The following is a 72,089-nucleotide window of genomic DNA, read 5'->3' as shown; positions in this document are numbered from 1 at the left end:
GGTGGAAATAGACTTTGGTAAGGGATGTACCTTATGCTTTATGGACTGATATCTGTAAGCTCCTACCCCAAATAAACATCCTTTATAAACACCAACCAATTTCTGGCATTTTGCAGAGGAGTATTTGTACCCCTTTGGCTGACTAATACACATGTCTAAATTTCTTCCAGGTACTTTTTTTTTTTGTCTTTATGTGTGTCTTGTTGCTTCATTTTGTTGCATCAGCTCACTGTGCCAACCTATCCTGTCAGAAAACTATTTTGCTTATCTTCTTTAGGAGGAACCTAGAATCAAATCCAGACCTCCCATGTGGTAGGTGGAAGCTCAATCACTTGAGTCACATCCACTTCCTCAGGCCATTATACATTTTGTCAAACCTTATAAAATTGTGCAGCACAAAATGTAAACTGTAAACCGTGGTTAGCAGAAATGCTTCAATATGTGTTCATCAATTGTAATAAATGTACCACACTAATGAAAGATGATGTTAATGGGGGAAAGTATGGGAGGGGGAATGGGTTAGGTATATGTGAATCCCCTATATTTTTGATGTAACATTTTATGTAATCTAAAGCTTATTTAAAACTTTAAAAATATTTAAAAATAAAATAAAAAGTAAAAGAAAAAAACTATTTAACTGATAGGGGTTTTGAATCACTGTATTCTTATCCCAGAAATTATTTAGAACGGTGCTTGGCTCATAGTAAATAATGTAATTCCTCCTATTATTTCTCTTGACCTCAGGATTTGTCTTCTGTATTGAAAGCTGCCAAGATCTGTTCAACTCATGTGGCACTTTAATACATGTTGCCTTATGAAATTTCTTATATCACTAACGTTTAATGGTTATATATCATATATATTGCCTTTGGGAGACATTTACTTCTTTGTACTTCCAATGCTGCCTAACAAAATACTAGACATACATTCAATACTATTTATCAAATCATGAAGAAAATAGGACTTGAAAGCCAAAGAATTTCTAGGACTCTTTGTATTCCTAGAAAACTGATGCTGATTACTTAGTAAGGGAGACATCCACATTTTTGTAGCTCAAACATAATATCCAAAGTAATAAAAATTTTGTTTCTCTTCAGATCAAGCACTTTGGGATCAATTGTACTGGCAAACAATGCCTTCTCTTGGGGTTCTAATTCTGAAGGGATTAGGGAAGAGCCTTTGTTGCCATCTTCAGGAACAATAGTTAAATAGATGTTTGAGAAATGAGTCCCAGAGATCTGCAAGGAAGATGCAATCGGAGCATGAAACACAGTTCATCAGGAGGCTAAGCAGGAGAGCAACAGAGATGAAATGATAGAGTTGAATGGCATCCTTGCATTGGGTGGCCTGTAAAAGATAGCTTCAAGTTTTCTTTCATATTTATGATTTAAGTAGCCATAGATTTTTTTCTCAGCATTTTACTTGAGAATTGCACATATTTCTCAAGTAAGGACATAATTGGAAAAGGGTTCTAGAGCCAGGAAAGGGGTGATCTTTCTATATTCTGGTGCTTCAGTGAAACTCTGGCACATAGTATTCATTCAGTAAATACCTGTTTAATGGAGGGGGGGGATGAAATAAAGAATACCCACCTTGAATGAAAGTTTGGGAAATATGTCCTATACTTTCATTAACTATATCAATGTTCTTCTTCCCTCCTCTTTAACACTGTACTCTAGGGTTTGTATTGCCCACACTGTTATTTCCTTAATGATTCAAGTGGCAATGAAAATGTAGTGTGAGCTCTAAGTGCTTCCAGATTGTATCATATCTATTTAAGAAGGAAGAACATGGTTTCACAAAAATTTATGGGAAATAGTTATAGAGTTTATTGAGAAAAAAATTGATAAATAATAAAGAATACATAATCATATATTGTTGATCTTTTTTGAGACTTCTTTTAAAAAGAGTTCAAATTATGCAGTCAAATCTGATTCTACAATGACAACTAGTGTAGAGATGATTAATAAGCATCTGTTCTTCAAAAAGTTATTTTTAGAATACTTCCTATGTCTAAGGCATTTGCCACTTATTTGTGGTATTCCCCCATTTTATGCATACAATTATGTGCCATGGAATTTTGAATATTTTCATTACCCAATCCATGCAAAGTGAAAACACATGAACAATTTTGGTACTAGGTGACATAAATTGTGTCCTGTTTTAGTTGCCTTGGCTGCTAAAAGCAGATGCCATGAAATGGATTGACTTTTATCAATGAAATTTATTAGCTTACAGTTTGAGACCATGAGAACGTCCAAATCAAGGCATTATCAAGGCAATGCTTTCTTCTCAAAGGCTGGCTGCTGGTGATCCTTGAGTCCTCTGCCATATGGCAAAGCACATGGTGATGTCTGCTGATCTCTCCTTCCTATTCTGAGTTTCCTTGCTTTCAGCTTCTTGGTGCATACACCACAACTTGTTTATCCATTCATCAGTTGATGGACACCTGGGTTTTTTGCAGTTTTTGGCAATGATGAATAATGCTGCTATGAATATCAGAATGCAGATGTGTATTCATGTCACTTCTTCTATTTCTTCTGGGTATACATCTAGGAGTAGTATTGGCAGATCACATGGCAAGTCTGTAATCAACTTCCTTTTCCTTAGGTATGGCCAAACAGTCCTCCACAGTTGCTATACCATTGTGTATTACCACCAACTGTGAATAAACATTGTTATCTCTCCACATCCTCTCCAAAATTACAGTTTTCTGACTTTTTAATAATTACCAGTATAATAGGTATGAAATATCACATTGCAGTTTTGATTTGCATTTTCCTAATTGCTAGTGATGGTGAACATGTTTTCATGTGTTTGTCATTTATATTTTTTCTTTGGACAATTGTCTTTTCAAGCTTTTTGCCCATTTTTAATAGGATTGTTTGTCTTTTTATTGTTGAGTTGTATGATCTTTTTGCATATCATGGGTATAACCCTTATTAGATATGTGGTTGCCAAATATTTTTCCCATTGTGCTGGCTGCCTTTTCATCCTTTTGACAAATTCCTTTGAGGTGCAAAAGTGTCAAATTTTGAGGAGGTCCCATTTATTTGTTTTTTCTTTTGTTTCTCATGTTTTGGGTGTAAGGTTTAAGAAACTACCACCTACCACAATATTTTGAAGATGTATTCTTACAATTTCTTCTAGGAGTTTTGTGGCTGCTGCTCTTATATGTAGGTTGTTAATTCATTTTGGGCTAATTTTTGTATATGGTGTGAGATAGGGGTCTTCTTTCTGCCTTTTGGATATGGATCTCCAAAGAACCAGCTACATTTTTAAAAAAATGTTTTGGCCCAGCTGGGAGTACTTGACCACCTTGCCAAAAATCACTTGACTATAGATGTGAGAGTCTATTTCTGAGCTCTTTTTTCTGTTTCATTAGTCAATGTGTCTGTCTTTATGGCAGGACCATACTCTTTTTACCATTGTGGTTGTGTAGTATGTTAAAGTTCAGAAGTGAGAGACTTACAAGTTCATTCTTCTTTTTTAATACCTTTTTGGCTATTTGGTGCCCTATACTCTTCCAAATAAATTTGATAATTGGCTTTTCCACTTTTGCAAAAAAGTTGTTGGAATTTTTATTGGAATTGAATCTGTAAATTGGTTTCTTTTGAACAGACATCTTAATGATATTTAGTCTTCCAATCCATGAACACAGGATGTCCTTCTATTTATTTAAGTCTTCTTCAGGATCTTTTAGCAATGTTTTATAGTTTTCTGAATACAGATTCTTCATGTCCTTTGTTAAATTTATTCCTAAATATTTGATTGATTTAGTAGAGTTGTTATAAGTGAAATTTTTTTTACTGATTTTCTCCTCAGATTGCACGTTAGTAGTACAGAAACAGTATTGATTTATCTGTATTAATTTTGTATCACACCAATTTGCTAAACTCATCTATTAGTTCTAATAGCTTTGTTGTGGATTTTTTAGGAGATTCTAGATATAAGATCATAACAGCAAATAGTGAAAGCTTTATGTCTTCCTTTCCTATTTGGGTGCATTTTCTTTCTTTATCTAGCCTATTTGCTCTAGCTAGAACCTCTAGCACATTATTGAATAGCAATGGAGACAGTGGGCATCCTTATCTTTTTCCTAATCTCAGCAGAGAAACTTTCAGTCTTTCACCATTGAGTACAATGCTGGCAGTAGGTTTTCCATATAAGCACTTTTCCATACTGAGAAAGTATCCTTCTATTCCTGTCTTTAGGATTGTTTCTATCAAGAAAGGGTGCTGTGTTTTTCCTAATACCATTTATGCATCAATTGAGTGGGTCATATTATTTTTCTTCTTCAATTTTTCAATGTGGTTTATTACCTTAATTGATTTTCTTGTGTTGAATCACCCTTACATACCTGAGATAAAACCCACTTGATTGTTGTATAATTATTTTAATGTGCATTTGGATTCTGTCTAAAGCATTAGTTGAGAATTTTTCCATCAACATTCACTGGAGATTTTGGTCTGTAATTTTCTTTTTTCATAGTATCTTTATCAGGTTTTGGTATTAGTGTGATGTTGGCTTCATAGAATGAGTTGGGTAGCATTCTTTCTTGTTCAGTTTTTCAATTTTTTGGAAAAACTTGAGAAAGATTGATATTATGTAGTCTTTGAGTGATTGGCAATAGTCTCAACAGTCTTGCAGCACCTACTCTCCCACTTGTTGGACTCAGTCAGGAAAACTAACAAGGAGATGATGATTGACAGCAATCATCTCAAAGAACAGAGAAATTCCACAACTGCAAGCAAGAAAGTCCATCCATTTTTCCCGTGGGATCTAAACTCCTTCTCAATTAGAGGTGGAGTGGGCACCACCATCATGGAATCCTCAGCAATGGGGAATGGATGATGGGATAGAGTAGACTTACAGTTGTTCTACTGTACTGTAGGTTTGTTGTGATCCTAGTAATGCAAGAACTTTTATCATGGATGTGGAGGCAGTGGCCACTGGAGATTCTGAGGGTAGAGAGAGAGAAAAATAGATGTAATTTGGGAGTATTTTTGGTTCTTGGGAAATATTCTGATTGTCATTGCAATGACAGATACAGGCCATTGTATATCTTATAATAACCTGCAAAAATATATGGGAGAAAGTGTAAATTACAATGCAAACTCTAATCCTCAGTGACAATGCTCTAAGATGTGTTCATCAATTGTGGCAAGTGTACAAACTAATGAAAGATGTTGTTGGTGTGTGAAAATGTGGTATGGGTAGGGAGCAGAAAATATGAGAATCACCTATATTTTTTGTGCAACATTTATGCAATCTAAATTTCTTTTAAAAATAAAATAGAATATTAAAAAATGAAATATTAAACAGTAAAAAGAAAAATCAGCTATGAAGCCTTCTGGTCCTGGGCTTCATCTTTGGGAAGTTTGTGAAGACCATTTCAATCACTTCACTTGTGATTGGTTTATTGAGGTCTTCTATTTCTTCTAGGGTCAATGTAGGTGGTTTCTGTGTTTCTAGGAATTCATCTATCTCTTCTTCATGGTCTAGATTTTTTTACCACAGTTATTCAAAGTTTCCTTTTATGACCGCTTTTATTTCTGTGGGATCTGTGGTAATTTCCACTTGCTCATTTCTGATTTTATATATTTGTGTCTTCTCTCCTTTTCTCTTTTTCTTTCTAGCTAAGAGTGTGTCAAAATTTGTTGATCTAAAGAACCAACTTTTGGTTTTGTTGATTCTCTCTATTTTTTTCTTTCTCCATTTCATTTATTTCTGCTTTGATCTTCACAATTTCTTTCTTTCAGCTTGGTGTGGGATTATTTTGCTTTTCTTTGGTAGTTCTTCCAAGGGTGCATTAGATCTTCAATTTTAGCTCTTTTTAAGAAAATGTAAGCAATGATGGCTATAAATTTCCCTTGCAGCACAGCATTTGCAGTGTCCCATAGGTTTTGATATGATATTTTCTCATTTTCATTCATCTCAGAATATTTACTGAGTTCTCATGCTATTTCTTCTTTGAACCACTGATTATTTAAGAGTGTGTTATTTAGTCTCCATATATTTATGAATTTTCCTTTTCTGTCTATTATGATCAAAGAAAGTGTTTTGTATAATATCAGTCTTTCTAAATTTATTAAGACTTGTCTTGTGGCCCAACATATAGTCTATTTTGGAAAAGGATCCATGGGCAAAAGTATATTCCACTGTTTTGGGGTGCAATGCTGTATGGACATCTGTTATTTCTAATTCATTGATCGTATTACTCAAGTTCTCTATTTATTTATTTATTTATTTATCTTCTCTCCAGATTTCTATCCAATACTAGGAGTGGTGTACTGAAGTCTCCAACTATTATGGTATAGACATATATTTCTCCCTTCAGTTTTGCCATTGTGTGCCTCATGTATCATGTCACACTTAGGTTAGGTGAATAAATATTTAGTATATTTTTTTCTTCTTGGTGAATTGTCCATTTTATTAATATACAATGACCTCCTCCATCCTTATAACACTTTTGCATTTGAAATCTATTTTGCCTGGTATTAGTATCATTACTCTAGCTTGGTTTTGTTACTATTTCTGTGGGATACCTTTTTTCAGACTTTCACTTTTAACCTGTTTATGTCCTTATGTCTGAGACGTGTCTTGTGTAGACAACATAATTATGGCTCATATTATTTCCCCATTCTATCAGTCTATCTTTTTTGATTGGGAAGTTCAACCCATTAACATTCTATGTTACTACTATAAAGATATTACTTACCTCATCCATTTTTTCCTTTGGCTCTTTCTTATCATATCATTCTGTTGTTGTTTTCTTACCATTCCTAATAATCTTTATTTCTAAACTCTTCTCCAGATCTCTCACTCTTGCTTTTTCCTTTTAGGCTGTAGCATCCCCTTCAGTATCTCTTGTAAATTTTGTCTTTTAGTAATAAACTCTCTCAATTTTTGTTTTTCTGTGAAGACTTTGAACTCACCCTCATTTGTGAAGGTCAGTTTTGCCAGATACATAATTTTTGGCTGGCAGTTATTCTTTTTCAGTACCTTTAATACATCATAACACTTTCTTTTCACTTCCATGGTAACTGGTAAGTATTTGACATTTATCAAGTTCTGTTGTGTGTGATGTTTTGCTTTTCTCTTACTGCTTTCAGAACCTCTCTTTATCTCTGGTATTTGACTTTCTGAATAGTAGGTGTCTTGTGGTAGGTCTATTTTTATTTGTTCTGTTTGGTTTGCTTTATCATTCTTGGATATTGATAGGTATGTCTTTCAAAGCGTTGGAAATTTTTCACTCACTATTTCCTCAAATATTTTTCTGACTCTTTTCCTTTCTATTCTCCTTCTGGGACACCAATAATGCAAATGTTTGTGTGTTTTGCAAATTTGTTCAATTTCCTGAGACTCTGTTTCATTTTTTTACATCATCCTCTCTTTCTGTTCTCCTGTCTTTTCTAGTTCAGATGTTCTGTCTTCATAATCACTAATTCTATCTTCAAGCAATTCAAATCTGCTCTTATGTGCCTCTAATATGTTTTAAATCTCATCCATTGTGTCTTCCTTTCCTCTAAGGAAAGGTTTTATATTAATTTTCTTAATAATATTGTAATGTTGCATGGTATAAAACTTTTGTTTGTTTTCGTTTTTGTTCTTCCAGCCTCTTCTTTCTTTGCTTTTCCCCACCATACTGAAATGCTTAACTTTCATAATAGAGAAGTAGTATTTTATGCTGGCCTCTCATTGTACTTTAACACAAGCAAAATAATTCCAAAGAGTTAGTTCAGTTCTTTATACTTTATCTTATATTAGGATCAATCATTTTAAAATTCAAAGATGTGTTTTTGATGTCTTTCTTGTATTAGAGAAAATAAAAGCATTTCTAAGCCATTAATAGGATTGCTTAGGTAGAAGTTTTCCTGAATTGGTAAAGGATAGTTTTCTTGGAATTTGGGTATAAACCTGATTTATTTCTGTCATGTTGCTTTGGGCTATGGACAGAGTACAAAGGAATGATCTATACCATTTGCTCTTTTTCTCAACTTGTTTAACATCTGAGCTCTTCTCAGCAGCACTCAGTCTTCAAAATCTGTCTTAGGCATATTTTGTGGACTCTCCTGTCCATAGTTTTTGCTGCTCCCTTCCTCAAATCACTTCTCCCCACTACTTTAGCACCTAGACCTCTAAACTTATTGCTTGTGTTTTTTGAGTTTTTGATATATGTAACTTGCCCAGACAACTTCCAAGAAAAAACTGATTCATATGAACCAATTTTTGTAAACAATTTGAAGACTACTGCTTTCTCTTTGGCATTTACCACTGTGCATTCCAGCATCTCCCACCATGTTCATGTTTTCCTCTGCAATCCCATTAGGTGCTGGAAGGGGATGTAGGAAGATACCTCTAATTTGCCCCATAACTTGCCTTCAATGAAATTCATCCTATAAAAGAAACCCTGATAAATTAATTCTCAGTGAGTATACCAGTAGTTAATCATCACTTAATAAATTGCCGTATTAGTACTTCTTTGCCTTTTATTAGTGAAAATTGATTTTAAATACGCAATTAAGTATAACTTACAGATTAGGGAAGTCCTATGTGCCCCAATTGCAATCAATATGTGTGTTCTCAATTGAGATTAAAAATGCATTAGATTATGTATCTTTTCTTTCCCGTTGGTTAATAATCAACATTCATTCACTCATTAAAATACATATGAATTGAACGTACATTTTTTACAGAGCATAATATCAGAGACTAGAAATCCAATCATGAACAAATTATTCCATCTAGGAGCTTTCAGGCTTTTGGTGAAAGATAATGTTTCATGTTAGGGCAAATGCAGTAGCATAGTAACAGGATATACAATGAAAATGAAACTTTGGGTTTAGGAAAATTACTCCATGCTTGTTCCTTGACAATCACTCCCTTTTTGTACTGGTAGCTATTCATATTTTCCTATCTTCATTTAGATTTTCTAGATTCTTTTCTTCCTATTAAAGTTGGGGTCGTCAGCTCTAATCATAAATTGGGTCAGCAATGTGTTTGTTCAGGGTTCACAGACATGATTATGGAACAGAGTAGACCTCCTTCGCTCATTACAGAAAAGGCTTACTGAAGAGATATTATCTTGCCAAGTACTGTGAGGCTACACAGGGAAGACTCATTAGCCCAAAATGAGTGATAGGTGAGGCTTATTCCTTCACTCTTAATTCCCTTCCTTCCCTGTCTGCCTCCCTCCCTCTGTTTCTCCCTTGCTCCCTCCATTTTAGAATTGTCTGTTTTAGCATTGTCCATTGACTTTTTCACTCTGGGCTCTTCTCTCCTAGGAAGTTCCTAAGCTCTAAATTTATTTAATGCTTCCCCTTATGAAAACACTTATAGTTCTGATAGAAAAAAATTCTGAATTCAATTAGTATTTGGAAGCTCATTAGTGTTAAATAACTTATATAACACATGTTTAAGTCTTGAAGTTCGTTCAATTTTACTTCTAGCATTGCAGCTGAACGTAGGACAGCTAATACTTTGAATATGACTACTTTGTTTTATGCTTTGTTTACATGCAACCCTAAAACATTCTCCTTCTGTTTGAATGAGCAGATGTTGCCCTGAGAACTAGAGAGTTACTTTTTCTTTGTTTGGATCAATTAAAGTTTGAAAATTTTCATTAAATGATAAACTTTACCACCTTCTTTCCACAAGTAATTTTTTCATTATTATTGATAACTTAATGACTTAATGCCTTAATGACTTAACTTGTGGAAGCTACCAATTGTCACCATCATTTTAGGCATTTTAAGAATAGTTGAGCTTCAGGTTTTTTCTTCATAGACTGCCTATGCAATGAATTTCTTTATATATTTCAGACACTCTGATTTCACTTAAGTTTGGAACAAACCTCATTCAGTCTTCATTTGAGAGACAGGCTGCCAATGGATGGAATAGTTGAGATTCAGGAATGGCTGAATGTCTCTTACCCTAGATGTGCTGAAAGGATCTAAATAACAGATGAATAATAAGGTGAAGCTTCCCGTAAGACAATTTCTAATACCAGTATTATTTGATTCTATGACTCTAGTGCATATTTTTGAAAGTCTTTTCCACTATCCTTCATATTTTGCATCTTAAGTAAAAAGAGTCTACTCAATATTTATGCCTGATCCTTTCAAATAATAGTGGCCATGACAATAAATTTCTAATTTTATGTTTATTCAGAAAAACAACACATCAGAAATGACTACTGATTTCCTTATTACAGTATTAATTTTAATGAATGAATTCCATATTTTTATACTGAATGTACTCAGCCTTTTTTTAATGCTTAATGAATGGAAAAATATTGGGCCATTTATAAACTTAACTTTTCTGACAGTGCTTCAGAGGCCCTTGATGGAACCACATTACATTGGCAAGAAATTTGTGTGTATTTCTGACCCCACTTATATTCTATTTATCTCTACTCCCACCCCTTCTCTCATTCCAAAACACTTACACATCTCATACACACATACACACACACACACACTCACAAAGGAAAGCCTGATAAGTGACAGAACTCTCCTAGATTTTCATTGTTATTGATATGATGAGACCAGTGTCAGGCTCCTCTTCAATTACCAAGTCTTAAATGGAATGGGGTGTTAGATTTCCAGGCACACTCTGATTTCAAATGAAGAAGAGAGTGGCCCAGAGAAAAGGAATTCCTGATCCTGATTTGTCAGAGGTGCACAACTGATCGTTCTTAGCAGTACAAGACAGTAGCTATAAAGTGGGTCATGGGAACATAGGCTCAGGCACAAGAAAGACTTTCAGCAAATGACTGATTTATCCCTTACAAAAGATCCAAATGATCAGAGGAAGAGATTGCAGGGGCCTACTACATGAGTTACAGTTGATGGATGGTGGTTCCCTGTGCTGTGTCTTAGAGGAGGCACCCTGAGTTGTTTGAATGTGGCACTGCCACTGAGAGTTCCTGCCCCGATAAACAGCTGGGACTGCTTGTTCCTGGTTTCAGGTTTCAGGTACCCTCAGGTCACTCCATTAGACCTAACACCTCCCAGAGCTGGGCTGTGGAATGAAAACATATTGAAATACCTGCATAAAGTAGAAAAAGGGTAGGGATAGGAGAGGCTGGTAGATTGCTGCTATGTGTTCATGACATCCCCAGCAGCAGGGATGGAATTTTCCCAGCAGATTCTGTAAAAGTGACAATGTATTTATATGCTTAGTCTGCTACCAGTGCACAGGGAACATCTGAATGCTCAAGAAAATAGTCATTAGAGAGTTGAGTTCTACCCTCTTTCCCCTGCTATAGTAGTCCTTGAATAAAGACTTCCTACCTGTTTAAAAAAAAAATAGTGTTTGGTCACCCTGTTTCAAAAGTTATTAGTGAATTCACAGTATAATCAACAATACAAAAACACATGTAGCAGTGGGAATGTTGTCCTCAGAGACCTAGAGGGTGGTCTGATACCATGTGAATTTTATTTTGTCTTCCTTGTTGAATCTTTATATCTCTCCTAGGATTAGATTTTGTGCTTGGCGTTTTATATATGTTATCTATAAATGACATAAACCTCACAAAAATGAATTCATTATCCTCATTTTGCACATGAGGGCGCTGTGGAACAAAGAATACAACAGTCAGGATGACACACAGTGGTGGTGCAGGTTTTGAATAAATTATCTGAATAAAAATATCCTGCTTCTTTCTTCCACACTATCCTAGTTCTTTTTTATAGTAGTTAAGAGACTATGAGAATTTAAGTTCCAAATTTAATGTTCTCCTTATGCAAACTGGCCTTAGATTTCATCTGTTTCTCTCCCCCTTATTCCTTTTCATGTAGGCTACTTACCTTTAGTGATATGAAGCAAAAGAAAGTTTGGCATGCCAGGCACTGGGAAAAATTGCCTGGCCTCAGAGTACGTTCAGAATTTTGCTAAGACTTATTACTACCCAGTGAACTTGAATAAAATCTTTCTTTCACTATCTCTGCTGTCATTTTTGGACATTTTCCCTTCTGCAGCTCCTATGTGAGCATGTGTGCAATTGTCCTGAAGGAGTCCTTTCTCATATGGTCCTTGAAAGGTTTTGTTATCAATTTTAAACGTACAAACTAATTTACTTTTTATTATCTGGGAGAATCTATGTATGATTTGTGTTTTCCCTTCCTTAAACTTTTGATAATATCCCTTAATATAACCCTCTTCCCTGGGAGTTTCATAGGACAGGTAATTAATATCACTTAAATTATTGTTTTTATTTAAAGCATATCATATTTTATAAAGAGTGCAGAATCAAAAGTAGTGACATTTTACACAATGAATACATCCATGTAACTAGAACATTATCCCAGGCTCCCCTTAAAACCCAGGAATACTTGTTCAAAGGGACCAATAATCTTGACTTTCATGATTGCATTAATTGAATTTAAATGTCTTTGAGCTTTGTATAAATTCAAATCATACAGTGTGTGGCTTCTTTCCTTCAGCATTATAATGGTGATACTCATCCATGTTGTTGCATGCAGTATAGTTTATTTATCATTTTGTGACTAAATGTCCATTTATTTATTCTTTTTACTATTTATGGGAGTTAAAGTGTTCCTAGTTTAGAGCTATTATAAATAAAGATGCTATGGACATTATTTTACATGTCATTTGGTGGACACATTAACTGCTATCACTTTGATATATGAGTAGGAGTAGGAATGCTGGGTCTTAAGCATTATGTTTAGCTTTAGTAAGCTCTGGAAACAGTTTTCTAAAGTCATTGTGCTAATCAGCTCTCCACTAGTAATGTATAAGAATTCTCGTTCCTTCAAATCCTTCGCAACACTTGTCTTTTTAATTTTAGACATTCTAATGTTATGAATAGATGGGACAAAAACCAAACAACCAACAAGTATTCAATTTAAATCAAACAATGCAGAAATTGTTACTTTTGGATAACACACAAAATTCATATACATGCTGAACCAGGTATCCCCTTTTAATGTAATCACACAATGTTAAAAGTAGAAGACAGGAAAATACACAAACACAATTACACTGGGAGATTTCAACACTCCTGTAATTGAAATTGATAGAACATGGAGAGAGAAAATGGAAAAGGGCATAGAGAGTGGAATAACATTGTCAACCACCTTGTCTGAATTGACATTTATAGACCCCAACGTTGCATATGACATATATAAGGCATCTATATCTTATATGTGTCATATATATGACATTATATATGGTATATATTGAACAACAGCAAAACACACATTCTTCAGGTACACATGGATAAATCAGCAACATGGACCATGGTATTCTGGACCATAACAATATATAAACAAATTTAAAAGAATTGAAATACTACAAGACTGCTCATTGACCAAAAAGGAATTAAAACTAGAAGTAGAATCAATTGAATACGTTTTATGGTTGTATCATATCTCCACTTTTGGATTATTAGGTTTACCTTTATTTTTTTAAAGTTCAGTTTTTGGTTTTCTTATAGTTTGAAATACACATCTTTAACTTATCACAGTCTACTTTCAAATAATATTTTGCAATTTAACCTATTATAGAGAACCCTGCAACAATACATTTATAATTTTTTCTTTCCACCCTTTGTACTACTGTTATAAAATTTACTTGTACTCATGGTATAAACTCCATATATTTTTGTATTGTTTTTGCTTTCAATACTGTTACCTCTTAGGATGATTAAAGTAGTGCTAAACATACTTTTTATATTTAACTTTAATTTGACCAATTCCAGCTTTTTCATATCTTTGCATAGGTCTCAGTTTCTCTCTAGTATTTTTATGTATTTACGTCTACGGGACTACTTAGAATGAGACTTGTATAAAGATCTGCTGTCTATGGATTCTGTTAGTCTTTTTCTGAAAATGTTTTAATTTCATCGTTATTTTTGAAAAAAAAGTTTTACTTGTTATTATTTATGAATTCCTAGAGGGAGATGTTGGTTATATTTGTAAACTGGTCTCTTCCTCTTGGCATGATACTCTTTGGTATTAAATTCGGAGGTTTTGCTTTTACTTTATTAAATCAGGATTAGGGTTTTGATTCAAGCATGTAATTAGGTATGCAGGTTTGAGTCTCTACCTACCTATACATTAGGTAATTTATACCATAATTAGGGTATGGTGGGTAGATAAAACAGACTCTAACATGGAAGTAGATATACAGAGAAGAACACAGAGGAAAAGAGTTTATTAGATAGGATCTTGCAGCCCCAGGAAGAGAGAAGAGACTGATAGCCACAGCTAAAAATGAAGAGAAGAAAGCAGCTGAACACTGGGAAGAGAAACAAGCCTTAGGCCAGCCTGCAGCTGAAATTGGAAGAAGCTGGGACCATGGAGATTTAAAATGAAAGAGGACTGCTGAACCCTCACAGACATCACACACCATCATCTTTTTTTAATTTAATTTAATTTAATTTAATTTTTTATTTTTTGTCTTTATTTGATTTTTTAATGTTGCAATAAAAAAATATGAGCTACCCATATATCCCCTGCCCCCTCACCTTACTCCTCCCCCCCATAACAATAACCTTCTCCATCATCATGAGACATTTGTTGCATTTGGTGAATACATCTCTGAACACCGCTGCACCTCATGGTCAGTGGTCCACACCATAGCCCACACTCTCCCACAGTCCACCCAGTGGGCCATAGGAAGACATAAAATGTCCAGTAACTGTCCCTGCAGCACCACCCAGGACAACTCCAACCCCCACAAAATCCCCCACATCACATCTCTTCCTCCCACTCCTTACCCCCAGCAGCCACCACGGCCACTTTCTTCACTCCAATGCCACATTTTCTTCGATTACTAATCACAATAGTTCATGAATAGAATATCAGTAAGTCCACTCTAATCCATACTCTATTCCTCCATCCTGTGGACCTTAGAATAGTTGTGTCCACTCCACATCTATGTCAAGAGGGGGCTTAGATTCCACATGGATGCTAGATGCAATTCTCCTGCTTTCAGTTGTAAACACTCTTGGCTCCCTGGTGTGGTGGTGACCTTCTTCACCTCCATATTAGCTGAGTGGGGTAAGCCCAGTAAACCAGTAGGAGCTGCAAGTCTGTTGAGGCTCAGGGCCTGGCTATCACATGGATAGTCCAGAGATTCAGGTCCACTGGATATACATTAAACCCCAGCACCAACTACAGTTTTGGTAAAAGTAACCAGAGAGGCATGTAGACAAAGATCACATCTGATTCCAGCTCCATCACACAGAAACAAAAACTCCAAAGTTGGGCTAACTGACATGGCACTGAAGCCCATCTGCCATGACCATAGAACATGTGGGTCTCTGTAGCCCTCAGAAGAACCAATACCTGAGGTTGTAAATACTTTATATGTTCTCGGGGACTCTGCTGAGGTGTGCATAAGGGCAACCCCTCTGATAACCTCCCAGCTCTTTTTGGAGACTCATAGCCATATAAACTCATTTGTCTTTTCCATTTCCCCCTAAGCCAAACTCAGTATGTAAATGTATTGCCTTCCCCCATCATGGGACATGACTCCTGGGGATGAGCCTCCCTGGTGCCAAGAGATTACTACCAAGTACTAGCTGATGATGTAACTAGAAAATGACCTTGAATAGAAGAGCCAACACAGGCCAGCAGAATATCTCAGTCTACATAAAATACCAGGAGTTAAAAATGCTTTTTGACCATCACACACCATCTTGTGCCAACATGTGGCAGCAGACATTGGGTGAGAAAGTACCTCTTAAGTAACCTTGAGTTGGACTTTTTAGGGGCTTCGATCCCAAATAAATACCCTTTATAAAAGGCACAGATAGCTGGTACTTTGCATCAACATGCCATTGGCTGACTGATACATGGGAGAAGAATTTGGGGTTGGCAGTTTTTTCTTTCAGTAGATTTAAAAGTGTCTTCCTTTGCTTTCATAATTCTAAGGTAAAATCTACTTCAACATTTATTACTGTTACCCTGTGTGTAAGGTTCCCTGCTCCTCTTAGCCTCTAAGATTTTATCTTTGTTTTTGGTGGATGACAAGTTTTATATGATGTTTAAAGTTCCTCATCTCTCTTTCTCTTTTAGGAAGTCCAACTACACATGTTTTAGGTAACTTTCCATAGATCCCAGATGTTCTGTTCTCTTTTTTACACCATTTTCTGTTTCAATTTGTATAATTTCTATTCACCTAACTTATACTTCCTTAATTTTTCATCTGCTGCGTAGGAAGAAACTACTATGATGGACATGAATGGGACAGTTGTCAAAATTTGTATGTGAGCTGTAGATTAACCATTAATATTGACCAGTACGAAATTGTACTGATTTTTATATTTTTCCTAGGTTTAAAGAAAAGAATGTCCTTGTTTTCAGAAAGTAAAACTGAAGTATTTAGGGGTATATGCATAATAATATCACTTTTATACAAAGAGAAAATGATAGTGCAAATATAACAAAATATTAGTATTTGGTGAATCTGGAGTGAGGGGTGGTTATACAATTTTTACAACTTTCTTATAAGTTAGAAAGTGTTTCAAACTACAATTTAAAAAAAAATTGAGTGTATATTTTCCAGTCAGGAATACAATAATATTAAGATGCTCCAGACACATGTTCCCTACCCTTGTCAGTATTGTGGGTAGGCACTATAATGAATAAGTAAAATATATAACAAATAGTAATGAGTTATGATAAGTGCTATGAAAAAACAGTGCTTTAGTAAAAAAATAATGGAAGTAGGTGGAAAGGTTTTAGTGGAACCACTGATATAAAGGTCAGAGAATATTTCTCTGAGAAGGTGACATATAAGCTGAGGCATGTGGAAACCCAGAGAAAGCAATGAAGGCATATGGAATAGCATGTCCTAAGGTCTTGAAGTGAACTTTAATCACTATCTACATTTATAAGGAAAGAAAAATAAAATGACATCAGAGTCCCAGAGTAGCTGGAGTATAAAATCAGAACAGCCTATGGAATCATACTGGACATATGGACATACTTCAAACAAGATAATATTTCTGTAGACTGCTGAAAAGCAACACTAGCCAAAGAGGAAAATCACAAGACCAAAGGCAATAACACATATATTTACAGGATCAACTTCTATAGTCTCAAACTAGTTAGTTCACTTTACTGTACAGAAATTGGAAAAGATTCATTGTCCCACATTTTATTTGTGTCAACTATTAAAGGGTTACTACTTCTGGAGTCACCTTTGAAAAGGAAGGCCAATTAACTGGACCTTCTGAAATTTCCTCCAAAGGGATATATAAATGTTTTCATGGGGAGATGGATCATTCTTTGTATCAGAATTTCAAAAATGCTTTGTCAATAACTATAGCTGTGTAATGAATCTAATTTGGAGTTCTATCACATATGTAATTGACAGAAGACTTGAAATACCATCTTTTACAGTTCTGAGGCCGTGAAAATGTCCAAATGAAGGCATTATCAGAGATGCTGTCTCACCAAAGGCCAGCCCATGGAGATCCTGGACTCTTGCCACCTGGCAAAGCAAAAATGATATCCAGTCTCTGCCTTCTCCTCCAGGTTCACTTTCTCTCTGAGCTCAGTTGTGGGTGATCAGGCATAAGGCTTATTTCTTTCCAGATCCCCTCTATCCAGTTTCAGGCTACTCCATTGATTCCAGCCTCTGGCATCTCTCTCACCCTCTTGGGGTTTCTCTGTCTTTCTGCAGCTGTAGGCAATCCTGGAGTCTTCTCTCACATGGCAGAATAAAATGTCAACTCTTTTTATCTGTGTGTCTCTGCTTTCAGTACTCAGTTTATATAACACTCTGGTAAAAGGATTAGGATCCACCTGGATCTTGCAGTCTAATCAAAGGCCCTTAACTAAAGCTATCTAATCAAAAGTTTCCTTAACTGAATCTCAACAAAAGATTCTAAACAGAATATGCTTAAATGCACATAGGTAGGTTAGCTTAACAGCATTTTCTGGGGTCCACAAAAGACATTCTGTCCTTTGGATACCCCAAATACAGTCATCACAGCACAATATTTCAAAGGCCTTAAATAATTTCAGTTACAATGCTATAAGCACAAAATTTCATAAAAATCAGTTATAGGTAAGCAGTCTGTTTTGCACAAAATTTTTTTCTGGCTGTAGATCTGTGAAACTGAGAAAACAAGCTATGTGCTTCCACTATGCAAGGAGGAACAGTCATAAAATAAATGTTTCTGTCCCCATAAAGAGAAATTGGAAAGAAAACAGGGGTAAAAGGACATAAACAGGACATACTCTTTCCAATCTATGGGGCACTTGTCCCACACCCTCTGAAGCCATACTCTTCCTGAAAAATAGTGAAGAAGCCCACCATCTTCAAACCTGGGCACACCTACCATTTCAAGACACATGGGTAGGATCTCACTCTTGGTCCAATAAGATGTCTTAAGTCCAGACCTTAGCTTCTACAGTTTTGCCCTTGAAGTCATTTTTTCCCTTTAATCTCTCCCCTTTCTGTACAATTTAGTTCAGGCTACCATGGTTTCTCTCATCTACATCTCACAAAAAGCTTGTTGGATTTGCAAGCAGTTCACAGAGCTCCTAGCCATCAGACAATATGACTTTCCACAAATCTTTTCTGGATAACTGCATTTCCAATCCTGACATATAAGGAAATGGCTGCCTGGTTCCAAGTTCAGTTAAGTCCTCATATGGGGCCCTATTCTGCAAGGACTTGTTTTCCAGAAACTTGGGATTTCCCAAATTATCAGTTTCTGGTTTCTTTGTGCCCAAGCATTCAGTTTCAACTTATCCATTTCCTCTCACATTTTTCTCTAAGTTGCAAGTAGAAGCCAGGCTCCATTTTCCATCTTTTAATATGGAAATCTCAGCTACACATCCAAGTTCATAACTTTCAAATTTTGCCCTACTTTTAACATTATGAGTCAAATTTTGCCAAGTTCTCTGTAACTTTAAAACAAGGATTGTCTTTTCTCCAGTTTCCAATAATATGTTCATAATTTTCTTCTCAGGTGTCATTGAAAGCACCTTTAGCATCCATATTTCTACCAGCAGTCTCTTCAAAGCAGTCTAGACCTTTTCTGTCAAGATTCTCACAGTTCCTCCAGAATCTTCCCCTCACACATTTATAAAACCATTTCAGCATTTTTGGAAGCAAACCTAGACCCCCCAATTTCTCAGTACCAATTTTTGTTTTAGTTTGCTAAAGACTATCAATGCAAAATATCAGAAATGTATTGACTTTTATAGTAGGAATTTATTAGGATAAAAGCTTGCAGTTCCAAGGCTGTGAAAATATCCAAATCAAGGCATCATAAGAGATGCTGTCTAACAAAAGGGTCAGCTCCTGGCAAACCTGGACACCTGCCACACGGAAAAGGCAAAATGGCAGCTCTCTTTCCCTGTGTCTCTGCTTTCAGTCCCCAGTTTATATAAAACTCCAGTAAAAAGATTAGGACTCAACCTGGGTTCTGCAATCTAATCAAAGGCCCTTTCCTGAAGCAATCTAATAAAAGGTGGTCTAATCAAAAGTCCCTTAACTGAATTTAACCAAAATGTCCCACATACAATAGAATTAAACATATAGGAATGGGTTACCATTAGAACACAATTTTCTAGGGTCCACAATAGATTCAAACTGGAACACAACGTTAGTAGAATGAAAAATGAGATGATCTAACAGACTGCAAGCAACAATTTGTTAAAAAATACATCTGAATTCACAAATTGCCTCACAATTTCATTGCTACATATTCCTAAACTCATGAAAAGTTCCTTCAACTTAAATATAGCAATGATAAGATAATTTCTCTCTTCTTGCTTGTATTCTACCTTCATATGGAATTAAATCAGTTTTAAATTTGCTCCATTCACTGTATCTTACATTTATCCAAATAATGAATATTTCAAAATTTCCACAAATGTCAAAGTTTATATTCTGCCTATGTTCATATTAGCAGAATAAGTATGATTTTTGATAATGTTTATGAAAAGTTAAGTCAGTCTAGAGTTTATCCATTTTCTTTTAAAGGAAAATAAGTATTGCATAAATCCACTCCATTGAATGCTCCTCACTTATCATGCCAAAGTGTCCCTAGATTGTGTCTGTTCAACTTGCCTTCTGTCTTGTTGTTGCTTAATTACTATTATTATTTAAAATTTATTGAACCTTTGCTGTCAGATATTTTTTGCCATTGTTTCATCTATTCCTCACAGCAACCCTTTGAATGTTAAACTCTCCATAGAAGGTCAGACTAAAGCCTAGCAAAGTAGTTATTTGCCTAAGGTTGCTCACTCATTTAATTCCTATTTAATGAGTTATATTATGTATGTAGTGGAACAACCTAGTCAGCTATTGGTTGTATCTTTTTTACTTCATTTCATTTGACTATTGCAGCACATGTTATAGTATGCATGGCTATATCTGTGCACTAGAAATATTTAGAGACTCCTTTCATTCCTCAGAGCAACCGTATTAAGGAGATAGTATTGGTATCTCCATTTACATGAAAAATGTGCTTCAGAGAGATTCCCCCAGGTCTCTTATTTGGTAAGGCCAGCATTCTAATTTAGAGACCACTCTCTTTATTACTCTGTTTTAGAGTTCGCCAAGTGCTTTTTCACTGTTTCTGTTCTCTCCATATTGTGCTTAAGGAAATACAAATAATGATAATTAGTTCTTTTACAGTTCTTAAACAGAACCTCAGACAGGTTAAGTGACTTGTCCAAGGTCATGCAGCTAATAAATAATGGAGTTACAGCCTCAACTCAAGTCTTCTGATATTAACTCCAATAGCCTCTAACTTGCTTCCTCTATATGAATTTACTATTTCTAGTCATTTCTTATAAATTATATCATACAATTTTTCTCCTCATGTGTCTTGCATATTTCACTGACCACAATGGTTTCATATTGCAGCAAGTCTCATAGCTTCATTTTTTGTGGTCGATTATATTTCATTTTGTGTATTACCACATTTTGTTTATCCGTTCATTTGTTGATGAACACTTAGGTTGCTTCCAGCTTTTGGCTATTTGATTAATGATGCTATAAATATTGGTGTACAAGTATCTATTTACAACCATGTTACCACTATTTTTGGCTATAAACCTAGAAGTGGGATTGATGACCACTATCGCCACTGACCTCTGGGTTCACTGTGTTATTCAGTCCCTAGATAATTCTCTAGCTTTCTTTCTATTGACATTTACTTCCCCGGACTACATTTTTCAGCTGTAATCCCATTTATAAACCAGTTGCTGTTCACTCTAATGTGTTGCCATCAACTCTATTTCCACACTCTCACAGTCAAGTTAACTAAAACTTTTACATAATTTAAGCATCAATAGTTCTTGTCAATCCTCCTCTTGTCTCCTAATAATCTCTACTCTAGATTTTAATTCCATGTGTTTATTATTCATATTTAGTTCACATTAATGAGACCATGCAATATTTGTCCTTTTGTGTCTGGCTTGCTTCGCTTAGTATAATGTCTTCAATACTCTTCCATGTTATCACATGTGTTTCAATTTCATTTCTTCTTACTGCAGCATAGTATTCCATTGTATGTATATACCATATTTTGTTTATCCATTCATTGGTGGATGGACACTTGAGTTGTTTCCATCTTTTGGCAATTGTGAATAATGCCACTATGAACATCAGTGTGCCGATGTCTGTTCATGTCATAGTTTTTTGTTCTTCTGGATATATTCCCAGTAGAGGAATTACTGGATCAAATGGCTGTTCTATGTTTAGCTTCCTGAGGAAGTGCCTTACTGTTTTCCACAGAAGCTGCACCATGTTACACTCACACCAACAGTAAAGGAGTGTTCTTATTTCTCCACATCCTCTCCAGCACTTATTGTTGTCTGTTTCTCTAATAATAGCCATTTTATGTGGTGTTAGATGATAACTCATTGTTTTATTTTGCATTTCCCTAAAAGCTAGTGATATGGAATGTTTTTTTCATGTGCTTTTTGGCCATTTGTATTTTCTCTTTGGAGAAATTACTATTTAAAATTTTTGCCCATTTTTTAATTGGACTGCTTGCTCTTTTATTGTTGAGTTGTATGATCTCTTTATATATAATGGAAATCAAACCCTTATCAGATAACTGGTTTCCAAATATTTTCTCCCATTGACTGGGCTCCCTTTTCACCTTTTTGATGAAGTCTTTTGAATCACAGAAGTGTTTAAGTTTGAGGAGGTCCAATTTATCCATGTTTCTTTTGTTGCTTGTGCTTTGGTGTAAGGTTTAAGAATCCACCACCTACCACCAGGTTTTGAAGATGTTTCCCTACATTTTCTTCTAGGAGCTTTTTTGTACTTCCTTTTATATTCAGGTCTTTGATTCTTTCTGAGTTAATTTTTGTATAAGGTGTGAGATAGGTGTCTTCTTTCTTTCTTTTGACTATGGACATCCAGTTTTCCCAACACCATTTGTTGAATAAACTGTTCTACACCAACTGGGTGGGTTTGAAAGACTTGTCAAAAATCACTTGATCATAGATGGAAGGCTCTGTTTCTGAACCATCAATTCAGTTCCATTGGTCTATGAGTCTATCTTTATGCCAATACCATGCTGTTTTTACCACTGTTGCTAGGTAATATGACTTAAGGTCTGGAAGTGAGAGTCCTCCAACTTCACATTTCCTTTTTAAGATGTTTCTGGCTATTCAGGCCCTCTTACCCTTCCAGATAAATTTGATAATTGTGTTTTCCATTAGCTTAAAAATTGCTGGTGGAATTTTAATTGAGGTTGCTTTGAATCTGTATATCAATTTGTGTAGAATTGCCATCTTAATGATATTTAGTCTTCCAATCCAGGAGCATGGAATGTTCTTCCAAATATTTAGCTCTTTTTTTTTTATTTCTTTAAGCAATGCATTATAGTTTTCTGAATACAAGTGCTATGCATCCTTGGTTAAATATTTGATTCTTTTAGTTGCCATTGTAAATGGATTTTTTTTCCTGACTTCCACCTCAGATTGTGCATTATTAGTGTATAGAAACACCACTGATTTTTGCATATTTATCTTGTATCCTGACACTCTACTGAAATCATTTTTTAGCTCTAGCAGCTGTCTTTTAGATATTTTGGATCTTTATAGATATACAATCATATCATCTGTGAATAGTGAAAGTTTTAATTCTTCCTTTCCAATTTGGATGCCTTTTATTTCTTTTTCTTCTCTTATTGCTCTAGCTAGAACCTGTAGCAATATTTTGAACAACAGTGGTGACAGTGGGCATCCTTGTCTTGTCTCCAATTTCAATGGGAAAGCTTTCAGTCTTTCATCATTGAGTACATTGTTAACTGTGGGTTTTTCATATATGGACTTTATCAAGTTGAGAAAATTTACTTCAATTCCTATTTTTTATAGTATTTTTATCAAGAAAGGATGCTGTATTTTGTTAAATGCCTTTTCTGTGTCAATTGATAAGATCATGTGGTTTTTCTTCTTTGATTTGTTAATGTGGTGTATTATGCTGATTGATTTTCTTGTGATGAACCAGTCTTGTTCTGGTATAAAACTCACTTGATCAGGATAGATAATTCTTTTAATGTGTCATTGGATTTGATTAGCACATATTTTATTGAGGATTTTTGCATCTGTATTCATTAGAGAAATGAGTTTGTAATTTTTTTTGTAATTTCTTTATCTAGCTTTGGCATTATGGGTGATATTGACTTCATAGAATGAGTTTGCTAGCATTTCTTCTTGTTCAATTTTTTTGAAAAGTTTGGACAAGATTGGTATTAAATCTTTGAATTCTTGGTATAACTCACTTATGAAACCATTTGGTCCTGGGTTTTGCATTTTGGGGAGCTCTTTGTTGACTGCTTCAATCTCTTTACTTGTGGTTGGTTTATTGATGTCTTCAATTTCTTCTAGCATAAGTGTAGGTTGTTTGTACATTCTTAGGAATTTTTCCATTTCATCTACACTGTCTAGTTTTTTAGCATAAAGTTGTTTATAGTATCCTCTTATGAACTCTTTTATTTCTGTGGGGTCAGTAGTAATGTGACACTTTTCCTTTTTTATTTAATTTATTTGCATCTTCTCTCTTTATTTTTTAGTCAGTTTAGCTAAAGATTTGTCAACTTTGTTAATCTCGAAGAACCAACTTTTGGTTCTATTAACTCTCTCTCTTGTTCTTTTGTTCTTAATTACATTTATTTCTGCTCTGATCTTTGACATTTCATTCCTTCTACTTACTTTGGGATTAGTTTTCTGTTCTTTTTCTAGTTCCCCCAACTGTGTAGTTAGGTCTTTGATTTTAGCTCTTCTTTTTTAATGTAAGTATTGAGGGCTATAAATTTTCATCTCAACACTGCCTTTGTGGCATCCCATAAGTTCTGATATGTTATATTCTCATTGTCATTTGTCTTGAGATATTTATTGGTTTCTCTTGAAATTTATTCTTTGATCCACTTATTATTTAAGAATGCATTGTTTAATCTCCATATATATGTGAATTTTCCATTGTTTTGCCACTTGCTGATTTCCATCTTTATTGCACTATGATCAGAGAAAGTGCTTTGTATAATTTTGATTTTGTTGAATTATTGAGATCTGTTTTGTGACCCAACACATGGTCTATCCTGGAGAAAGATCCCTGGGCACTTGAAAAGAAATATCCTGCTGTTTTGGGGTGCAATTTTCTGTATCCGTCTATTAGGTTTAGTCCATTTATCATATTATTCAAGTTCTCTGTTTCTTTATTGATCTACCCAGATGTTCTATCCAATGCTGAAAATGGTGTATTGAAGTCTCCAATTATTATTGTAGAGATGCCTATTTCTCCCTTCACTTTTGCTAGTGTTTGCCTCCTGTATCTTGGGGCATCCAGGTTAGGTGCATACATATTTATAATTGTTATTTCTTCCTGGAGAATCGTCCCTTTTATTAATATGTAATATCCGTCCTTGTCTCTAAAAACAGTTATGCTTTTAAAGTCTATATCATCTGATGTAAGTATAGCTACTCCAGCTTATTTTTGGTTACTGCATATGTGGAACATCTTTTTCAAACCTTTCACTTTCAATTTATTGGTATCTTTGGGTCTAAGGTGAGTCTTTTGCAGACAATATATAGATAGCTTACATTTTCTTATCCATTCTGCTAGTCTGTTTGTTTTGATTGGGGAGTTTAATCCATTAACATTCAATGGTGACTGTAAAGGCAGTTCTTATTTCATCCATTTTGATCTTTGCATTTTATCTGTCATTTTATTTTTGACACTTTTAGTTACTGTTACTGATATTGTTGTCATTTCTAGACTCTCTTCCAGGCCTCTTTCTCCTGTCTTTTCTTTGTAGGCTGTAACACTCCTTTTCATATTTCCTGCAAAGCTGGTCTTTTTGTTATAACCTCTCTCAGTTTCTGTTTATCTGTGAATATTCTAATCTCACCTCATTTTTAAAAGATAATCTTGCTGGGTATAAAATTCTTGACTGGCAGTTTTTATCCTGCAGTTTCTTAAATATATCTTACCCCAGCCTTCTTGCTTCCATGGTTTCTGATGAGAAATTGGTACTCAGTCTTATTGGATATCCCTTTATGTTAAGCATTTCTTTTCTTCTGCTGCTCTCAGAATTTTCTTTGTCTTTGGCATTTAACATTTAGATTAGTGTGTGTCTCAGAGTTGGTCTATTTAGATTTATTCGGATGGGAATATATAGTGCTTCTTGGACTTGGATACCTATGTCCTTCAATAGGTCTGGGAAATTTTCCACCACTATTTCTTCAGATATTCCTTCTCCCCTTTTCACTTCACTTCTCCTTCTGGGACTCCCATGACACATATGTTTGCACACCTCTTGCTGTCATTTAGTTTCCTAAGACCCTGTTCAATTTTTTCCATTCTTTTCTTCATTTGATCTTTTGTATGTTCACTTTCAGAGGCCATGTGTTTGAGCTCACCAATCCTATCTTCTGTTTCCTCAAATCTGTTGTTATATGCCTCCAATGTTTTTTTTTTTTTAATTTCAGTTATTTCATCTTTCCTTTTCCAATGTCTTCTTAATATCCTAATCTCTTTAGTCATCTCAACTCCTTTATATATCATTTGGAGGCTTATCTTGTCCCTTTAACTGGACTGTCTCTTTCTGTTTCTTGGTATTGATTGTAATTTTTTGTTGGTGTTTCCACATCTGGCTTTCTAGATGTATTTGTTCTGGGTGCAGTATCTCCTTTTAGTTTAGGGATTTCTTGTCTTTTCTCCCTTGCTGTTTGTGTAGTATGAGCCAAAGATGTAGTTGGTACTGTAAGCTAAGGAGGCTGAAGCTGCCCATGTTGTGCCCTAGGAATTCATGAAGCTTCTCCCACCTTTCTCCTCTGTCAGAGGTGGGGATAGAGCTGCAACTGTGTATAGTAATCCAAGTTAGGCACAACAAGACTGCCTATAGTCACCCAGAGACATGGATGAAGCCTCACACCCCTTTTTCCCCTACCTTAAGCAATGATGGAGCTTTAGTTGTGGTCAGTAATCTATGCCATGTGGGCCCAAAATGACCAGAGTTGCTCAGGTAAACTGATGTAGCACCAGATCCTCTGCCTGCCAGGGGTGGGAATTGATTCTCTGGAGTGCCCCACCATTTAATCTCTGTGGCCCAAATACTCCTGCAGTTGCCCTGAGAGGCTGAGAGAGTACTGTCTCTTCTGCCCTTTAAGGAGTGGAAACAGAACCACCAATTCTCAACAGTTCAGTCCTGTAGGCTGAAAGTTCCTGCCATTGCCCAGAAGACTGAGGAAGAACCAGCCCCCTTCTATCTTATTGGGTGATGGTGATGGTTCTATTGTTGCTCAACAGTTCAGTCCCTTTAGACTGTGAATACCTGCCATTGCCTGGAGAGACTGAGGAGACACCACTCCCTTCTATTTTCTTAAGACCTGAGATTGGATCCACAGGTACCCAACTTTTTAGTCCCTGATGGCCAAAAGTACCCACCATTGTCCAAGAGAGGGTGTGGGGCCACCAAACCCCTCCTATCCTATTGGAGGTGGGGGTTGGACACATAGGCATTCAATAGTCCAGTCTGTGTAGGCAGAAATCTGTTGTTGTTTTAACAGGCTGTGGGAACACCATCCCCCTTCCTTCCTATTGGGGGGTTAGAGTGGGTCCACAAGTACCCACCATTCCAGGCTTTGTGGGCTGAAAACACCTGCAGTTACCCAGAGAGGCTTGGCAAAATTGGTCTATCTCTTATCCTATTGGGGATGGAGGTGGAACCACAGGTGCCCAATTGTCAGGCTTGTGCAGGCCAAAACTGCCTATAGTTTCTCTGAGAGGTTGAAGGAATGCCAGCCCCCTTCTATCCTGTGGGGGGGCAGAGGTGGAAATGGGCTCAAAGGCACTCAACACACCTGTCTGTGTGGTCTGAAAACTCCTGCCATTGCATGGAGAGGCCAAGGATATCCAGTTCCTCTCCTATTTTCTTGGGGTGTGGGGATGGAGTCCCAGGTGCTGGACTATTCAGCTTGTGCCAGCAGAGAGCACTTGCAGTTGTCTGGAGAACCTGGTGCAGGTTCTGCCAGGTTCCTTCCTGCTGTAGGTGTGGCTAGACTCTAGGTTTGGGCTGCAGTCAGACCTTAGTGGAAAGAAACCAATTTCTAACTTCATTGGATTTCAGTCAGCCCAGCTTCCACTCATGCCAGGGGGGTGGAGTCAAAATGGTGACTACTGGTCTCTTTCTCACTTGGACAGGCTCAGACCCTAGCTGTCTCTAGGATTGTACTTTAGCCAGCCAAATCTACTAATGAGTAGCTGAGGTCAGTGGACAACCATCTCTTCCTCCACCTTTATGGGAAATGGAGCTTCTATCACCAGCCATAGAATAGCTCCTGAGGTGGCTTGTGCCCCTGGAGTAGGATGGGCTCCAGCCTCTGTGGTGTGGCTTTTGCAGCTTCTCAGAAAAGTGCTGCAGGTCCCCCCATCTTCCTCCCTGCTGGATGTGGGGCTTGGGTTTAGGCTAGACCTGCAATCCAACCTGAGTGGGAAGAATCTGATCTTTACCAGCACAGTGATTTTCAGGCCACCCCATCTCCCCTCATGCCCAGGTAGAATCAAAATGGCAGCCACTAGCTTCCCTCTGGCCTGGACAGGCTCAAAGTTTAGTTGTTCCTAGGATTCTACTTCAGCCCACCAAATCCACTAATAAGTAGCTGAAATTGGTGCCACACTATGTCTTCCTCCCTTGTTTTTTTTTTTTTTTTTTTTTTGAGGGAAATGGAGCCTCCAAATCCAGCCACTGAATAGCTCCCAATGTGGCTTGCACACCACAGGCACCAACCTCTGTGGTGTGGAGTGCAGTACTCACGAATCCTCTGAGCATGTGTGCTATCTTCTCCTGGTCTCCTGGGTCCTTAAAACAGGTGCTTTAGGTAGATCTGGGGGACCACCAACTGCCGTGTATTATGAGCTGACTGCAGAGCTCCTTATTTAGCCATCATCTTGGCTTCCCCCAGTAAACCTCTGGATTTTTAAAAATTTCTTTTTCTTGCTTAATTGATCTTGCAAGAACTTCTAGCGCAATATTGAATAGCAGTGGTGAAATTGAGCATCATTACCTTGTTCTTAATCTTAGGGGAAACCTGTAAGTCTTTCACCATCAAGTATGATGTTAGCTGTGTGTTTTTCAAAAATGGCCTTTGTAATGTTGAGAAAGTTCCCTCTATTCCCACTTTTTGGAGTGTTTTCATAAAGAATGCATGCTGAATTTTGTTGAAGGCTTTTTTGCATCTTTTGAGATAGTTATTGTTTTTCCCTTCATTCTATTTATGTAACATATTACATTGATTTTTTTTATTTATTTATTTAAGTATACTCTAATTTTTTTCAGATATTTAGATTACTTAAGTGTTACATTTTAAAAAATTGGGGATACCCATATGCTCTGCTTCCAACTCTTCCCACATTTCCCCACATTAATTACATCCTTAATTAATGTGGTATATTTGTCACAATTTATTAACACAATTTGGAACATTGTCATTACGTTTAGTTTACAGTTTACATTGTAGTTTACACTCTTTCCCACACAATTTTGTAAGTTATGATAAGGTATATAATGACTTGCATCTGATATTGCAATGTCATTCAGGGCAAGTCTCTAGTCCCAAAAATGTCCCCATCTGACACCTATTTTTCTCTCTCTCTCCCCTCAGAACCTCCAATGGCCCATGCCTCCACATCAGTGAAGAAAGTCCTTCCATTACAACAATCACAATAAGTCAATATTAGAAAACAAGTATGTCTACTCTAGTTCATTGTTCATTACCCAATCCAGAAGATTCTAGAAAGGTGATGCCCACATCACTTCTAATTGAGAAGGGGCTTAGATCCCATGGTACAGAAGGATGGGACTACCTTCCTTGAAGTTGCAGAATCTCTCCATTCCTTGGGACGGTCCTTGTCCATCATCATCTTGTTAGCTGTCTTGGATGAGTAGAATGAACTGTAGAGTAGGTGTTGCAACTCTGTTGTGATTCAGGGTCCAGCTAGCATATACACAGTCCAAAGATTTAAGTCTCTTGGACATACACCAATCAACTCTAGCACTAACTATAGGTTCAAATAGTAGGGGCAGAAGAGCCATGTGTAGGTAAACCACAACTGAGTCCAAATCTATCACACTGGGAAGCATAAATTCCCAAGTAAGGCCCATTTGCAGGGCACCAAACTCCAGAGCTGTCTGCCTTGTCTATAGTGTCTTGATGTTTACAGAGCCCTCAGGCAACCTGTTATTTGAGGCAATATTTACTTTGGCAGTCAATGAGATCTTGCTGATACATGCATAAGCATAACCTCTAGAATGACCTCCTGACTTCACTTTGAAGTCTCTTGGCCATGCATACTTATTTGTCTTTACCCTTTCCCTCTTATGGTCAATGTCTTCTTCCAGTTGCATTGCTAGTTGGTGTTTGGCAGTGATTCTTCAATGCCAGAGTGTCTCAACCCCAGGAGTGATGTCCCATGCAGGGAGGAAGGTAATGCATTTATATGCTGATTTCAGTGGAGAAAGGCCACATTTGAGCAACAAAGAAGATTTCAGGATGTATGTTTGATTTTTATTTGTTTAACTAGCCTTGCATTCCTGGGAGGATTCCCACTTTGTCATGGTGTATAGTCTTTTTATTCTACCGCGAAGTTCAGCTTGCTAGTATTTTGTTAAGTATTTTTGCATCTGTATTCATAAGGAAAATTGATGTGTAATTTTTTCTTATGATTTTTTTACCAGGCTTTGGTATCAGAGTAATGTTGACCTTATAGGATGAATTAGGAAGTGTTCATTCTCCTGCATTCTTCTGAAGAGGTTGAGAAGAATTGATATAGTCCTTTAAATGTTTGGTAGAATTCAGCTGGAAAGTCATCTGGTCATCATCTATTCTTTGTTGGAATATTTTTGATTACTGATTCACTTTCAAGTAAACAACTTAGTGATATTAATTGCATTTACAATATTGTACTACCGTCACCAACATCCATGACCTCAATTTTATATCACTTTAAACATAATCTCTGTATCCATTAAGCAATAATTCCTTCTTCTGCTTGTCCCATACAATAAACATAAAATAATCACAAATGTTTGCTAGCAAAACAACAGTGCCAAAACATAAATTTCAGTTAGATAGAACACATTAATATATTGAAAATAGAACAACAATAATCTGTGATATAAATATACCACACTTATTCTCTTAATTCAATAGAATTAAGATAGAAATTCAATAGAAAAAATAGAATTCAATAGAAAAAAGATAGAATTCAATAGAAAAAAAAAGAAAATGAATGCCTGAATAATATAATTGATTAAATTAGTTCAATACATTTGTATTGCATGATTTAGGCTCTCTCTCTCTCTCTGACTAATAAAGCTGTTTAACTTCTAAGAATATGTTTCTTTTTACCTTTACATTAAATTTTATGGTAAGAATTTTAAAAGGTTTTTCTTTAATTATTTTTGTATCATCATGAGTTAATTAAGTTAGTTACTCAATTTTCAAATATTATTTGAATTTGTGTCTTACTGAGTTTGTCTTTGTTTTATAACAATTCTATTTTCACAAGAAGGTTGAATATAACCTGAATCTTTGCTTGCCCATGGAATTATATTACTGTTTTGCAAATAAATTATGGGTTGTTGAGAATGTGTAGATCATAAATTGAAAACTTTTTTTCATAAGAATTTTAAAGATACTGTTCCATTGCTTTCTGGTGTTATGTAGGATAAAAAGTAAAATATTAGGTAATTTTCGTAGATTTATTGCTTTCCTGCTCAAATAGTTTAAGAAATTTTTAAAAAGATCATTTTCAAGAATTGTACTTCTATTACTTTACATGAATTTTGTGTGGTATTTGATGATCCTTTTCCATTTGTAAAATCAAGTCTTCCTTTAGCTTAGAAATATGCTATATAATTTCCTTTTCAAATTCCTTTTTTCTGTTAGGTGAATTCTCTATTTCTGGAGGGTATATTTTATCCACAATAGATCATCTAGAACTGTTTCCTATCTTCTACTTCTCAACATTTTAATCATTAGTATTATTATTTGGAATGATAGTTTATTTTTTGAATTTCTTTGGGCATCACTGATTCAGTTTTCTACAGCACACACTATATTGCTTACTGACTCCATTGTATTTTTGGAAATCTTTCTTTCATTTTTTTGTTTTATTTTTTACCAAGTTCATATATTTCTCTTTACTAATTTCTGCTTTAATTTCATAGCTGTAATGCCATCTTGTGTTATGTTGACCACAATTTAGTCTTTTCCAAAAGTTTTTTTATTCCTTTCAACAATGCAAGTTCATAAATTAATTGTTCTCTCCTTTCTCCTCTGAGAAAAATGAATATATTTCCTCATATTTTGCACTAAAAGTGTTGGTTATTCATTATTGAGGTTTAAAATGATTTCTTTTAGAATTATTTTTGTACATGTTTAAATTTTTCATGCCTAGAAAAAGGGAGAGCTTAAACTTTACATTGACCAAATGTTTTCTTTACTAGTGAAATGATCCTACAGTCTGAGGGCATTAGAAGTAACCTAGAGATACACATATCAATGTGTTTTATTTAATAGTTCATTATGTAAAAAAATTGTCACAAACAGTGCCTATTATTTGCCTGAAAGAATGTCATTTCTATGAAACAGAGTTGTGCTGTTTTCCTGGCATAACTTTCCAATCAGGTGGAATAGGTCTTCTCTGATGTCATGGCCCATGCATATACCTACTCCCTGCCTTTCTATGGTAAGGGATGTTAGTGGGATCATACTGCATTTCTCTTCCACTTCCAGGATTGTCTCTTTCCTTCAGATGCAGTAAGTCAAGGACAGGACGGTCTTCTTTTAATATTAATACTTTCTAATGTATCTGGAAAAAATATTTTCAATTACTGAAGCAATATGCTCAAACTTTCTTATTTTCCTATGCCACTGGAAGTATATTTTATACTCCACAGGCACAACTTTCAATCCCCATTTAGCCTCATATCTCCTTGCTTTCAATTATGCTTCTTTTGAGTCTTGAGTCACTGCTCTTTTTCTGTTGCACTTTATAGATTGATGTATGTTACCTGCAATTTGATTAGCTTGGAGCATACAACATCATACACAAGAAACTTTTCAGACATCTCCTCAAGGATCTGCTGAATAGAAGAAGATTTTTTTAAAAAGATGGTAATAAATGCCATTTTATATTGCTAAACTGAAACATTAAAATTCATTCTTGAATAATAAAATGAACATGATCATGATCCACAACTTGCTCTTTTTCACTTTCATATAGATTTTTAAAATTCTCATTTTTTGATGAGATTTAGGTATACTGATGATTCACCATTTATTACAAATGCTATACAAGTTCATTTTATTGTGCATCATTATGGCCTTCCGATCATTAATCCTAGGGGAAAGTTTACTTATGTTGTTTTCTTTTATTTCCCCTCCCAATGGGATCCCTTGAGTATGTAATTAATAAAATGATAAAAACAGAACTTGCTTTTTTAAACTGTCAAATTAGCAATGAAATAGCTTCTTGCTTGGAAGATATAATGATACTTTATATCAGATAGTCTTGAATATTTTTATATTTCCTTTCCAAATTATTAAGACTTTATTTTACTTGTATTAATGATAGATATGATACATTTCAGCCTAATTAGAGGAGATACTAGAAAATTTGTATTATCTGGGATAGAAACCAAGTATAATGCAGTTTGTAATATCCAAGTGTTGAAAATTGCTACAATTTCAAATTCACGGGTTTGAGAGTACAGTGGCAGAAAATTTGCAGAAGCACAGATTACCTATTCCCACTCTTTTATAATTGTCAAACTTAAACTTTTTGTTCAATTTCTTGTCAAAATTAATTTGCATAGACTGAGCACATTCAAAATGCTTTAGACAAGATCCTTTTTCCCCTCCCTTTCTGCATATTGAAAAAAATATCGGAACTATGGTAAGATAAGTGCTTTTGAATTTTGAAATTTTGGTTTTAATTTTAAATTAAGGTGATTTTTGTGAAAACCAAAGGCAGATATTTAACATGGTTTGATTTTTTTCCCTTAGGTTAGTCATTTTACAATATTTTGTAGTATACAAATATAAAATGTAAGGGTACACATACATAAAATGCAACTAAATATGCACATTGGGTTATTTTATTTTGATTGATTATATAGATTGGGTATAGCAATGGATAAGTTGAGCAAAAATGAATGAGGAGCTGGTCTCTAGAAAGAGAGAAATCTTCAATCCATGGCTATCATTTTTCCACATTATGGTTAGCATATTTTTGCCTGATTACAGCTTCCTAAAGAGATATGTTTCCATTTATTAATAAAGACAAAAAGGACTTAGGCAGTTGCTGCTTCAAGAAAACAGATATGAGCAAAAGTACATTATTTCATTTAGCAGCCAATAAATGGCAATGCACTTAGATGATGGGAAAGAGCATGAATTACTGTAAAACCTTTCTCATTTGATTCTGAAAGTCACTGTGGTACTCAGCCAAATTCTCTGGACTAGGTCACATTATTTTTTATCAAAGTAGGAGGAAATTATACAATGAAGTTATGTAGAATTGTTCTGAGCAAAATTGCCTAAAGAAATTTTGAAAATAGAACTCAGAAAACAAAGTGAACAAAAAGGTAAAAATTTTACATATGTGGTAATTTTAAAAGACAGTTGAAGAGAGGACTACATTGGCAACGAGGGTTCTCACCAGCAGTGCAAGATTTCATAGGAAAAGAAAATTCTAAAGAAGAGAAAATGCGTTTTTCTGACATAATTGGTTCTCTTGTCTCTTAGGGACAGTTTCATGAAAAACTCCTTATGGAAATAATCTAACTATTCCACAATCTGCCTAACGGAAAATTTTCAAGAAGGAAAAAACAAAAACACCCTGATAAAGTTCTTAAAGACAATATAGCTAATTTCTAAAATGTGTTAAGGGAGTGAAAACTGATGTTTTAAAATGTGGTTGTAAGAGATTGCATCCTATTTGATCTCACAGAAAGATCTATCTCTTTTATTTATTTATGTTCTAAGGATTTATTTTCTTCTTATCATTCACCTCTTACCATAAGTGAAATCTTAAAAGTAAATTCTGGATAAATAGGTACCTTCCTTATGTTTTTACAGAAGACTTTATCCTTATATACAAGATTGAACAAACTGATCTAGGAAAACTCTTTCAGCTCTCTGATGCCATAATTATACTCTACTATAATAGAGTCTGAATATTGGTCTTGTTGCCATTCTTGAAGCAGCAATATACACATAATGATTCATAAACATTTCGCTTGTCTATGTCCTTTCTCAAAATAAAAACAAAAACAAAAGCATGGCCTCCCCACTCCCAATTTTCATAGTGCTTAAGTGAATTCCAAAACATATTGAAGTCTACTCATGCACTCAAGGCTAAGACCTTGTTATGGATATTGAGAATGATAGAACATAAAAAGGCACGGTGTTGTCTTTAAAAGGCTTTGGGTTCAATTTCTACCTTGAATTATTAACACAGTACTTTTCCATGTGGCTATGAACCTGTTAAATTTTGAAAAACATACACAGATGCCTAGATCTCACATAGGCATTCTGAATGGATTTTCTGCTTTGTGTCTTGGACAATTATCTTGGTTATTAAAGATTCACTTGCTTTGTCCTAGAAAGCTAGGATTTAGAAATATACTCCAGACAAGCTATTTAATCACAGTCTCCATTTCCTTCCGTAAAAAAGTGGAGATAGTAACACCCTACTCAAGCAGGGTGGTTCACGCTATTAATAAGATAATTCATGTAAATCTTCATGCATATTGTTTGGCACATTAATGGTGATCAATAAATGTTATCTTCTCTTTCCCCTTCTTTGCCCTCTCTTATTGACTCTAACAGCTAATCCCATCAAATCTTATTTTTTTCTTTTAACCCTTTCTGTCTAGCTTTGATAAAATCCATAAGGGAGAAATGAAGAACCATTCAATGCAGACAGAATTCATTCTTTTGGGTCTGACAAATGATCCTGAGCTGCAGGTTGTAATTTTCCTTTTTCTATTTTTCATCTACATATTGTGACAGGAAACTTAACCGTCATTATTCTTAATCTGCTGATTCCCACTTTAAGACGCTAATCTATTTTTTCCATGGAATTTTTCCTTTTAAGAAATCTCATTCACAACTGTTTGTATTCCAAGATTCCTGGTGAGTCCTGTGACAAAGGACAGAATTATTTCCTATATGAGTTGTATGACTCAGTTATTTTTCTTCATCTTCTTGGGGGTAACTGAATTTTACCTTCTGGCTGCCATGTCCTATGACCGCTATGTGGCCACCTGCAAACCCCTTCATTATACCACCGCCATGACCAACAGAGTTTGCTACCAACTTGTAATCAGCTCTTGAGTGACTGGATTCCTGATTATCTTTCCCACAGTGATTATGGGTCTCAGTTGGAGTTCTGTGCTTCCAATGTCATTGATCATTTTATTTGTGATTCTTCTCCCATCTTGCAGATCTCTTGCTCAGATACACATTTCCCAAAACTAATGTTTTTTTTCCTTGGCTGTAGTGACACTAATCATCACATTAATGATTCTTTCTTATGGCTACATCATCATGACAATTCTCAAATTTCTTTCTGCTCAACAAAGGACAAAAGTCTTTTCTACTTGTTCTTCCCATGTGATTGTGGTTTCCATCTGTTATGGTAGTTGCATCTTCATGTACATAAAACCATCAGGAAATGATAGTGACTTTAAGCAAAGGAGTCATTGTGCCCAATACCTCCATCACCCCCTTGTTAAACCCCTTCATTTATACCCTAAGGAACCAGCAAGGGAAACAGCTTTCAAGGATATGGTCCAGAAAGTTGTATTTGCCTCAAACAAATGAGAAACTTTCAGAAAATATGAATCAAATGTGAATAAAAATATTGCTGCTCTTATCGTGATTTATTTTGTCTTCTTTGTACATATTGTAGATTATATTGGGAATTTCAGTTCATATTGAGCCTCCTTCCTTGCTAGAAACCTGTCCTGTAACTGCTTAAGTAATTCCGAGTTTTTTTGAATGTGATATTCTTTATAGATCACATCAGTTGAAATAACTGTTTTCAGTGAGGATGCCTTTCAAGAACTTGGCATGTAAGTGAAATATTTGTAAGCAGAATCATGTTTTTAAGACAAAACTGAATAAAAGAAATTGTAAAATCAATTATTTACTCAAGAAAATTTTAACAATAAGATATAGCATTATGCTCTTGGGAATAAAATCATTTTTGATAAATGTAATTTATGAGTGAACAGATTGTAAAAATTACAATGTAAATCCGTGTAGGGTTTAATTCAAAATTATTTTACAGAATACTTTTTCATTCAGCAAAAGCAAAGTAAATTTTGCTCTTTGTGTGTGTGATAATACGTAGAATAAGAATTATTTTGTATGACCCATAAAGGAAAACATTTTAATTAAAATTCTGAACTTTTGAATTTCTGAAATGGATAAATCCAGTTGTGAGAATACTGAATTGAATTATAATATGAGAAATTGTCATTGCCTTACTTCAAAGCCAAAGGTGTACTCTGTTTTATCCACAGAGTTTTCTTGATTGAATAAAGCTATTTTCTTCTCTATCTAAAATGTTCCTTTATTAATATAATAATTACTGTGCCATTTAATTTTAGCTTATAATTGAATATTCTGTTTCAGTTGGTTGAAATTTTGGTGTTCTTACTGATAGGGGCAATGGTTGACTCCTCAGAAAGGTGAGTGTAATCAATGTTTTTTTTTGTTTTGTGTTTTGTTTTCTTTTTGTTAATCCAGTTGACTGTACTGTAAAGTATGGTTATTGAACAAGAGAAATGTGAAAAGAGAATGTGAATTCATTAAGGCACTTTCTCTAGGATGCTGAATGGTGTTTTCAAATTATTGAAGGCTAATTTGAAATTCTCAAATTAAAGGAAATAAGGACCTTATGGAGGATTGTTTAAGGGAGAAAGAAATCCTCTGGTAAATTTCTAGGATAAAGAATACTGAGATTACTTTTATTCCATTTAGAGTAGAGTACCTAAGATTTCAGTATGGCCTTAGTGCAGGGGAACTTTCCCACAGTTCTTGTTCTATCACAGTTCATAGAAATGGGAGTAGAACCTCTCTCTCCCCACTGTCCCTCTTCTCTACCATCATTTGCCACTTATCTTTTCCCACCCTCTGTTTCCCTTTGAAGATATATGATTTACTTTTCTGATTCTGTCTTTGAGTGGTTGTTCCCTGCAAAGTTGATTTTGAAGGTCAATTTCAGAGTCTGCTAGAAATAGAATATTAAATTTCTTCTGAAATTCACTAGAAAATTGACTTATATAAAGTATATAATTACTTGCTTTTTAACTTCTATCAGTTGCTTTTATAACACAATCTGTTGTATATTTCTTTGGCATTTTGAATTGTTCAGTAGGGGTATTTCGAGATAGGGCAAACTATTTCTCAGATTGATTCTGTTCAAATTTTTGTAAGCACATTGTCTGAGGTCTTCAAATTTGGCTCTGATGTTAGAACAAACATAAATGTGTATATTATGATATGAGTTTGACAATATGCTCCATATTATAAGTCTATATTTTATTTAGTTCACAATACAGATAAGGTACAAAATACTTCATTTTAAAACCTATATATTTGACATAATGTAGAATGCATTTCAAAATAAAAGCTTTGAATTTTATTGTATCCATGTTTAGCCCTCTAAGAAAAAAATAGCTGATATATTTATGTGCTTCCTAATGTTATTCCAAGATTGAGTTACTAAAAGCATCAGAATATAAGAAGGTGATTTATGATCCAATTTTCATTCAAGATTAAAATGGAAATTCAATTAAAGTAGCTATCTAAAACTGTTTAAACTAAGAAAGCTTGGAAAAATATTTTATACCAATAGGACTGAATGTTTAGTTGTCAAATGAACATTCCTACATATAGTAATAGCAGGGTAATGTTATAATTCAAGGTATGAAGAAGTATTTATAATATAGAATTGATTCTAAGATTACTAACTATCCTTATATGGAGAGTCAAATAGGTGATTAATGGCACAAATAAAAATGTGATAGAAATACTATATAAAAATAGAAAACATATCGAAAGCAGTTTGAGTCAAGTATTAAATAAGGGACACATCTTGAAATTAATTGAAAATACAGCAGCTGTTAATTCTGAATATATGTCTAATTGATTGATGGACTTGTTAATGGGTGAAAGTCAACAGTCTATTTTCTGAGTCCATTCAAAGGGTAAAAACTAACCTGTAAAATTAAATAGTGGAAATTCTTTGGCATTAATTCAGGTCGTGTTTGGCTCTAAGCACTTCTGGCACTGGGATTGTAGTTTCTAGATACTATTTCCCATAAAGAGGAAACATGGTTTCATGAAGAAATATTTACTTCTGGGTTAGGGATAGGATGCATATAAACTGAGTTTGGAACATCTTATTGTGCCAGAAAGAAAGAAAGCAAAAAAAAACATCATATCATGAGGACACAGAAAGCAATTCGAAACCTATTCACTGGCCTGCTGGACTAAGATGGGACAATTTAAGCATAAAAATAAAATAATGATTATAATAGAAATTTATCAAATATATAAAAATCAATGAGTTTAAAAGGCTATAAAAGTAAATAACTGATTTATTACTGTTGGAAGTTGCTAGGACCTTAAATCACCACCCCAAAACATTGGTGAAGGGGGTAAAGAACCAAGTATTTATCTTGCCTTTCCTGTATTAACTGCATTTCAGGTAATCAAATAGTTGATGAAAGGAGGTAGAAGTTCATAAAAATCCAAAAGAAAACAGAATTTTAGACATATTAATGATAGGATGGATCTAGGCAATGCATTAGAATATGCTAAAAAACTATTATTGAAATGTTGATGGTGATATTTATAATAGAGGTATTAGGCTGACAAACTGAACACACTTAACAAGCTAGGCATTACTGAGAACATGTCAATCAGACATTATGTGTCTCATTATATGATATAATGAGAAGCATAGGTCTTGACCTATTAACTATATTTGCTTAAAAATATGAAGGTAAATCTAATCAAGAATCTAGATGTAATTAACACATAGGAAATTGGATGATAGAGAAAAAAGTTAACTGATACCATGAAGGAAGTAGTTAGGTTAAATAATCTAGCATACTGTAAGGCAAAAATGACTTGTTTTTCTCTATCAAATAATTCCTTTAACAAAAACAAAAGCACTGTGGAGAGTAAAAAATTGTTAACTAACATAGCATCCAACGTGATGTGTGGATCTTGATTTGTATTTTGATTCAAACATGCTAACTGTGAAACGTCTCCTCCTTTTGTGTATATTCAAAAATTTCCACTGGGGAATGATCAGTAAACTTAGATGCTTGCCCAGATATCTGCTTGTTGAGATTGGGTTAAAATCACTGCTCAAGAATGGCTTGGCATTTTCCTTTGCATCTCAGTGAATGCCTACCATGAAACAACCAGGTAACCATTGCCATTGAGTTATCTCACTAAGGACAGAGTGCCATAAGCTTACAATTTTAGAAATACACTGCTTCTGTCTTGTCAGGTAAGTCAGGGCAGTTTAAGAAAATATTCTCATCCAAACTATATTCTTCAATCTACAACTCTTTACACCCATCTGAATCCTGTGTCTATTTCTTAATTTTTTTGGAAATCACATTGAAGTGTGTGATTATTTAATACCAATTAATAGCCATGTTATAGTTTAGAAGTTTAATACTGTTGATACCATATATGTATGTGACAAAGTGGTGAGATCAGAGGATAAACAGGCTTGTGTAGCATGTGATTATGCAGCTTTGAAGAAAGAAGAAAGTAATTGCTAGTGTGGCAGAAGTAATATGTAGTGATATCACTGAGGAAGTGAAAGACAGAAACTGAACTCTATACCATCTTGATGGTGTAGGCAAAAGAATTCCCAAATGGAGAAAGAAACAAAGATTAAAACTTCATTAAAGTTGATATCTATAGCATTCCCGAGTCTCTCTCTCTCTCTCTCTCTCTCTCTCTCTCTCTCTCTCTCTCTCTGTATATGTGTAGTATATATTTTGGATATGAGCTTAAGATAAGTAGCACAGGCTATGGTAGAGTCAAGGAATCAGAGAAGTTTAATGTTAAAATTCTGACGTTAAATCTTAACCATAGAATGAGGATACCTACCTAAATACTTTTGTCCGTTTGAAATTTGGAAAGCCACTAAACATTTTTGGCCCTGGTGTATGAACTGAACTTGGAGAACCACTCCTCTGGCATTCCAAGATTTTGAGAAATCTATGTGGGGCTCTCTTGGTAATGGACTCACATTAGGAGGCTCTGGCACAGGAGAACAGAGGATCACCACCAAGAAAAGTGCCAGGAGTGTCTTAGTGATCAAACTTTCTCAGTGAGGTTGAATATCTCAGATTACATTATTTTTTTTTCCTTTTCTCTTGCTTTTGACTTTCATGTTTCTACTTGCTCTTCACTTCTATATATTGGTAATCCGATTTGAAAAATTCAATCCCATGGTTTTTTTATTATCCAGTTACAATGATTAATATTTTATTAACATTATGTTAATAATATGAATGTATGTACATGAATTAAATTTTACTTTTATCTTTAACATCTTTTATGATATAAATCTTGCTCGATTTCAGTGCTGGTAAGTACTTCTTGGGATGTTCCTTGAAGTCATGTTGATGTCTTTATGGAGAAACCATTACATACACTAGAAAAAAAAAGATCATTTCAAATTCACTGTAAGTGGTTTTGAATCCTAGTTCCACCACTTACTAGAAAGTTAAGTGCACTAATCTTTAATTTCTCCTTCTAAAATTATGACCATAAAAATAACTTGCACAGTCATTTTTAGGTTTACCAATATTATACATTTCCAATGTTTTTTCACTTTCATTCTCACTATTTCAATCATGAATATAAAAATATTTTAATAGGAGTATTAATAGCCATGCCCTTCTCTTATCTTTTGTTCGGAGATCAATGCCAAATATTACCTTTGTATCTTTCTCTTCACATAATGATCCTTGTTTTGCATTGTCAGAAATATCAAATCATGATGTTGGGATAATATCTATTATGTAAGTAGTATTTGGTTAGGTGTGAGGCATAAAGCATGCTAGGATTTGGCATACAAAATAGGCAATCTCCATGACATTTTTCATTTAGAATAGAATACAGAGAAGTAAATAGGCAATTGTAGTTTGGTAAGAAAAAGTCCTCAGAAGATTAGTATATGACAGGAATGTGTGGCTGGGAGGCTTAATACAGGATTGTTACAGTGTTGGTGGTAGAGAAGAGGGATGAGGTCAGCGAAAGATTGTTGGTGGTATGCCATTTAAACTGAGACTTGGAGGGTTCATGGGTGGTTGGGCAGTTGGAAAATGAGAGGAAGAGTTCTGCTTACAAGTGCCCAGGATGAGCATTGGAGTGAGGAATGAGAAGAAGGATCAAAGAGAGTTTCATACATTGGGCCATAGAAGTGGAAGTGATGAAGTATTTTTCAAGTAATTAAAAGCAGATCTTTCATTTAGGAATATTATTGTGTACATATTTTGGACTCTTGAAATGGTTAAGGTTTTTATTTTAGTTAATGAAACATTTGATTACAATTTTCATTTTATTCTCTGTTTCTCTTAACTCCATCTCCTGTATATTTGTCCTGCTTTTTTTTATTTTTATTTTTTTTTAATTTTTTATTAGCTTTCTAACCTGTTAGTTTCCTTGGAGTTGCAGCCATCTTTTTGCTTTCTTGAAATACTTTAGACATTTAACATTTCAGTTGACACTTGAACATCAATCCTGGCCTTTTTTTGTAATTAAAAAAAAGAATTAGTTTTCTAACAGGCATTACCAGTGTATTTTATCTTCATTTTAACTTGTATCAGTTCCTTTTTGGAAGAGATTTTATTTCATTTATATTGGATTGAATCAAGTCAATAAAGTAGTGAATCTTGTGGTTTTAAAGTTCTCCATTAATACATGCTTATTTGAGAATCAAAATTTTATGCTTATTTCTTATTTTTTAAAAATATTTTGAGAGTGTTTAAATATTTTGTTACTTCTTAGAAATATTGATTTTTAAAAAATATGATTTCTCTTCTCAATTGAGTAGGTTTGTTTTCAGGACTTGACGTGCACATTGCACCAATATTTTGTGGTAAATCCCCCAGTCCTTTCAGCACTGGTAAGGAAAGGTAGAAGGTGAAGCCATGCTTAGATTTCCTGAAAAAACTATTCTCATTTTCTATAAATAAAGGTAATCATTATAAAAGAGATTGGTTTGTAGGGAGAAGCAAAGAGTTACATGATCAGGGTTGGTATTGAATGTAAGACTAATTCTTGATGAGGACAAGGTAAAATAATATATAAACTTAAGAAAATATACTTAGGGCTCCCCCAATTTCATCCTCTTTCTAGTTTTTGAGAGTAATAGAAATCTTTTCATTAAGTCATTAAAAGCTTGTTTCACTTGTTTGTTCCTTAGGGTATAAATAAATGGGTTTAACATTGGGGAAATGGAAGTAGTAAGTATTGTTACTCCCTTATTTATGGCCATGTCATCTTTTGCTGAAGGTTTAATATATATAAAGATACAGCTGCCATAGGTGATGGAAACTACAACCATGTGGGAAGAGCATGTAGAAAAGGCCTTTGTCCTTTGCTGGGCAGAGGGGAATCTCAGAATTGTTCTGATGATATATATGTAAGACAAAACCACACACACAAGAGTCATGATGAAGATCAACACAGAGCAGACAATAACCATCTGTTCTATGAACCATGTATCTGAGCATGAGATCTTCAGGATAGGATTAGCATCACAGACAAAGTGGTCAATGATATTGGAGTCACAGAATTCTAGATCCAGTCCCAGGCTAAGGGGTGGGAATATGATCAACAAAGTAGTCATCCAACAGCAGAAGATAAGCCTCTTGCAAACCCTTTGGTTCATGATGGTCATATAATGCAGAGGTTTGCAAATGGCTATGTATCGGTCGTAGGACATGGTGGCCAGGAGAAAAAATTCTGTTATTCCAAACAGGTCTGTGAAAAATAGTTGACTTGCACAAGCATTATAGGTTATGGTCCTGTCACCTGTTGATATACTGTACAAGAATCTAGGAATGCAGGCAGAGGTGAATGAAATTTCTAAGAAGGAGAAATTTTGGAGAAAAAAGTACATGGCCGTTTTAAGGTGGGAATCCACTAATGTGAGGAAGATGATGGTCAGGTTTCCAGCTACACTCAACATGTAAGTTATAAGTAGAAATATAAAAATCAGAATCTGCAGTTGGGGATCTTCTGACAGTCCCAGGAGAAGGAATGTGGTTACTGCTGTATGATTTTTTCCCATTCCTGGCTCCTGACTTTTTTCCAGTCTGCAGATAAAACTGAGAGAGAGAAGCTCTGAGATGAGGGTGTCAATCAGTTTTCAATGGATTTGGTTAGAAAGGCCAAGCAAAATATTTTAATTGAATTTTATTTACACAAATAATATTTTAAAACAATTCATGCTCTCAGCTCTTTGGATAAGTCATTTGTTTGGTTTGAAACTGTGACTTTCACAATTTTTTACCTCAATGTATGGTAAGAAATACATTTTATGTTATGATCCAGCAAGTACACACACTCACACTCAAATATATGCAAGATAAATTTCACAAAAATATTAACTTGCTCTATGATCGATTTTATTCTATTGTCTGTCTCACTGAAATGAAGACAAATATCACTAAATTGATTTATAGCATAGTATTTGGTGATAATCTCTGGTTCAAAAATAAAAAACATTGAATTGTCTTAAAGATTATTCTACCAAAAATAACATCCAATGTGTAACAGGTTCTTATTTTCCATGAAATAAAAAAAAAATTTACTCTACCTTTTTAATTTTAAGTTGGTAATAAATTTATCTAGACCATTTATTCATTCCCCAAGGAGTAACAAGACCATGAACATTAGGCTGCTTTTTTTTCTAAGAAATTTTCCCTATTCACAAACAGAGATTTTAATAAATTTTATCCATATATTTTAAGCTTTTTCTCTAGGATAAATTGTGAACACAATACATCGGAGATGGTTCTAACACAACAAGATGCTTCTACATTCATCTGTTATGGTTGTTGGGGAGTCAGGAAACAATGTCCAAATCCAGAATTAATCTACAAAGGACATTTCCCTTAAAATACAATCATCCCCTTGATCTTTCCCATGACTTTTTCAAAATGTTTATGACTTTTTCTGATTTTCATTGATTGAAATTCCCTTTGCTGCAGAACACAGAGATAGCATTGATACATACCAAATTCAGTAAATAAGTGAGAGGATGTTCTGTAGAAGTTGTACACAACTGAAGAGTATTATCCTATCATTTTATGGTTTCAGTGTTTTTGAGTGAAACTCAAGGTATCTTTGTCAAGTCCCTGATGTTATAATCAATTCAATAAATCTTAGATCCCCCAATTTCAGTTTTACAATTTGCAATAATCTTCTCTAATTTCTGATTTCCAATTTACTTCTTAGTAGTTTAAGATATAGTTTCTCCCAATCCACTGAAATTATTCTTGACAAGGTTACTGGCAATTTCCTTAAGATTAAATGAAATGTAGCTATTTTATTTGACTTTTGTGTTGTATTAATATTTGGCACTGAAAACCATTCCTTCCTTCTTATATTATTCTAGACACATTGTTTTCAAGATTTCATGTTTTTGAGTTTTTTGTTTTGTTTTGTTTTTTCTTTCTTTTTTCTTTTCCTTTATAAGTATCTCTTCCTTTTTCATGTTTATAAAACTGGTATTTCATAGAAATTGTTCTTAATTCCTTTTTTCTTCTTCTTTGTATTTCCAGAGTGTTTTGTTAAATTCCATGACTTAAATTTGGCTTTTACAAATTTATGATAAAAAAAGTAATACACACCAGACATGATCTTCTTACTGTTACACATCTGCACCTGGATGTTTCATAGTTCCCTCAAAGTGAATGTGTTCAAAATATAATTCCATATCTTATACACCACTATTACTACTTGTCTCACTTCTTGTTTTCTATAATAAAACAAAAAGCCAACATTTATTTCTTATATTTAACACTAGAGATAAAGCTGCATTGTTTCTTACTTTAGACCACTCTTAAAACTCTGCCGACATTTAAGATACTTCCGTTTAATTTTGCTTTTTCCCTAACACTAGCTTGGGACAGTTTTGCTTTTTTGTTTTTCAGTAGTGGAGTCATGGAGAGTGACTCTTAAAATGCACCATTCTGTGTGACCAAATCTTCTGTGAAGATTTCTCACCTGACCTTTTGCGGTTTTCCTCTTTCCCACTCCACCCCATTTGCTAATGCTGGCCCTGACCTTACTCTAACCTCGCTCTTACTGAAGCCTACCCTAGTTTTCCATCTGCAAAATGAGTTTTTCTGAATCTCCCAAACCACATTCGGTGTGTTCTTATGTGATTTGTTATGCCTTAAATTTGACAGAGGATGTAAATAAATTGTTGAAATCAAGGTTTTATATTGTTCTTTGTAATAGCCACGGCACTGGCAGTCTGAGACACAGAGTTAACTATAATTAAATATTTACCTTCAGACCTGGATCAAGTTATAGTGTTTAAGTGGGATCGATTTTGTAACTGAAGGTACTTTATTCCTTTAAATTTTTCATATCTCTGATGTTAATTTAGGAGATTTTTGTTTCTTATTTCTTGTTGGAGAGATTGGACTGAGAGTCTCTTTGTCATATTTACTCACATGTACATATCTGCATTAAGACAAAAATGCTTAACTGACTTCTCCCTGTGTTTTGCACAGAGATAGCTTTCCTTTTGTAATTACCATATAGGTCTCCTCATTAAACATGTCAGAAAGATATTAAGATGCGAGATTAAGCACTTAGAGTTTGGATTATGACTAATAGCTGCTCTGTGGTCGTTTCTCTGCTAACACCAATTAATTACACTAGCACATTCTTAGAAAATTTCACTCTACGATGCTTATTCTGAGGCTATGCAATTCTTTCCTGACATCAATAAATTAAAAATAAATTCTCATAGAAACTTCAATTTATTGGCTATGTGAAGAATTTCACTTGGTTCCATTAAAAAATTAATCTCTTTCCTCAGAAAAGATGACATCTATCCACTATTATGTACAATTTCCGTAGATAATTTCCCAGAATTTCCCATCTCCATTAGAGACAGGGAGGACTGACCTAGATTAATGGTTTTGGAAAGAGCTGGAGAGCAAATACCACATGATTAGTAATAGATAAATAGGCAATAGATAAATTATCTATACAATATATTATAAAGAGAATGGCAAGTGGAATCACATACAGGTACTTACTTTTCAAATGTTTCATAATCATTGAAATTGGTTGTTTATCCTTCATCAGCTTGAGGGTACAAAACACGAATGTTTATGCAGAGGCTTGTCTATGATCTGGTTACTCTTACCTTTGGAGTCATATGCATCAGCAAATTTGGGATGGCATTGGTGTATTTAATCTTTAAATTTTCAACATATGATCATTTCATTTTTATGTAGGTTTATTTTGAAATTAAATTACTGTTCAAAGATCTGGGGAACATCAGCAGCTTTGTAAAGTGGGATTTTTTTTTACACTTTTAAGATTGTCATTTTATTTGCCATATAAAGAAACTAGAGTCCTTGGTGACTTAGATTGCAAATCATTAATGGACCTTTTGTGTAATGTACTTTTGGCAAAACTCTGAGACATGCAGCTATGGGGACAGTGTCCTTAGAGTAATGAAGATGCCATGATAACATCCAAAACAAGCCATGGGAACAAAATAAAAACCAAATGATAGAGAGCAAACCTTTTCACCCTTTTGTTCTAAAATATCTATAGCAGCTAACAGAACACAATAGCCTCTTTCTTCCTTCTTCAACACTATTTATACCTTAATTAATTACTATATATTATAATTAAAAATCAAATCAATGTACTAAAAGTAAAAATAATAATATTTATAACTCAATATTTTAGATTCGAATCTTCTAGAAACTTTATGGAAATATATTCTTATTTGATATATTCATAAATATGAAGACATTGTTTAGATGTTGCTTGTAAGTTACTATAAAAAAACAAACTTATTTTTATCTCAATAAATGTAAAAGTCAGTAGCAATTTCACAGGACTTTTTTGAGGTTTTCTATTAGAATTTGAACTAAATCCCTACAGTTGAAAATTTACTTATGATGTTCACTATTATACACTATTATACAAAAATGACTACCAAGGGGTTATATGATTGTACAATTGTATATTGCAAATTTATAGTGTTCCTTTTTAAAAAAAAACTATCATAAGTGATGTAAAATGAATCAATACAAAAATATATCTTTGCATACTTAACACTAACTCTGACAAGTGGGAATTCAGAAAATGTTATAAAAAATTACTACTGAGGAGCAGGTATAGCTTAGCGGTTCAATACTTAGTTCCCATGTAAATAGTTCTGGATTCAATGCCTGCCACCTCCTAAAAAAAAATAAATTTAAAATTATACTACTTTGTATAATCAAGTCTTGTTTTACTGTTCAGTTTAATAGTGGACATTATTATTTCTATGCATATTATACCTTGATTGTTATGTGTGTTTCAAATATTTTTCCAGTTTTATTACTACTTAAATTTTTTATGCTGATTTCTTAAGATTCTCATGCTGAATTTCAGAAAATATTCTTTAATTTTTGAGTAAATTTCATAAATAATTATGTTTATTTTTCATAATTTACACTTTTTAAATGAGATATGCTATCCTATCTTTCAAATAAGTATTTTAATAGCAAAATTAAAGATTTTATTATTGATTTCAATGTTTTTCTTTCAAAACTGCTCATTATTCTCTAACTGGACTTTTTGTTGTTGTTGAGTTTTAAGAGTTATTTATATACTCTGGATACTAAACTCATCAAAACCAGATACACAAATATTGTCTCCCTTTCTGTGAATTGTCTTTTCCCTTTCTTTATAATATCCTTAGGACACAATATTTTTAATTTTGATGAGGTCCAATTTATCTATTTTTTCTTCTTTTTAGCGTGTGTTTGGTGTGATATCTAATTATCAATAGACAAATCCAAGGTTATTAAAATTTAGCATATGATTTCTTCCAAGAATTATATATTTTTTAACAAATCCACAAATCTCTCTTTTATTGATACATAATTATAAAGCATAAATCCACCCAACGTGTACAATCAATGGCATTTGGCACAGTCGCATAGTTGTGCATTCATCACTCCAGTCATTCCTAGGACATCTTCATTGTTCCAGCAACAACAACAACAACACTAATAGACAATTACCAACCAAACAAACAAGCAAACAAAACTCATCACCTCTCAATCTTTCTAAATTCCACTGCCATGCATAATTTCTATTCTGTTTCCTTCTCTCTAGCTTATTTGTATTTATCTTTTGGAACAATAGTCTTATAGATGCAATATTACCCATATTGGTATTTTCTATGAGGTTTTACTATGTTAAACTGTCCCAAGTTATATTTTTTAGCTTTCGTTCTAGTACTATAACTGTCCTTAAACTTTCACTTTCAACTGTCATACCCATACAATAGCTCTGCTAGTCACAAACAGCATGATGTGCTCTCAACATTTCCATTCATTTTCAAAGATCTACAAATAATCATTTAATGAATTCTACACAGGTTAATCATCAGCTTTCGATTCTCTACCCTCATTCTATTTTCTTGGGACCTATACTCTAATTAATAATTCAATGAGTTTACATATATATCGAGATTATAATAGTGCAATCATACAGTATTTGTCCTTTTGTATCTGACTTGCTTCACTCAAAATAAAGTCCTCCAGGTTCATCCATGTTATCCTGTTTCCCAACTTCGTTTCTCCTTACTACTACATAATATTTCCATTGTGTGTATACATAACAATTTGTTTATCCATTCCTCAATTGATGGACATCTGGGTTATTTCCAACTTCTGGCTATTGTGACTAATGCTGCTATGAACATTGGTGTGCGATGTCTATTCATGTCACTGCTCTCAGTTCTTCTGTGTATATACCTAGCAATGGTATTTCTGGATCACATGGCAAGTCTATATTCAACTTCCTCAGGAATTGCCAAACAGCCTTCAACAGTGCCTATCCCTTTCTATAGTACCACCAACAGTGTATAAACATTCCTGTCTCTCCATATCCTCTCCAACATTTTCCTCTTACTTTTTAATGTGGCCATCTTAAGGGGTATGAAATGATATCTCATCATAGTTTTGGTTTGCATTTCCCTAATCACTAGTGATGTTGAACATTTTTTGTGTGTGTTTATTCAGTGTTTGTATTCTTCCTAGAACAACCATCTTTCAAGTCTTTTGCCCATTTCTTAATCCGGTGGCTTGTCTTTTTATTGGTAATCTGTGTGATCTCTTTATATATCATGAATATTAACCCTTTATCAGATGTGTGGTTGCCAATTTTCTTTCTCCCATTGAGTTAGATACTTTTTCACCCTTTTGACAAAGTTCTCTGAGGTGCAAAAGTATTGAATTTTGAGGAGGTCCCATTATCTATTTTTTTTTTTTAATTTTGTTGCTTGCACTTTGGATGTAAGGTTTAAGAAACTACCCCCTAGCACAAACTAAATTTTCTTCTAGGAGTTTTATGGCCATTGCTTTTGTACTTATATACTTGATATATTTTGAGTCAATTTTTTTATAAGGTGTGAGATAAGGATCCACTTTCTTTCCTTTGGATATGGCTATCCAGTTCTCCCAACACCATTTGTTGAATAGACTGTACTGGCTCAACTTAACAGTCTTGTCAAAAATCACTTGACTGTAGGTGTGAGGGCCTATTTCTGAGATCATGATTCATCTCCATTGGTCTGTGAACCTGTCTTTATGAAGCACCATGCTGTTTTTACCATTGTAGCTAAATAATATGCTTTAAGGCCAGGAAATGGGAGTCCTTTAACTTTGGTTCTCTTTTTAAAGAAATTTTTGACTATTCAGGGCATTTTACCATTCCAAAGAAATTTGATTATTGGCTTGTGATTACTGCCAAAGTGGCTGTTGGGATTTTTATTGGGATTGCATTGAATCTTTAGATCAGTTTGGGTAGAATTGACATGTTAATGATATTTAGCCTTCCAATCCATGAACATGGAATGTCCTGCCATTTTATTTAAGCCTTCTTCGATTTCTTTTAGTAATGTTTGTAGTTTAGTAATGTTTGTAGTTTTCTAAATACAGTTCCTTTATGTCCTTTATGTCTCTTCACTTGTGATTGGGTTATTGACCTATGGTCAGTGTAGATGGTTCATGTGTTTCTGGGAATTTTTCCACCTTGTCTACATTGTCTAGTTTTTCAGCATACAGTTATTCACAGTATCCTCTTATAATCTCTCATAATCTGCAGGGTCAGTTGTAATGTCCAGAGTCTCATTTATGACTTTATTTCAATCTTCCCTTTTATTAGTCTAGCTAAGGGTTTGTCGATTTTGTTGATCTTCTCAAAAAATTAACTTGTTTTGTTGGCTTTCTCTATTGTTTTCTGTTCTCAATTTCATTTATTTCTACTCTGATCTTTACTGTTTCTTTCCTTTGGCTTGGTATGAGATTACTTTCCTGTTTTTTCACTAGTATCTCCAGGTGTACAGTTAGACTTCAACTTTAGTTCTTTCTTCCTTTTTAAAAGTTAGCATTGAGGGCTAAAATTTTCCTTCTCAGCACTGTATTTGTGGTGTGCCAAAAATTTTATATATTGTGTTCTCATTTGCAATCATCCCAAGATATTTGGTGAGTTCTCTTGCAATTTCTTCTTTCGTGCACTTATTTAAGAGTGTGTTGTTTAATTTCCATATATTTATGAATTTACCTTTTTTTCTGCTCATTTTTGATTTTCAGCTTCAGTCCCTCATTTTCATAGAAAGTGTTTTGTATAATTTCAATCTTTTAGTTTATTGAAACTAGTCCAGTGATCCCACATATGGTCTATCTTGGAGAGGCATCCATGAGCACTTGAAAATAATGTACACCTGTTGTTTTGAGGTACAGTGACTTGTCAATGTCTGTTAGGTCTAGCTCCTTTATCATATAATTCAAGGTCTCTGTTTCTTTATATATCCTCTGTTCAGATATTCTATCCAATATTGATAGTGGTTTATTGAAGTTTCCAACTATTATTGTAAATACATCCATTTCTCCCTTCAGCTCTGTCAGTGTGCACCTCATGTATCTTTAGGCACTCAGGTTAGTGCATAAATCTTTAGCTATTTCTTCTTGGTGAATTGTCCCTTTTATTAGTATATAATGTTTTCTTCATCCCTTATTTGCACTTAAAATCTCTTTTGTCCGATAATAGTACCACTGCTCCTTCCCTTTATTCATTACTATTTGCATGGAATATCTTTTTTCAGTCTTTCACTTTTAACTTGGTTGTGTCCTTACATGTATCTCTTATAGATAACATATAGAGGGCTCATAGATTTTAATCCATTATCTCAGTCAATGTCTTTTGATTAGGGAGTTCAACCAATTACCATTCAATATTACTGTTAAGGCATTACCAAGAAATATAGGTCCAATACTTACATTTAGGTCATTGATCCATTTTGAGTTACTTTCTATGTACGATGTGTGGTAAAAGTCAAACTTCATTGTTTTGCATTTGAATCTCCAATTTTCCCAGCATTCTGTTGATGAGAATATTCTTTCCTCATTGAGAGCTCTTGGAATCTTTATGAAAATCAATTAACCATACATGAATGAGCTTATTTCTGAACTCTCAATTCAAATACTTTAGTTTATATGTGTATGTTTATTCCAGTACCATACTATGTTGAGGTAACATTTTATGAATTTGGGATGTGTGAATCCTTTAAATTTGCTCTCATTTTTCATTATTGCTTGGCAATACAGGGCCCCCATTCTATGTGAATTTTTAGGATCATCTGTTCCATTTCTTCAAAATAGGCCATTGGGAGTTTGATAGGCAATGTATGAAATCTATAGATCATTTTACTTAGAATTGAATTCTTAACAATACTAAGTCTTCTAATTCAGGAACATGCAAAGTCTTTTTATTTATTTAGGTCTTATTTAATTTCTTTCAGAAAACAGTACAAAATTTGATTATATTTATTTCTCAGTATTTAATTCTTTAAATGCTATTGTAAATGGAATTATTTTCTTAATTTCCACTTGGGATTATTCAATGCCAGTGTTTAAGAACTACAACTGTTTTTTGTCTGTTGATTTTGTATCCTGCAACTTTTGAACTCCTTAATTAGTTATTATAGGTTTCTATGGATCTTCAAGTATTTTATAAATATAAGATAGTGACATCTCCTAATATAAATGGTTTTCCTACTCTCTTTTTGGCTTGGGTGCCTTATATTTCTTTCTCTTGCCTAATTACTCCGGTTGGAACTTCTGGTACTTTGTTGAGTAGAAGTGGTAACAGGAGGCATTCTTGTATTGTTCCTGGTCTTAGGGATAACACTTTTAATCTTTGACCATTATGTACAAAGTTTTCTGTAATGTTTCTCTAAATGCTGTAAATATAGTTGATGAAATTACCTTCTTTCCCCAGTTTGTTGAGTGTTTTTATCATGAAAGTGTATGATTTACAATGTTGTTCAAGTCCTCTATTTTCCTATTGACAATTTTCTTGATTGTTCTATCCATTTTTAAAGTAGATATTTAAATTATCAACTATTTCTATTTGCCTATTCAATTCTGTCAATTTTTGCTGAACATGTTTTGAGGCTCTATGTGTATATGTTTATCATTTTTATATCTTCTTTATAAATCAACCCTTTTCTCAATTTATAATGTCCTTCTCTGTCTCCTGAAACAATTTTCAGTTACAGTCTATTTTGTTAGATATTAGTGTAACTATCCCTGTTCTTTTTTGTATTGTTTGCATGGAATATCTTTTTCCATCCTTCCCCTTGAAGCTCATGTGTGCCTTTGCATCTAAGGTTTGTCTCTTTTAGGCAGCATATAGTTATATAATATATTTTTATACCTATTTCCAATCTCTGCCTTTTTGGGAGAGAATTTACTCCATTTACTTTTAAAGTCATTATTGATTTGGAGGGACTTACATTGCAGGCAATTTTACCATTTGTTTTCTATATATCTTATGAACTTACATTCTCATTTTCTCCATAACTGTATTTTTTATGTTTTTATATAGTGTATTATTTTTGTTTCCTTATCATTCCCTTTCAGGTACATTTTTAGTTTATTTTCTTTATTATTAACTTAGGGTTTACTAATAACATCTTAAAATTATAACCACCTTCAATAGAATACAAAATCTCTCATCCTCTATAGCTCCTTCCTTTTCCCTTTAGGCTGTTATCAAAATTTACATCTTTATATATTGTATGCCCATTGACATAGTTATAATTATTGTTTTAGGTATTTGTCTTTGAAATCATGTAGGAAAAAAAGAGAAGTTATGAACAGAAAATACAACAATATTGCTTTTTTATATTTATATATTTAGTTTCTTGTTTGATAGTTTTTTTTATGCTGGATACATAGAAATTGTTTTTCTTAATTCCTGCAATATGTTACACCATTATATTTGGTTCACAGTAATGCAATTATACAGTAGTTGTCCTTTTGTATGTGGCCTGTTTCACTCAACATAATGTCTTCCAGGTTCATCCCAGTTGTCATATGCTTTACAACCTCATTTCTTTTTACAGCTGCATAATATTTCATCTTGTGAATACACCACAGTGTATTTACCCATCTTCTGTTGATGGGCACCTGGGCTGTTTTCAGCTTTTGGCGGTAGTGAATAATGCCACTTGGAACATTGTTGCACCGATGTCTGTTCGTGTCACTGCTCTCAGTTCTTCTAGGTATATACCCATTTGTGGTATTGCAAGGTCATGTGGCAAGTCTATATTCAGCTTCTTTAGGAATTGCCAAAAAATCCTCCACAGTGGCTGTACCATTCTGCATTCCCACCAACAGTGAATATGTGTTAATATCTCATATTCTCTCTAACATTTATAGTTCTCTGTCTTTTTAATAGTGGTCATTCTGATAGGTGTGAAATGATCCCTCACTGTAGTTTTGCATTTCAATAATCATTAGTGGTATTGAGCATTTTTTTTCATATGTTTTCTTGTCATTTGTATTTCTTTTTTGGACAAATATCTATTCAAGTATTTTGCCCATTTTTAATTCATACATCTTTTTATTGTTGAGTTCTAGTATCTCTTTGTATAGCATCAATATTAAATCCTTATATGACATGTGATTCCCAAGTATTTTCTCCCATTGAGGTAGCTGTCTTCTCACCCTTTTGACATAGTCCTCGGAGGTGCAAAAGTATTGAATTTTGAGAAGCTCCCATTTATCTGTTTTTTTTTTTCTTTTGTTGCACATGCTTTGGGTGTAAGGCCCAAGAAACCACCACCTATCACAAGGTCTTTAAGATGTTTTCTTACATTCTAGTAGTTTTATGGTCCTGGCTTTACATTTAGGTCATTGATTCATTTTGAGTTGATTCTTCTATAGGAAGTGAGATAGGGGTCCTCTTTCATTCTTTTAGTTATAGATATCCAATTCTCCCAGCACCATTTGTTGAAGAGACTGTTTTGTCCCGTTAGCAAGGAATTGGTAGATTTGTCAAAAAGTTGATGTTTTTTTTTAAACATTATATGTGCCATCCCACTGCTTCTGGTAATAATTTCTGATGATAAATCAGTTACTTATCTTGTTGAGTGAGTATTACTTGTATATGATGATTTGCTTTTCTCTTGATATTTTCAAAACTTTCTATCTTTGGTATTCAACAATTTGAATATAATATGTCTCTATGTGGATCTCTTTGTGTTTGTCCCACTTGGAGTTCACTGATTATTCTGAATGTGTAGGTTCATGTCTTTTATCAAGTTTGAAAAATTTTCAGCTACTATTTCTTTAAATATTCTTTCTGCCCCTTTCTCTCTTTCCCTTTTTGGGCTTCCATTGTGTATATTTTGATATGCTAGACGGTGTCCCATAGACCTTACAAACTTAGTTCATTTTTCTTGGTTCCTTGTTTCTTCTGTTCCTCAAAAACTGTACAATTTGAATGAATGCACCTTCAAGTTCACTGATTCTTTTTCTGCCTGCTCAAATCCGTTATTGCACTGCTATTACTACTAAAATAATACACTAGTAAAGGAGAAAACCAAAGAAAATAAATTAAATCACTTGATAGTTTTAAATATTGACTTGGTCTATCCTTGAACTGGAAATCAATTCTCCAAGTTTTGTAAAGAAAACAAAAGCATCTTTATAACTCGCAGTATGTATATTCAAGGTCTAATGGCTTATCTACTGCCATTGTGGGCTAGTTTGTCATTCTCTCTTTATTCAGTATTGACTGGCCCAGAGCTATTAAAGCACTTAGCTGTTTCTGAGCATAGGAAAGGAACAGTTTTAAACTGGACAGGCTTCTCTGGGGGATGACTTGGTCAAGCCTTTTCTGTTCTTTTACATAATATATCAATTCTTCTCTTGTTTTTTCACTGCCTCTTCCACAGCTTTTTGAATTGTCTGGGATAATTTTTCTTGATCTTTTGCATGTTCAGTCTTTCACAATTCTCTTTTATCAGCATAAGTTTTTTCCAATTTTTTTCTTTCTTAATCTATGGCTTTTATCACTGCATCCTTCATTGCTTCTTTCTCAAGTTTGCAGCAGATAATATTGCCTGTTCATTTCTTTGTCTTTCTTCCTCCAGACATTTTTTCCAATATTTCCTTCTGTTTTTGAGATATTGACTCAAACCTTCCTTTATTTTTTCTTATTGCAGTTCCTTCTTTATATCTAGTATTTCAAGTAACCTCTGGTGCTGAGAATTTAACAAGTCTTCACACTTGTGTGCTTGTTTCTCATTTGCAGAAATGTGCTGTTTTTCAGTAGCTTCTTGATTGCTGAACCTTTGCCTTAGGAACATTCTTATTAATAGTGTTATTGTTTCCATGTCCGTTTTCTGGTGATGAACTGAAGGGATCAGAAAATAGGCAGGTAACAGAAGGTAAAGAGTGGTCATAATCCAGTACTATATCAGGAGAAATTGGCAAGAGATGAACTCCAGATACTGGAGAAAAGGAAGACCAAGGAATAGCAGAAGATGTTGTTTGGGTTTCACCATTTCTACCTTCAAAGTTTTATGAAGCTAAAAATCACCAAAATCATCATCGGCCATTCTTCAAGTGGAACCAGCTCCCTGCTGGTGCTCGCCCTGGGCAGAGTGACCTGGTTCCACATGTGCACACCTAGATCATGATGCCAGCTGCAGCCTCACACCTTTCCCTAGTTTCTTCTTAGTATCTTTATCGCCTCCTTCACTTCATTATGTTGTTTCATGATACTTATTTGGATATCCTTGTTAGTTGTTCTGTCTTCTCTGTCTCTTCCTGATTTTAGTTTGTTCAGTAGCATGGGCTATGGCTTCCTATTTCTTAGTATGGCTTGTAAATTTTGTTGGTGTCTAGGTATCTATTTATCTTGATATGCTTATTCAGTTGGTTAGCTTCTCTTTCTAGTCTAGGGTTTTATTTTGCTTTCTTTTATATTTTCTTATAGTTGTCCATGTTACCCCCTCCACCCAATATTAAGACCATAGAAAAGGAATGAAAGAAGAAAAATAATATTAATAAAAAAGATACAATAGGAACCAAAAAAGAACAAAGAAAAAAAATAAAAGTGAAAACCATAAAAAGAAAAATAATAACAAAGGTAGAATGTAAAATGAAACAAGAAAAAAAATAGAATAAAATAAAAGACCAGAAAGATGAGAAGAAATAAAATGAATACCATAGAAGAGAAGGTGGAATGGAAGAAAAATAATGGAAGAGGGAAAAGAGAAAGAAAGAAAATAATTTTAAAAATAAGGAGAAAAAAGGGAAAAAGAAAGAAATAAAAAGAGAAAAATGTAAGGAAAGAAAAAAAAAAAAAAAACAGGAAAAACAGGCTTCCTTTTTAGGTTGCCAGCAACTGTCTCAGCTGCTAGTACTCACCTATCAATCACCCTGCAGCCCGCCTCCACAGGTAAGTTACCTAGTTTTAGAGAATAAAATAAAGAATTAAAAATAAAAATAAATTAAAAGTAAAAAAAATTAAAAATTAAAATGTAACAGTTCAAAAAACCTCTAAAAAGATCTTAGTCTGTAAGTTCCCTGTTAAGAGGTGCCAGATGGGTGCCGGATAACCTGCTGGATCCCTCCCAGAATCCCTTCTTTTCAGGGCTGTTTGGTCATCTTACAAAGCCTTGGCTGCCTCTCCGTGCTCCCTATTCCTCAGACTAATTAGGCTTTTTATTTTTTGGCAGGTACTGGGGATTGAGCCAGGGACCTCATGTGACATATCTGAGAGTTAGACTTTCAACCACTGAGCTCCACCTGCTCCACCAGTTAGGTAGGCTTCTGATGGCTTTGTCTGTCTGTCCCTACCCCTGGCCTTAGGCCATTTGGGTTTCTGACAGTTTGCTGGCTGTCTCTTCCAGGCTCCCCCTCTCCTGAACTGTTAGGTGCCTGTATGGCCACCTCCTCACTATCCCAGTTCCTCTTTCTCCCAGGGTGGAAGGATGTGATAGCCTGTCTGATCAGTTCCCCCCTCCCCTTTCCCTAGAGCGGCTTCAGTGCTGGCTGGCATGTTATATTTTTCCTCCTTTACCCCCACCCTATCTTCTCTTCATCCTACACCTTTCTCCCTCTGAGTTGGCTGGGTGCTGGTCCCACCCCTGTTTGCTGTGCAGCTCCCCAACAGAGGTATCTCTTACAACCTCCACTTGCTGGCCTGACTATAGGCAAGAGTCAAAGCAGGCTCAGCTGGCCAAACTCACTGAAAAGAAAATACACTCTGCCTTCTGCCAAACCCTTATTTCTCCCAGGGAAGAGAATCCTCTCTCCCCCCTCAGTTGGCAATAGTGAGCTAGGGATTTTACCAAAGCTATTTGCCTTGAGGAAGGGGGATATGCACCATTCACAGTCGCAGGGGTGAGTAGTTCATGGTTTTCATTTTAGCCTCTTGGTCTCTCTGTCCCTCCACCTCCTGGATGATGCAGGGCACTCTTCTGGTATGCAGATCCAAAAAGCAGTTCCCTTGGACCGCTTTTTGCACTTCCTTTGTTGTGTTTATGAGACAAATGTGCCCTGCCTAGCTACTCTGATGTCATTTTCCCATGTTATTTTTGAAATCACTGAATAATATTCCATTTTATGGACGGAGCACAGTTTATTCATTCACCTATTAGTAGACATTGTAGTTGCTTCCAATTTTTGACAATAGTGACTGAAGCTGCTATAAACATTTTTGTGTAGGTTTTTTGTAGGTATATGTTCTCCATTCACTTAGGGAAAGACCAAGAAGAGCAATTGTTAGAGCATATGGTAAGCTTATGTTTAGTTTTGCAAAAACCTGTCAAAATCTATTGCAGTGTCTGTACCTTTTGCATTCACACCTGAATTTATGAGAATTCTTGTTACTGCACATCCACTCAAATTATTGGTGCTGTCAGTGTTTTGGAATTCTCCGTTCTGCTAGATGTATCCTGGTATCTCACTTTAAATTACATTGCTAATAACATACAATGTTGTGTATCTTTTAACATGCTATTTTCCATCCGTACATCTTCTTTGGTGAGCTGTCTGTTCAGACATTTTGCCCATTATTAAATTGGATTGTTATTTTCTCATTGTTGACCTTTAATGTTCTTTATAAATATATTTTGGAAATAATTCCTTTATTAGATTCGCATTTTGCAAATATTTTTCTCAGTATGTGTCTTTCACTTTTATTCTCTTAATGGTATCTTTCAGAGAACAGAAATTTTTAATTTTACTGAAGCCCACTTATCAATTTATTCTGTCATACATTGTGCTTTTTGTGCTGTATCTAAAAAGTCATAGCAAACAAAGGTCATTTAGAATTTCTCATGTATCATTCCTTAGAGCTTTTATATGTTTGCATTTTATATTTCTGTATATGGTCCATTTTGAGTTAATTTTGGTGAATGGTATGAGATCTGTGTCTAAATTCATTGTTTTAGATATGAATGTCCAGTTGTTCCAACATCTTTGTTAAAAAGATTATACGTTCTCCATTGAATTGCCTTTTATCTTTTTTCAAAAATCAGTTGACTATGTATGTGTAGGACAATTTCTTGATCCTCTATTCTTCTGCATTGATCTACTTGCCCATATTTTCACCAACAACATTCTGTGTTGCTCACTGAAGCTTTATATTAAGATGTGAAGTTGAATAGAGTCCTTTCTCTGACTTCTTTCTTCTATTTCACCATAATGCAGGCTATTCTGCATCTTTTGCTTTGCCAGATAGATTTTAGAATCAATTTGCCAAAATCCACAAAATAACTTACTGTGTTAATGGGGATTGCATTAAATTTACAGACCAAGTTTTTAACAATTGACGTCTTACTAATATTGACACTTTCTATGAACATGGAATATTTCCTCATTGTTTTAGACCTTAAATTTAATTCATTAGTCTTTTGTAATTTTCATTATATAAATACTGTACTTTTAAAAGATTTATACCTAAGCATTTCCTACTTTGGAGCTAATTTTAAATGTGTTGTGTTTTCAATTAAGATTCCAGTTAATTGCTCATTTATATAGGAAAATAATTGACCTGCTTATTAACCTTAATATAAGTCCTCATTAGTTCTAGGAGTATTTTTTCGTTATTTGAGATATTTTCAATGGTAATCATCTGTAAATAAAGACAATTAATTTCTTCTTTCCAATTGGTGTACCATTTATTTGCTTTCCTTATCTTATTTCTCTAGCTAAGACTTCCTATATGAAATTGAACATTGTGGTAAGATAAAGCATATTATTTATCTTGTTCCTGATGTTAGAGGAAAAACAAGTAGCTCTCACCATTATATGAGGTTGACTGTGGGGTTTTTATAGATGTTCTTTTTCAATTTGAGAAAATTAATCTCTATTCCTATATTGCTAGGTTTTTTGTAAGATCAGAATCAATATTGCATTTTGTCAAATGCTAATTTCTGCACCTATTCAGTATGTTGATGCGATGTATTACCTTAATTGATATTCAAGTGTTTAATCGGCTTTGCATATCTGATATAAATCCCACTTGGTTTTAGTTTATTTTTATGAGGATGAAAGAATAGAGGAAAGATACAGGAATTTGGAACACTGTTTAAAATACATATAAAGAAGAACTTTGCTTGTTATTCATCTATCTGGCAGGACTTCTAGATGTCCCAAAATGTCTCTTCTTCCTTTATCCCTCATAAACCTAGAGTCTTTATTCTTTTAACTTGGAATCTATAGGTATCTGTTAAATAATACGTTTTTTAAATGTAAAAAATATATAATTTTTTCTCTTGTGGTATGATATGGAGATATACATTTGTTTCATTTTAGTTTTTATTATTCCTATTTTGGAGATAAAGTCAGGAAATGTTAATATAACTGTTATGGTTGGATGTATTTTAAAAAGAGTTTTGTGAGAGAGGGACCAGACCAGTAGAAGCTGAAGTATTTTGTTTTGGTTTTTGTTTTTTATCACCCCCGCCCCCACCTTGCAGTTTGTGTGCTGTCTGCTCTCTGTGTTCATTTGCTGCGTGTTCTTCTGTGTCTATATTTATTTTTATTTATTTTCCCTACCCCTTGAGGCTTGATTTTGCTTTCTGCTCTCTGTGTCCATTCACTGCATGGTCTTCTGCTTTGTTGCTTGTTTCCCCTTTTTTTTGTTCTGTCACCTTGCTGAGCCAGTTCTCCATGGCACTTGTGGGCCAAGTGGCACCTGGGCCGGCAGCTCTCTATGGCATGTGGGTGAGCCTGCCTTCACAAGGAAGACCCAGGATGCAAACCCAGGGCCTCCCATGTGGTAGACGGGAGCCCAACTGATTGAGCCACAGCCGCTTCCCTGAAGTGTTTTTAAAATATTAACTTATTAGAGAGCTTAGAGAATTTACTGTATATGCTTATTGGATTTCACAGTCCCTGTTTCTTAGAAAATATTGCAATTCTATTGATTGAGTCACTGAAGGATTCTTTTATCAGTAAAATACACCATGAAAAGTGGAATTTATTCCTGCTAGAGAAGTGTGGTTCAAAACATGAAAATCAATTAATATAATAAATCACATTAATACAAGGAAGGACAAAACCACAGAATAATCTCAGTTGATGCAAAAAAGGCTTTTGACAAAATACAGAGCCCTTGATAGAACCCCCCATATTAACTGCCACTGATTCTTTGGCTGAAGGATTGATATATATGAAAATGCAGCTGGCATAGGTGATAGAAGCCACAATCATATGGGAAGAACATATGGAAAAGACATTTTTCTTTTGCTGGGTGGAGGAAAATCTTAACATTGTCTTGATGATATAAATGTAGGCAAAACTATACTTATCAGTGTTATAATGAGAGTCAACACAGCACAGATTATAATAATCCGTTCGATAAACCAAGTGTTTGAACAAGCAATCTTCAGGAGGGGAAATGCATCACAGATAAAATGATCAACGACATTAGAATCACAAAAATCCATATTTAGGCCCAGGCTAAGTGTGGGTATTATAATCAACAGTCTAACCAACCAACAGCAAAAGACAGTTTTTTTGCAGATGGGGCTGCTCATGATAGTCATATAATAAGAGAGGTTTGCAGATTCCCACATAGCGGTCATAGGACATGACGGCCAGGAGGAAAAACATTTCCTGGACATAGGCTATATATTATATTAAAACTGCTGAATATTATAGTGAATAAACACACACACACCTTTCAAGACCTTCACAAATTTGTGGTCCTTGGTAAGTGCTCATGTAGTAGCCAGTTTTGATTTTTATGGGAATTCATTGATGGGGATTGAAGCTAAAACCAGGGCATCCCGAATGGTAGACAGGAGCCCAATTTATTGAGCCACAACTGCTTCCCCCCATATGTTGTGCTTTTGAAACTAGTTTTCAGAGGACTACCATGAAAGAGTAACTGTAAGTATAGTATGGCATAAAATACTCTATAATGTGCACCACTGTGGAGTATATGTGGTGACTTAGGGATGGAGAAATGAGAGGAGTCAGTTTTAGCAGGAGTGGAGCTGGGCAAGTTGTGTGTGTGTTTGTGCAGGCATGTGTAGACTTTAGAGCTGTTCATGGGGAAAAAAACCATACCTGATATAAACAAAAGCAGAAAAAGAAATCTTTATTCTTACAGCTAGAAGAGAAACTTAATATGACTACGAAGTATGCCTGGTAAACCCAGTTATTTGGCATGTAATAGCACTTTAAGAAGGAATGAAGTGTCAAGTAAATATAACAAAAAGAGAATTCTTGAGAGTCAATTGATATCTTTACTCCCTATGAATTATAAACCAATAGCAACCAATATTAATCCTTTCTAGATTACAGAATTAAAGAGTAATTTTTTAATTATGATTTTTCATTTAGAAAACCTGAGTATTTACATTAAGTACCAGTAAAACACAATTTAATAAACTGTCTCTGAATATTACATGCAAAGTGGACAGAAGTTAGGAGTCAATAATAAGAAATGGTACAGTAACAAGATTCATTCCGCTGGGCCTGACAAGTCACCCACAACTGCAGATTCTGATATTTCTTTCTCTTTCTCACCTATATGTTGAGTATAACAGGAAACCTGACAACCATCTCCTTTATCATATTGGATTATCACCTAAAAACAGCCATATACTATTTCCTACAAAATTTCTCCTTCTTAGAGATCTCGTTCACCTCTGCATATATTCCCAGATACTTGAATAACATAACAGGGACAATGCTTGTGCCAGCCAAGTATTTTTTATTGACTTCTTTGTCACAACCAAATATTAGAAGATAGTAAATATAAAAACTAGCATATTTTACCTTACATTTGTTTAATTACATAAGCAAGATGTTTTCATATAAATCTTCTCTGCTCACCTATAATGTGCATGTTTCTAAAGGAATATATGTATCACATGTATACCTATAAAACTATTTGCTTTTTAGCTTGGACTTTGAATTTTTATTATGTTGGTATCTACTTTGTCTACTTAAGTTTCTCTGGATATTTGAATGCTGTTGAATTTCTTTTTTCTTTAAAAAAAAATCAATGTTTCTGCTTTTATTTTCTTTCTCAGCTGCCTCACCGCTAATGAAAGTTAAATTGCCTTCTCTTTGTTTGATCTAGTAAAATAAAACCTTGCATTTTTGTAGATGGTACTTTACCTCACAGTGCATCTATCAGTGAGATACTAAACCCAGAAGGCATGGATTCTGTGATTCTGTGTTCGTGTTAATAGCTCTTTCGGAGATTGTTCAGAGGAACTGACAAATAATTGCATAACTAGGTATTCAAATATTTTCATTTTAAAATTAATGTCTTTGGTCTGGAAATTTTCCAGTTTTCCATGGAAACCCCCGTTTATTTGCACGTAGCCTCATTTAACTGAGTAAAATAAGGCATTCTTTTACTGATGTGGGGAGAGAGTCAGTTCTTATCTGAGTTCCACTACAGTTTAAGCCTTCTCAGGGTTATAGTATAAACCATATGGAAGAAATGACCTACATTTTGCCTGACAGAAGTAGTACTCTCAGGAAATTTGGGACAAGTTCAATAAGTATATTAGATCAAACTGAGATTTAGTGAAATATTTTAGGTGCTCACCTGCCTTCCTCCACACTTCCTTATAATTTCTCAAGCCACATGTGTATCCATCCCTGAGTAAACTTACTCATCCCTACCAATTTTGGACTTTATTCAATGCTCTAAAAACATTTGTATTTTTGTTTCCAAAGATATCACAAAGTAAAATACAACAAGATTTAAAGAATGACTGAACAGGGAAATATTACTAATTGGTTTCTGTCTATTCTACTTTCCAAATATATGTTTGAAATAAGGACACAATATTTAATCGGGTTCTGATCTTCAGTGTCACTGCTTTGGGAGATGTAGAGGTATGCTAATTTAATTATATGCATATATAGATATTTTTTAATGTGAGGTTACTAATGCAGATAAATAATTCTGTATATCAAACCGCATTTTAAATCCCTTTAATGCTAATTATTCTTGTGCATTAAAACTTCCCAGAGAATGACATTTATATGTCCAAAAAATCTATATTCTAATAAAGTAAATAAACAGTGCTTTACCAAATATAGAAATTATTACTCACATTTTGAATTTTGTTAGAGCCATATAAAATTTTGTTTCCTTTCCTTGATTTCCAAAATTTATGACTAAATGCTCAAGCAAGTTGATAAAACAAAATGAAAAATGTTATATCACACTTTTTCCTGTCAATCACATTTTCTGTTGAAACATGTCAAATCCTGCAGCTTTTAAATTGAAAATTATAGTTGGGATGAAGATTTTCATATGAATATCTGGTCACTTGTGCTAATCAATCCAATTCCAATTCTGGAATGCATAGAGCTCCCAGAAATAGTCATCTTCAATCAATTATGCAGACTGGTTTGTTGTAACTAGTAAGCTCTGTTAAAAATAAGAAAAAAATATGCATACACACACACACACACACAAACACACACACACACACACATATACTCCTGGAGAGGAATCCTAATGTTCCATTATGAGGGTATGGAACGTTAGGATTCCTCTCCAGTTTTATGAATATTGCTCTTCTGACCTTTCAGGACAGGGAAGGAGCTGACAACACCTAGCATGACATTTTCTTTATATGATAAAAGCCCAATTATGTAAAAAAGTGTCCTTGGCAACCCAAGAATAACAAAGTCCCTAGTGAATCTTCTGTGTAATGACATTTGGGAAAAAATAGCAAGTTAAGAAAGTTTATTTGGTGACAGTATCCTTGGAGACAGAACTTGTAACATTAGCAATATGATTTGTATAATTGGATAAATAACTTGTCAGATGTTCTTTACCCTCTAAAACTATTGAAAATTATTTACATGTAATCATATATCATCATTTATGGCAATTAACTCATTTCATAATTAATGTTCTCTCAGATTTTAATTAATTTACTATTGTTATAAATCCCTGCTTTTATTTCCACTAGTATTAATGTTGCTCTTCAGTATATCCTCATTGTTTAACCAAAGCCTAAATCATATTCGATTTTACCTTCATTTTTCACATTCCAAAAAATATTCTGAGAAAGACATTCTGACACACACTCAATGGAATAATTTCCAGAATATATTTTCTGGGTCAAAACAATATGGTATATATGTTTTGATGACAACATAATAAAGTTAAATAAATAGTTGTTTAGCAGTTTTGAATAGTATTGATTGAAGCATCCCTGGTTACTATATTGTTATTGAATAGGTAATGTTTTCAGTTGTTGTTGTTTTTTTTTTTTTTTACATTTACAGTTTTTCCTATGGGTACCTAGCACAAGGCATGTGTATGCCTCTTCTGTCCCTTTTATTACACCTATACTTGGTGCTGGAATTTATAGGTGTATGTTGAAAAGACTTGAATCTCTCTGCTGTCCATGTGCCAGCTGGGCCCTGAGCCTCAGTAGAGTTGCAAAACCTACTCTCCAGTTCATTAGGCTCACTCAGGGCAATTAACAAGGAAGTTAGGAATGACAATCACCACACCAAGGAACTGAGAGACTCTACAAAAGCAAGCAAGAGTCCTATCCCTCAGCCATATGTGATCAAAGCCCCCTCTCAATTTGAGGTAGAGTGGGCATCACCATCCCAGAATCCTCAGGACTGAAGAATAAAGTATGAACTAGTATGGCCTTACTGGTATTCTACTATAGACTTATTGTGATTCTATCAATGGCAGAAATTATATAATTGATGTGGGAACAGTGGCCACTGAATTTGCTAAAGGCAGGGAGAGGGAAAAAGAGATGTAATATGGGGGCACTTTCGGGAGTTGGAATTGTCCTGAATGACAATGCAAAGACATCGTAATGTCCTATGACATTACATAACCTGCCATAACCTACAGAATGGAGTGGGAGAGAGTATAAACTACAATATACATTAAAATCTGTGCTGTGTGGCAATGCTCCAAAATGTGTTAATCAATTGTACAGAATACGCCACACTAATGAAAAAAGCTGTAAATGTGGAAAAAATGGGAGATATGGGGAGTAAAGCACATGGGAATCCCCAATATTTTTATGTAACATTTTATGTAATCTATGTATATTTTTAAATTAAATAAAAATATATTTAAAAAAAGGAAAAATAACACAAGTATAAATCTCTATGAATTTTATGTGTGCATATGCTGGCATAACATTGAGTATCCAAATCAAGATATAAAACATTTTCATCACTTCAAAAGTTTTCCCTGTTCCTTTTTCATATGTACCTCTATACACAGAAATAACCACTATTTTTACTTCCATTGCCAGTTGTTATTTCTGCCTTTACTTTCAATTCCTAGAAGTGGAGTCCCACAATAGACACTCATTTCTTTCTGGATTCTTTGATTCAACTCAATGTCTTTAAGATTCATCCATATATTTTTATTCATAAATAGGATATACTTTTAAATTGATACCTGGCTTTCAATTTCATGAACATCTATTTTTATTCATTTTAATCTTGCTGATTTTTGTTGTTTCTAATCCTTAATGTGACTAATTCGAATAATACTGTTAAGAGCATTCTAGAATGAGATATTTTGTGAATATATATGCATTTTTTTTTTGTCTTGGAATTAACCTAGGAGTGAAACACTTGGGTCATGTGATAAGCATATATTTAATTTTCTTAAATACAGAGGCCCCCTCCATAAATGAAACAATAGATCCAATCGAACCAATTTACATTTCTATCAGCAGGTAATCAGACATGAAATTTCTTCACCTCCTCACCAATTTTGGGATTATCCTTAAACAATATTGCTATCCTTTTGCATGTGTAGTTGTTCTCCATCCCATTTCCATTGATGAATAATGATGTTATGAAAATTTTTAAAGTGCTTGTTCAAAGAAAAAGTTCTTGTTCAAGTGTTTTCTTTCTTTTCAATTGGTTTTCTTTCTTTTCATTATTTAATTCATATTGAATTCTTGAACTTATATCTCCTGTATAGGAAATTAACTATGTATAGCTATGTAGTTTAATGCTATATTAAATAAGATTTTAATTTTACTAAAATAAAACATGTCAATTTTTTCTTTTATGGTTAGTACCTTTTTGTCTTAAGAAATCTATTTTCTAACCACAAGTTCATTCTATATATATTCTTCTAGAAAATTTATTAATTTGGTTTTCACATCTAGATTGTTAGTCATGACAAATTATATTTTGCTTTATGTAAACTTCTATGATACTTTATACAAAAATAAGGAACATACTGGCATTCTAACATCAATAAGATTTAGTCATTATCACAGGGGAATGGGAATTACCTCTAAAAGAAATGCTAATCATGACCATTTCCCTTTGTGTTATTTTTTTTTAAGATTTATTTATTTCTCTCCCCGCCCCCCCCCCCCCCCCCCCCCCGCGTTGTCTGTTCTCTGTGTCTATTGGCTGCCAGTTCTTCTTTGTCCAGTTCTGTTGTTGTCAGTGGCACGGGAATCTGTGTTTCTTTTCGTTGCGTCATATTGGGATGTCAGCTCTCCGTGCCTGTGGCGCCATTCCTGGGCAGGCTGCACTTTCTTTTTGCGCTGGACGGCTCTCCTTATGGGGCTCACTCCTTGCTCGTGCGGCTCCCTTACTTGGGGGACACCCCTGCGTGGCAGGGCACTCTTTGCGCACATCAGCACTGCGCATGGGCCAGCTCCACATGGGTCAAGGAGGCCAGGGGTTTGAATGGCGGACCTCCCATGTGGTAGATGGAAGCCTTACCACTGGGCCAAGTCCACTTCCTTGTGCTATTTTTTTATCCTCCCCCTTTGTGACTTTTTACATGCTGTCTGTTCTTTGTGACCATTTGCTGTACGTTTGTCTGTGTCTGTATATATTTTATTTCCCCTCCCCCCTTGTGACTTCCTTGCTGTCTGCTCTGTGTTCATTCACAGTGCACTGTTCTGTGTTCTCACTTGTCTCCCTTCTTTTTGTTGTGTCACCTTGCTGAGTCAGCTCTCTGTGGCCCCTATGGGCCCAGCAGCACTCCACAGTGTGCGGTTCAGCCTGCCTTCACAAGGAGGCACCAGAACATGAATTGAGGGCCTCCCATATGGTAGACAGGAACTCATCTGATTGAGCCACAACCTCTTCCCCTTTGTGTTATTTTTGATATTCCTGTAGCAGCTCAATTTCCTCCTTCATTCATACTTTTTATAGGCATTTAAGTGAATCTCTTCTTTATCTGCAATAGAATTTATTTTTGTTCTTGAAAATCAGTTTGCATAGTTAGTACATCAATTAGGATATTCAAATTAACCTCACAAAGTATTTTCTGGACCTGACTATTGTCTGAATAAATGGTTTTCATTTTAATTCTACCAATAAAATTACAAATGTGTTTGTTGTAACACATAATTATGGAATAGTAGCACAGAATATGTCACTTAAAGTTATGGTATAATTCACCACTCTACTTATTCCCCAAACAAAATGACATTTTCCTACTTACCTCTCAAACTCAGTGACTGGGATCATGGCTAGACACCAAAGTACAGTAACTTAGGAGGCCATTTGGTTTGTGGAATAACCATTTTCTTGATATCATTATATAGTGTTCACAGACGTTGGCCTCTAGAAGTCTGTGCAGCACCTTCACCAGACCCCCATAGAAATGAAATGCATTGTGTCTACCTTCCCAATCCCAACCAGTTACAATAAAGTGCAACTTATCCATAGATGATATATTAGTTTCTCAGGGCTTATAAAAAATTACTACAAACTTGATGGTTTAAAACAACAGAAATTTATTCTCTTACAGTTCAGAAATGTGAAATCAAAGTGTCACTAAAGTTGGTTCCTTTGGCAATTCTGAGGATGAATCCTTTCCATGCCTCTCTGCCACTGAATGCAAAAGAAAAGGAGAGATCTATTGATCTATTTTTGAAGTGCATTGATCTTTTTTCTGCTATCCTAAATTTTCTTTAAATTGCTTTTTTAGTTATTCCATATTTTTGAGGTAGAAATTACATTTGGCTAATTTTTATGGATGGTTTCCACTTTTTTTGCTATTTTTCTGAAGTTCACATTTTATGACAACATAATGTATGTTTTTAAATGTACTTGTTATATCTCTATAGGGTATTTGTCCTTAGATTATAAATCTGTGTCAAGTCTGGATTGTTTACTATTCATTGTATTCCACAGACTAAAGGTTGCATTATCTTGCATCATTGCATATCAAGAAGTTCTTTGACGTGCTGACAGTACCGGATGCACATTTTCTTTAAAGATTGTTTTTCTTTTTCAGGAAGCCAGATCATTTATTTCTGTATTGACTTGAAATTTCAGAGACGTGTGTGAAAATTTTATAGATGGGTTTCAATTATTTATTATATTCTAGAGCTATTGCTCCTCTCTAATTCTTTAAAGAATTTCTCAGGTATATAATAGCATGGCCTCTAATAAGCCACTTAGAAATCATGTGGAAGATGGTGAGGTGGGATTCACTTGTGGGTTAGTACATTAGTGTATCCATATTCACAAATATAGCTTCATTTAATCTGGATGTATTTGCACATCTATTTTGGAAGAAATGCGTTCTTCTCCAGGTGTCTTAATTTCCAATAACTTAAGCAAAAATTTACCACAAACCAAGTTACGAGACATGGAGCAAATTTATTCTCTTAAGTACTGGAAATCAGAAGTCTGAAATCAAGAGGTTGGCAGAGCTGCATTCCTTCTGGAATCTTAAAGAAATTATCTGTAACATTGCCTTTTTTAGTTTCTAGAGACCACCTGCATTCCTTGTCTCATGATCCCTTCCTTGCATCGCTTCAACTCTTGCTCCATTATCATATTTCTTTTGGTGATTTGATTCTTTTGCCTCCCCCTTTAAGAATCTATTTTTAATTATATTGTGCCCACCTGGATAATTCAGATTAATCTCTTAATTTTAAGATGCATAAATTCATCATATCTGCCAAGTCCATCTTAAATTCACAGGAATTATGTTCAAGGTATTAGGGGCCATTAAAAAGCCTATTACAGATGATTACGATTGTCCAGAGAGACTAAATATATGGAGATAGATTGTGTTATAGGTACTAATGGGTAGAGTTTATTCTAGCACAGGTAATAGTTGAGAAGGTCTGAACAAATTACAAAGTTTGGGACAGTTATTGCTCTATCTCCAGTAATTGTTTGATGACCTTAAATTTTTCATTGAAGTGACACAATGTTATTTCTTCATTTTCTCCAAGATTTCTTAGAATTATGAAAAAATAGTATGTATATTCAATGTAATAATATACATATTATGGTGGTGGTTTAAAAGGACATGATTTTTAGAACTCTAGACAGAATTTGATTAGTGTCTCCAGAGTAAGATTTAATGGGGTGCCATTGATAAGTACAGGGATTGGATATATCAGAGGCATCACACCAAGGTTCTCCTTGGAAAGAGGCCCTTAGTATTTTCTTGTTGGGAGGGGGGGGAGAATTTCCCTTGTTCATAGTGTGTTAAATAGTTTGGCCTCTTTTTTGGTCAACATTTGTTCAGGACGTTTTCAATTAGATCGGGGTCCACCTCAAGTCATTACAAATACCAACTAAGTGTTTTTGTCAGTCTGGGAATTTGGGCAAGGTTGGTGTCAATGAATAATATGAGACAAATAGGAAAAAAATTATTAAAATAAAACCCTCAGTATATGAATGTGAAAAGCTAAGATATACCAATGATCTTAGAACACAGATCATACAGATGAAAGGAACCTGTTTCAAAATATCAACCTTGAGGATCCAATAGGGCCGAGCAAATACATAAGACCTGATTGAAGAAACCTCAGTGGGTAAGTAAAGCCCTATTTTTTCTATGAATCCTTGCTCCTGTTGAAATTAATTGATCACAGAGTGGCTTTTTAAATCCTTTTTCCTTGCTTTTTGGACCTTCATTGGAAAAATGTATAATTGCAATAGGTATTCATTTCTTCTATTTTGTATACCAATTCACGGATACATGCAGCTATCCTCTCAGGAGTGGTATATATGCATTTTTTAATAATAAAAAAGAAAGAAAATAGCATATTTTAAATTATATAATTGTTTTTTCTTAAAGAAATTTTATATTACATAAATGTTACATTAAAATATATGGTATTCCCATATGCCCACTCCCTCCCCTGCCCCACATTCCCACATTAACAAAATCATTCATTAGTATGGTTACCATTAAAGAACAGATAATGAAGCATTCACCTCAGCTGTGGATTATAGTTTACATCATCATTTATATTCTGTCCCAAGCAATTTTGTAAGTTATGACAACCTATATAAGGCCTGTATCCATCATTGCAACATCATGTAGGTCAATTCCAAAGTCTCAAAAATGCCCTCATTTTACAACTATTTTCTCTCCCCAACCCCTCAGAACCTCTGGTGGTCACGGCCTAACACATCCATGATAAAAGTTCCTCCATTGCTAAAGTAACAAAACATCTAGAGTAGA

General features: G+C 34.5%; 1 protein-coding gene and 1 pseudogene across 1 annotated transcript; both read right to left on the bottom strand.

The window, feature by feature from the left end:
• Nucleotides 1-42,900: 42,900 nt before the first annotated feature.
• Nucleotides 42,901-43,869, bottom strand: LOC131280694 (olfactory receptor 6C2-like). The gene has a single exon (XM_058309094.1). The coding sequence runs from the start codon at nucleotides 43,867-43,869 to the stop codon at nucleotides 42,901-42,903; it is 969 nt and encodes a 322-aa protein (XP_058165077.1).
• Nucleotides 43,870-55,886: 12,017 nt separating this feature from the next.
• Nucleotides 55,887-56,520, bottom strand: LOC111759812 (coiled-coil domain-containing protein 91 pseudogene; annotated as a pseudogene).
• Between the last annotated feature and the right edge of the window lie 15,569 nt (nucleotides 56,521-72,089).

The sequence above is a fragment of the Dasypus novemcinctus genome, chromosome 12 (genome assembly GCF_030445035.2).
Source record: "Dasypus novemcinctus isolate mDasNov1 chromosome 12, mDasNov1.1.hap2, whole genome shotgun sequence".
In the NCBI taxonomy this organism is placed as follows: Eukaryota; Metazoa; Chordata; class Mammalia; order Cingulata; family Dasypodidae; genus Dasypus; species Dasypus novemcinctus.
The sequence above is the reverse complement of the archived record's forward strand: the minus strand, read 5'-3'. Positions and strand labels throughout refer to the sequence as shown.

Coding starts and splice junctions, on each gene's coding strand:
- LOC131280694 (XM_058309094.1), bottom strand. CDS start 43,869: ATGGGAAAAAATCATACAGCAGTAACCACATTCCTTCTCCTGGGACTG.